The following is a 72,089-nucleotide window of genomic DNA, read 5'->3' as shown; positions in this document are numbered from 1 at the left end:
TTGAACTTAATGGAGGGGATGATTTGGGAACTTATCCTGGCATGCCACTATTCCACCGGAAAGTTACTTGCAGCACTTTCCAATTTATTATTGAACGAGTACGGAAATGTCTTAATAGTTGGTATTACTTCTGATTCCCCACTATTTTATTCAAACCACCCTTATTCCAATAACAATCTGCATGGAGATTGAACAATTGGCAAGGAGTTTTGTTTGGGAGAGTCGGAATTCACACAAAAAACCTGCACTTGCTCGATGGTCTGATTGTTGCGAACCCATTCAGAAAGGTGGTCTCGATTTTTGTGATCTTAAAGGTTAGAATGATGTTTTTCTGATGAAGCTTGGTTATAATTTTGTGGTAAGGCCAAATTCTTTATGGGTTCGCGTCATGCGTTCCAAGTATAAGGTTCTTGAAAATTGCCCTAGTATAAAAAGGTGGATGAACCATCGGGTTCTTTTTTTTTTTGTTAAAAAGTTTTTGTGGATAAGCTGTCAGAAGATTGTGGATGCACAACATGTTTACATATTGAAGTTGCTAATATGGTGTGGTTAAGCCACTCAAACAGTGTAGATAAAAGTTGCTCAAACGATGTGGATAAACCACTCAACAGTGCAGATAAACTGCTCAACTTCCTTCGTTCGCATCGTCTCATCCCATGCAATGCAATATGACAAGCTCAAATAGATCAATACAATAACATTTAATTATGCTTTTAACAAAACAATATAGTAACAATCAATATGCTTATAACGGTTCAATACAGTAGCAAATAATATGATTATAACATATCAACTCAGTAACTTTTTATATTAGTGACCAAATTGAATAAATGTAAAAAATGTCATGAAATTATGTTAGAAATAGAAAGTATAAGGTCCCTGATGAGAATATATAAAATTGAATTTTAGGGACTAAATTGATTAAAATGTAAAATAGGAGGGGAATAAAAAATAAAATTATATGAGATCATGCATATCAGGTTATAGTATCAAAATGTTTGTTATTGGTTGCTGATATAAAATAATTGTATAGATCAAGATTTGGATCAAAGTGGAGCTAATAGGGAAAAACTAAAATTGCAGGTTAGTCCCTAAAGTATCCACTTATTTCAAATTTTGAACAAGGTAAGTTCACTTGGAACTTACCAATTCATTTTGTGTGATTTATATACTTGCATTTAATTTAATGTATATATGTATATGTATGTTTGAGTTAATAGTGAAATACTAGTAGTTTGCCACATATGGTTAGAAAGGATTAAATTGGAACATGTGAATAATTATAGGGTAAAAATGTATGAAAATGATGGATTACAGGTATGATATTGAAATATATGTAATCAATGCCCATGCAAACTTAGTAAAATCTTAGGATGCAATTGGCATGCATTAGGGTTTATATGCGTGCTTGATCAGAGATTTTACAGGTTATAATGAGATCTAGCATTTGTTATAGATTTTTGGGTTATTTAATGAGATCTAGCCTTGTTGCAGATTCTTGGGTTATATTTAACATAGGTTTAGCTTGGACGGGTAACCTGATATAATGTCAACATATGTGAGCAACATAGTCCACCTGTGTATTCGAGTCCGTTTTATTATAGTTCCATCGAACAATATTTATCATAATTGAAATGGAAAATCTTGAAAATATATTGAATATGAATTGGTATATGTTTATAACTTGTTACGTGACATGAACTTACTTTGGAATTAAGTGATGTTACTCATGATGTGCAAGTATGTCTAACCTATTTGAATGTTAATATGTTGGCAAATGACTAGTTAAAACATCATGTGCCAAAGATAGCTAAATTGTATGTCAAAGTGATTGGTAGTTGTTATACTTATAAGTGATCAAGGTAAGCATAGAATTTTCATTTGAACTTACTAAACATTCTTAATGCTTACTTTAGTTGTTTCCCTTATTGTAGATGGCATTGCGAAACCTGTCGAGCCAGATTAGCGTGAAGTACACACTATCAAAATACGGTAGAATTATGTTTGTTTGTGTCCAAATTTTTTGGCATGTATATAGGGGCACCTTAGTGTGCAAATGGTCTTTTTCGATAGTTGGTTATATGGCAATTGTGGTATGGATAATCTTGTGTAATACGATTTCCTTTTAACTTGGTATATGTATGGCATTGATCATGTTTCATGGTAGTTTGAGTGATGATATAACCTTGCATGATTTGGTATATGAAAGATTACAAATTGAGGCAATTAGGGTAACTAAGTTGATAAATTTTTGGAATTGGTATAATTAAATGTTATGCTAGAAACATTGTTGGTGTATGCTTTTTTTTGGTTCATACTAAGGTTATATAGGTTCTTAGTGTGCCACAATGTATAGCTAAGCATGTGATGAACTTGAAAGACATAGTTTATATGTTTAGGTGAACAAATGGATTGATTGAACCTAAATAATGATCATGTATTGAATGTTATTTTTAATGGTTGAATTCAAATGTTATAAACTTGTTTTAGCATGTTTTATCATAATTTGGTATAGGTAGAATTGGCAAATGAATGAATGTAATCATATGCTTTTGTTGGAAACAAGTGAATAGGTACCAAATGTGTATTTTGCCAAAAGTAGGGACAACATCGTGACCACAAACCCCTAATGTCGCGACATAGGCCGATAGTGAGTGACGTTAATATACCCAAAGTCACGACGTGACCTACTGAGTTCACGATGTTGTGAGGTGGAAACCATGAAGTTGCAATGTTGGTCCGAAATTTTGAAAAGTTTAAAATTTCGTCCTAATTCACCCTCGGGTAAACAAAAGAGCTTCCGTAAGCTTGTGTGGATCCCAAAAATGATTATGTAGCTTATTATGAATGTGGTTTGTACTGAATTGCATGTGTGAGTGGTTGTATGATGCTTATGTGACGTTAGTTTCACCAGTAAGGGTTATGACATTGCATAGCTTGGATCCTATGATTGGATCAAGTATTGGGCATTAAAAGAAACATCCTCTTTGAAATAGGGATTATATTGTTGAAAGGTCAACTCTACTGTAGCATGTTTGGTGGTTGGTGTTAGAAAAAATCTGATTCGAAAATGATTTTCTTGCACAGCGAAAAATAAAATTTTGAAAATCAAGCAGGTTTGTGATATTTATAGCAATAAACTTTTCTCAAAATTGCGTCATTGTTTTAAGTTAAACGGATCCTTATTGTTCCCAGCTTTCAACCGGACGACCTTCTCCGTTGTTCTCGTACCACAAACTTCTTCGATTATGGGCTCGAACAAATTCGAATAAGACACAAAACCAGAAATTTACGTTACTTTCAGTAGGAAAGTAAATCTCTCTTTTATAGAAACCGGTAGAATTATTATTTCCAGAAAATAGAATTTATACTTAGAAATAAATTCTCACTATTTTCGAGCAGAATAACAATATTTCAAAGTTGTGTAAAACTTCTTATGTTTTTAGCCCTACTGGTGTCATCTATTTATAGGAAGAGGAAGTGAAACCCAAGCTGAATTAGTAGAATACATTTATGTCTCATCCCAAAAATTGAGTTAGTAAATCAGGGGTTAGTGAACCGAAAATCGTAATTAGGTTAAATAACTAAATAATTAGGAATAATTAAATAAAATATTTAAATAATTAAAATGAAAAATTTTAGGTTAAGAGATTAAAATTAAGTGCTTGGAAATTGATTTGGTTAAAACAGGTATTAAAAACAAGGACCAATTTGGAAAAGGGAGGAAACTGTAGGTGGTCAAAGGGGCAAAAGCCCAATTTTTAAATTTTGCTGGGTTATTTAAACCACCCACCGTCTCCTTCCCTATCATTCTTCAACTCTTCAAAATTTTTGCCAAACACCATTCTTGTTTTTCTCTCGAAATTAGTTAATCTTTTTTTTTATTTCTAAGTTCTCCAAATACAAAATATACTTTAAATTTTAAAGAACAGCTAAGATTTCATCTTCAATTTTTCTAAGGTTCTTCGCACGTTCAAACTTGAAATAACTCTATAGCTCATCAATTTTGCAAAATTGAGGTAACATTCTGACTTTTCATAAATAAACCAAATGTGCTAGCTTTTCAGACTGAGTTTTAATTGATTTAATAACGATTTTAACATATCAATAGATTTTAAGCTTAAAAATGGTGGATCCCCTTCTATAGAGTTAAAGTATTGTTTCAAAGCTCTTTTCAACTTATTTTGATCCTATTAGAAGATTTTTAATCCTAATTTAGCAAATCTTTAAGTAATTTTGGAAGATTCAAATGATCTTTGAACCTTAAAACTCATTTGGCTTGATTTTTCTGGAAGGATGAGATCTGCAAAAGTTGATTAAATTGAAGGTTTGAATATGTAATTGATGATATTTAGGAAGATTAGGATCGAAATTAAGGTTTTGAAACAAGATTTGAGTGCTGAAATCGTATTTTCAGCAAAATTAGCTAAGTTTTCGGTATAAAGATCTAGAGGTTTTGATATGTGATTTTAGAGTGATGTAATCTTAGTTGTTGTTGTTTGTAATGCCTTGTAATGCATTTGATCTGTATATAAAGTGCCAACTCATTTGGCAATCCCTACAAGCAAGGATAAAGGCAAACAAAAACTAACTTGAGCTTTGTTATGGAAGATAGTTGCTAATCTAAGAAATCTTGTGTGCTATAATTAATGCACAAAACAATGAGTTAAAAGGGGCTTAGGTGATCAAAACATCTGATCTAATTCCTAAAAGTATTCTTACTTGAGTTTTGATTATTTGATAAACAAGAGTATATGTGATGTGAATGGCTAAGCGTGTGATGTGATTACATATGTTGAATATGTGACTGAATATGCCTTGTGGATAGTTGGGTTTATGCACCCACCTCTGATATGAAAGTGAGCTTAACTCAATGAGCTATATGTTAGCACTTTTAGTGTATTACAGTAAAGTGATAAGAAATATCAACATGATAAGTGTGAGTGTGCATCAACCAAAAATTAATGTGTGAAATGGATATATTCGCCTTATGAACCTTTGAAAACATTGGATATAGTCGGCATTTTGTAGGATTTGAGTACTCTTTTATGTGTTTTGTTATTGGGACATGTGGAGGGATAAAGGAATATAGAGCATTGCTCCATTCATGGGACATGTTGGTGTGTTGGACAGTGTTAGCTTCAAGCAACACTTACTTGGGACATGTAGACTCTTTTAAGTTATAGTGTGATGGAGATCCGAGTATCCAGTGAGAGCCATTGTTATGCATTTTCAACTGCACAAGTTACCAATGTATCAATATGTTATAATGTTTGATGACGCCATGCGATAAGTGTATTTAGCATGCTTGTTTTAACTCTTGTGCTTGTGATTTATTATAGTATCTTAAGAACTCACTGAGCTTGGTTAAGCTCACACGCTTTTGGTGTTTATTATTGTAGAGAAATAATGTGGTGAAGTGGGCATGCTTGGGATCTAAAGGCAAAGGCATCTTATACATGTGAGATGGTTTTAGTTAATTATTTCAAAAAATTTCTATAGATATTTTTTATTTACAACTTCGCCTAAAAGTTTAGAGAAATTGTGAAATTACCCCACTGGTAATTTTTGTGAATTTTTTTATTCGAAGCAAGCCAACACTCGACAGATGTGAGCTTAAGGATAGCGGAGAAGACTACTCGATCGAAGAGTTCATCCTAGACGAATCGAAAATGTGCACTTTTGATTAAATGTTTATTACTTTAAATATCACAACCAAGTTCTTATTTTGGAAAAAAAATTAAAACTCTGATTTTTTCCTAGATTTATTTTTCGCTCCATTTTTTAAACATGTTTTTTCAACAATTTATTGTTAGCAAAGCCAATGTGCTATATTATAGACTTGCATAATTTTTATGTACCAAGAGTTTAGCCCTTAAATTGTTCTATAGGAATTACAATTTAGAGTGCCTTTTGTAAGTAAAACAAGTGAGTTACTTGGTTTTAGAAACTAAGTTTCCAAGGGAAAATTTTAGTGGAGAGAGATCTAGATCTTTAGTGCAAAGCTAAGGTTACTATATCAATATCTGATAGAACTTAATTCAATATTCGTACAAGGTTGAAGATAATGGATTGTCTCTTTGGGTAAGACCTATGACATAAGTGCGTAAACAATTGAGCTCTGTTTATTTTGTTCTGTCGTAGTTACATCTAGAAATTATATTTACTCACTCTGTTGTTACAATTATTGACTTATCTCTTCAATAATAGTACGTGTAAAGATGTAAGACAACAATAAAAAAATATTATAATACATTAAAGATATTTACGTAGTTCGATGAATCTCCTACACTTGTGAGACCATGCCTAGAGTTGAATTCACTAACAAGTTTCACTATAATGGATTAATATTGAAAGATAAGAGATGAATCACCTACGTATGCAAAACCTTACCTATTTTTACATAAAATGCCTTAATATCGATGGAATTTTGCATGTTGTGTATTTTTTGTTTTAGTTTATATTGGTGTTGTTTGGCTTATCTAATAGTGTGGAACTTCTATGAAGTTTTGTTGCTCAATGTGGTTTTTGAATCTAATGAGTCAAGTCCTTGTTGTTTATACCTATTGTTTCTATTTGTGGTTCAAATTGGGACGTTTGATCCAATAATTGTAGTTTATTGTGTTAGATCTTTTGCTGTAATGTTCTCTGGGGAAAGGATTGTGGAACACCCCCAACCCGGCCTAGACGTTATGGTCGAATCCGGTGTGTCATATTGAAGTGTCTTTCGAAATTTGAACTCGTTGGTGAAAATTTGTTTCTAAGTTTAAAAAAAAAACCCTTTACTATTAATTGACAAACCAACTAGTCAAAATGTTTGTCTTGTTATCTGATATTGTTTTAATAAGTTGATCTTATATCACGGAAGCTTTTTAAATTCTATTGTTTAAAACTCGTGACTTTGAAAACAGTAGTTATTTTAAAAATTTGCTTCTCCTAAACTAGCAGTTTAAAATATGTAAGCAAAAGCGCAATTAAAAATTTAAACCAACTTAGAGGCTTATTACAAAACAAAACCCAACTTAAAATTTTAAATTAAACTAAAAACAAGTGTGAACAACAGCAGTTGTGTGGCCACCTTCGAGTCCCTCGCAGCACCAAATCGCCTATTGCTGAGAATTACCTGCACAATAAAAAGGAGAGAGTGAGTTTACAAAACTCAGTGTGTAATCCCCTACCAAACAGTCAGCATACAACATGCAGTAACAGTCTGGGCCTGAGCCCTATTCAGTTACAGTGTAGGGCTTTGCCCAAAACAGTAACTGTGCGAGCCTTAGCCCAATACAGTAACTATGCAATAATGCAATCCATCCCAATCCAGTCAACACAGCACTCTGTACCACCAACACACCATGTGGGGATAAAATCGACCCACCCATCCAACACACCAATATTGCAGCAAAGTTGCCAGTAATAGAATCACAGCAAAGCTGCCAGTAACAGTATATGTGGCCAAGCCACTAATATAGTATACTTTCCATATATCAAAATCCCAACCCCATGCAATATGTCACGTCATAGACCATTCGTGAATGCAGAACGTCATACTCAGTAACAATCATATATATATCATAAAACAAATCAGCCGTACATATCATAAGGCTATAACGGTCATTTTATCTTCTAGGGGTATAACATTATTTTACTTTATAAGGGTATTTCAGTCATTTTACCCTTTGGGGATATTCTGATCTTTTTACCCTCTGGGGGTATTTCGGTCATTTTACCTTTCAAGGGTATTTCGATCATTTTACCCTTCGGAGGTATTCCGGTCATTTTATCCTTCGAGGGTATTTCAGTCATTTTACCCTTCGAGGGTATTTCGATCATTTTACCCTTCGAGGGTATTTCAGTCATTTTACCATGAATCGTAAGTTGAGCTTACCACTCGAGCTACTGGACGCCCGTGTGCTCTCAAAAGCCGTATTTATGACTTTTCAGCTTTTCGCCGATCTACGGGTGCAGTGAGGCGATTACACACCTAATTGTGATTACGCACTAAGATCCACGAACACCCAAAATCTGCATTCATTCAAGTCTTCCATTAGTTGTCAAACAATAGGGTTAATCTCTTTCTTTTACATCCTTAACCAAAATAAACTAATACTTGCCTCGACTGACAAAAGTGGCTTAGCCCACTTATACCACTGACGAAGGTTGACAAAAATTTTCTTGACAGATATCTGCATTGCAAAAGGATTTATTAGACAAGATTGCTTAATCATGTGGTTTAAATCCACTTTATGATAAGTTACAGAAATACAACAAGCATTCAACCTACCCCTAGAATGCTAGCCCACATACCTGCCTTAGATCGAGAGAAGAGAGAAAGGTTTCGACGACTTGATAATACTTGATACTCCCTCAATCCTCAAGGAGTTCGAACCGACAGAGAAGGGTGATATACAGTTGAACCACAGACAATAAATGAAGATAGCTTATCGATCTAAAAGAAAATAAAAAGAGGTAGAAAACAAAGATAGAAAGAGAATTATATACGACTAGAAAAGAAGAAGAGAAGAGAGAGAGAAAATAGAATTCGACAACAAGAGGAGAGGGGAAGAGGGAAAGAAAGAGCAGAAAAAGAAAGCAACAAACCCGAGAGGTACTTCCCAAACTTGGCAAAATTGGCACCTTAAAGCGAAAAGGCAAGAACACAAAAATGATCGAAACCAAAACTGACAAAAAGATAACAACTTCAAAAAATGATTACCACAGTGCCTACTAACCAAATTCGGCACAAGCAAACCCCCAGCTGAAACCTCTAGCTAGAGTTTTCCCAAAACGGCACAACTCTCCTCACAAACAACTCCTTGATTTTCTCCTAAAATCTCTCCCCTTATTCCTCATTGATTCACTCCACCAATTTCTCCTCCAACTCCCCCAACAACTCTATTCAAACTTTATTCAAACTCCCATTAGCTGTGTTTCAGTCCAACTCCTCTACCTACAAGTAGCAAAAAAAATATTTTATTGTACAACCCAAGACTTGAACCTCAAACCTCATAGTTTCACCACACGCCACCTTGCCACTAGACCACAAGCCCTTTTTGTATCATAAATCAAGCACTAATATTTATAAGGCCTATGTGCCAGTGACCAGATCCAGTTAGGAGGAAAACTAAAAATTCTGCCAAGGCCAAGACTTGAACCCAAGCTTCTTAAACACTCTCATACACACCCAAATCACTTAGTCATTAAAGCAAACAAACAATTTGTGTTAAATCATGCAAAAATTAAAGACTTAGATTTTTGGGGCGTTACAGATTGTATGAAACAGTGACGCCACATCATCTGTACCCCTTTTCCAATAGTTTTGAGCCACATCAGCGTTTTATCCTGAATTTTAGCATTTTCGTCCTGAAAAAAATCAAATCCAAATTAAAATCCTGAAATTCAGGATAAAATTATTGATGTGGCATAAAACTATTAGAAATGAATAATATCTCTGTTTCGTACAATCCTTTCTCATGTTCTTTGTGGTATTAATGAAATTTCAGTTCATACTTTCCAAGATAAGGTTGGAGGTCAAACATAATTGCAAGTTAAAATGTCAACTTATGCATGAAAATGCTTAATGGCACTTGAATGATGTTTGTATTTTTACAATATTTGCCAACAATAAGGTATGGTGTAGTGGTTGCTCACCTCATCCTTCAATCTTATGGTCGGGAGTTTGATCCTCATTCATGAGAATGGAGCACATTTGGTGGCTAGTCCTTTCGTTTACCTCTTTAGAGAGGACCCACAGTACCATTATACTTTATTTTAATTTAAATTTGTCGTTATACTTTGAGAATATACGTAAATTTGTCAATCAACTTTAATGTGATTGAATTTTGCCACTAAAATTTGAATTTTTTTTGAAAATTTCCACCAACTTTGATTTTTTTTAATTAAAATTTACCACCCAATATTGATTTTGATTATTTGAAAACAAATTTTAACAAGAAAAATATTCTTTCAAATATTTTATTTTAATAGTTAACCATAACTTAATTTATAAAATATAATAAATTAAATTAGAATTTTTATTTATTAAATTAAAAGACTTGAAAGTTAAATATAACATAACTTTAATTTTTAAAATTATATTAATTAATTTATTGTTTTAAATATTAAAATAAAACATTAAAAACATGTTTTAATTAAAAATTATCTTTAAATTATTTTAAATTAAATTTGAATAGCAAAAATTTAAAGATAAAACTAGGAAAAATTTAATAGAGAGTTAAAAAAATAATGGTAAAATTCTCTTTAATTAAAAAGTAAAATAACAAATATCAATCAAAATAAAATATAATAACAAATCTCAATTTTTACCTAAAATATAGGGACAAATGTAGACATTAACTAAAAAAATTAAAAAATAATAGAGGGGGTTCAAAGAGAATATTTTCTTTATTCCATAAATTATTGTTTAATTGCTTAGCTTTTGGGCATCAAAATTCACTTTATCTAAAGTGATGCTAATTAAGTATAAATAATTAGTATAAAAGTATTGGTTTTAAAATAAATTGTAATTAGATGTTTTAAGGAGTTAATTTAAAGTTGATGCAAGCTTTAAAGGATTAACATTGTAATCCGACAGGAAACGAAACAGACACTTTTAAAGTTGTTTTGATTCGATATCCTTGATCTCAATGTCTTCAAATACGAGGTCAATTCTCCTTATAACCTCGTACAACTTTTTATGACAATCCCTTTGGATCATGTGATCACACATTTAAGGTGGAAAGGAAAATGGGAAATTAATTATCAATTAATGAAACAGCTGTGAAGTTTTGTAGATTGTGGAGTGTATATATATACACTACCCGACATCTAAACATGGTTCAATGTCGAATGTCCTAAATTTAAATGCAAAATCAATCATTTTTGTCTTCTGGGATATCTCTTTGCACTTTACATCTGTTGTTTATTTTGCTCCGGTGGGTGGTGATGTGTTGTTTTTTTAGCTTCTCATCAACCTAAATAACATCTAATTTGTGCCAACTAAACAATTCTATTAATTCAACAACGCGCCTTACTAACATCTAATTTGTGAAACAAAAGTTAGAATCACTCCTCTTCAAGATTAAAAAAACAAAAAAAAAAGTAAATTAACACTTAAACAAAATTGGTAATTCCACATTGATTGAGGAAATATTTTTAAAGGAATTTAAATATAGTCTTGTCTCTAATTCTTATTGAGTAAATTGGGGTTAAAGGGCCAATATACACGTGTTACCGCCGTTGCTCAGTTTGTGTCCTAGTTAACACGTGTTTACAACACTATTGCGCATGTTTTCTTTGTGAATAAAATTTATGTTCCTTTTATCATAATTTTTTTTTGTTTTTCAAGATTTTTTTCAATTCCAAAAAGTATTCTGTTGCAGAATATTTTTGATTAAGGAAAATCCTTTGCTATTTTTGGAAACTGACACCGTTATTTTACCATTTTATCCCTTCAGAAAACAATATAAATAGTAGGTCATTTTTCTCATTTTTCCACAACAACAAGCAAACAACAATCTCTTCTTCGCCTTTCTTAGCTCGCCTATTTTCTGTTCAGAACACTTTTCCAATCAAATTTCCGACCAAATTTTCATCTTTAGTTTCCACTCTAATTTTTTGAATACTTTTGAGAAGAGCAATACCAATTTTGTTTCACCTTCTTTATTTAAATGTACAAATATTGAAGTATTGTGTTAACCTTGGGGGCGACGTCCACTACACCATTATACCGATCATGACAGATTTGCTTTGGAAGAACAATGATTATTTTCTTTTTACGCTTAATTTATTTATCTGTCAATGCTAACTATTTCGTTTTGAAGTAGTATATTTCGTTTATAGCAAATATTAAATTTGGTGAATTTTAAATAATTTTTTATTAATTAAAAAATTAAATAAACAAATTAGTTTTAAAATTATTTTAATTATTAAAACATTAAACTATAACTAAATTATATTGTACTATATGTAAAATACAATATATTTTTCAAGTTAATAAATGTAAGTTTATTTTTAATAAAATCTCATTTATGGCAATTTCATTTTTGTCTTCTCCTTTAATCAATTTTATGCATGCACATATTAAATCTTATAAATTTTACTTTACTTCATTAAAAAACTATTTTAAATACATTAATTAAAATTTTTAAGGATAAAAAATAATAGAAAAGAAATGAAAATATATGAAATAAGGAAATGATATCCCAGGATATCTTAATAATTACGGTAAATTTTGAACAAATTTTAATTTTATTAATAAATTCTAATATTAGTTTAATACAAGGAGGAAAGAGTAAAAAGTGTTGCAGTTCGAAGGTTCACACAATGTATTTGCGCCGACAATCTAGAAGTAGCTTCTTTTCCTGATAAGTGAGACTATATATATATGACATCGCGAATTGCACTCTAAACCTACGGGACAACGCGTTTTTTAGATTTTTCAGGCATTTTAAAACATATATATGACAAAGATAAAAAGAGAGGAGAGAGCCGTCAGAGAATACTCAAGAAAACAACTCGAAAAACACCATTGAAGTCAACTTTGAAGCAGATTTCCATCAAGATTGAAGATCTTCTTTTGATTTCTTTGAAGTTTATTATAAGTTTCTTTATTTCTTGTGGTTATATTATTTTTGAGAAGTTTTTATTTGCGATTATGAACTAATTTTTTTAAATACCTAGGGAAATGAACCCTAGGATGGATTTTGTCTTTTGATTTATGTTTTACGCAATAAATACTTGAATCTTATTCTCAATTATGTGTGCTTAATTATTAGTTTAATATTTCTGGACTATTAATCCATGTTTGATGTGCTTAAATCAGAGGAGGAAAAGTCATTGTTTAAGAGTAGATCTAACATAATTGTGTGGAGTTGCATGCAATCCTAGAAATAGGACGATATAAATCTACCAGATTAGAGTTAAATCTAATAAGGGGATCTATAGATCGAGTTAATGCGATAACAGGGGTTTTAATTAGAAAGAAATTTCAATTAATCAACCTATAGTCAGTTGCTCTTATTCTCGAAAGAGATATTAGCATAATTTAGGGATTTCTACAGATCAAGATACTAAGTGAAGAAATTGTTTAATTCAGATTAATAATGACAGATGAAATCTAGGTGGATTCTTTCCTAGGTATTGTTTCGCTTCTTGGTTGTTAATGTTTGTTTTCTTGATTCATTCTTTGTCGTGTTCTTTAGTTAATTAATTTAGTTAATTTTAGTTTTAATCAATCTCTCCAATTTGTTGGTGAAATAATAGAAAGATAGTAATTACTAGTACTTTTAGTCATCGTGGGAACGATATCTTTGCTCACCGTAGCTATACTATTAATTGATAGGTGCACTTGTCTTATTCAAATTTATAGTTAGTTTACAACTGCATCAATAACACTTTTGTACAATGTGTCCAACTCGACCACAAAGTTGACACTTTTGTACCTAAATTGCATCCTTCAAACGGGATTTACACAAGAAGTAATAACGGTTTTCAAGAATCATCAAGATTATCGAAAGATTTGATGAACAATCGAGAAGGATCATTTTAATCGATCGCAAGATTATCATTAGATAGAAAATCTATAAAGATTCAAGATCAACTTTGGGATTTGAGGCGTACTTAACGCTTCTTGGCAGAGATTGAGGGGTTTCTAATGACGATTACGGTTCTAGTGATAAAACGAGTTAATATTAGGAATAATTTTTTATTCGGGAACAAAAATAATTGCAGTAGTTAAATGAAAAACTTGATGAAAAGGAAAGTGGAAGAAAGGAAAAGAAGAATATAAAGGGAAAAGAGGGAGAGTTCAATTTGAATTAGAAATGAAGTCAAAATCCAAGGATAATTAGGATAAGAATGAATAAATAGCTAGGTCTTCAAACTTTTAAGGAGCTGTGGGTAAAATACCCAATTTTGGCCAAAATTTTAAAAAGGAAATAGTGGAGATTAGCGTGACTTAAACTTAGGAATCTAAAGGAAAGATGCAAAGGCTTAACCATTTGGGCTACTGCTCACACTTGTTAAGTTTTCAGTCCAAATAATATTTATTTTAGTATAATCTTTGTTTGCTAAAAATTAAAAGAACAGAAATGGAAGAGGTGTGGATAGAACCTAAGACCTTTAAGAAGTGCACTAACAACTTAATCATCTAGAGTAAGTCATTCTTTCATTATTTATTTTATCTAACCCCCTATATTTTGGAGTGTTACTATAACACCCCTAACCCTTATCCGTCGCCAGAACAAGGTTACGGAGCATTACTGGGCTTTACAGATCAATTACGAACATTTCATATCATTTAATACTCATATCGGAAACAAATTATAATTCACTCACATTGTCCCTTATATGAGCCATCGAGGCCAAAAATATACATTAGAAACAAGTAGGGACTAAACCGAAAACTCAGAGAATTTTTCGTGAAATTTCAAAATTTTCCTTAGGTGCAGGGGGCACACGCTCGTGTGGTCAGGCCGTGTGAGTGTCCCAGGCCGTGTGGGCATTCGATGTGAGGCACACGGCCGTGTCCCAACCCGTATCCATACTCATGTAACTCTCTAACTTAGGTCACACGACCAAGCCATATGCCCATGTGCTAGGCCGTGTGAACAATTTAATTTGCAATAATTAGGTGCAATGGTCACACGGCTGAGACACACGCCCATGTCTCTGCCCGTGTGGGCAATTCAGAGTATTTTTTAATTAATTTTCAAGATGCAGAGATCACACGGCCAAACCACATGCCCGTGTCTCTGCTCGTGTAGACAAAATAAGGTCATTCCCAAGCCTTATTTCTCACCCAAATTGCCTTCTACCTACATAAACACTTAAACATGTTCACCAACCAATTCAAACCATTCAAATCAAGCCAAATTTATGTATTAAGTATGACGTAATATCACATATAACTAAGTATTCAAACTTACTAAATTAACCCATTTCACATATATGCATATTGGACTAAATATACTAACTAAATCTAACCATCCATATCTATATGCTTTTCAACACTTAACCATTTCAAACACATACCAAGCATGATAAAGCTACACACATATATATACTTATATTTCAAAATATAACTATTACGAGCCATTCCAATGGCTAGTTCCAACCAAGTATTTATATGCCATCATTTGGCCAATTTAACTTATACATGTCATTCTAAGCAAAAATTAACTTACTTTATATACCGAGAAGTCCGAGGGATAGTGTGATTTGACTCCAACCAAGTTCTAATCTTCACGAGCTTTCGAGTACTATAAAATAGAGGAAATAAAAAAAAGTAATCTTTTAAGCTTTGTAAGTTCGTATAACATGTAATTTAACTTACCTTTATTTCACAATTGTAAGCATACAAATAAACATGCATCCAAAGCAACTTGGCCAATTGCCTAAACACATATATTCATCAAGCATGTTAGTAATGTATTTCATGTGCATTTCAAGTAACAGGGATGAGCTCATCGTATAAACCTTTCCATGTATTTTCAGGTAAATACAATTATTGATTCATTCAGATCTTATCTTAACTTATATTAGAACTTTGCCCATTGAACCTTATGGAATATCGATGGACATCGGGTAGTACATAATGAAGTGTACGAATCTGTAATCCGTCAATTCATATTCGGGAGTGCTCATAAGAACACTTAAACGGGAAGCACTCTCTCGAGCCATATAACGGGAAGCTTATGTGAGTCATGTAATGGGAATCTCATGTGAGCCATGTAACGGGAAGCTCATAAGAGCCATATTCAGGAAGCTCATGCGAGCCAATATCAAAGAGCCAAAAATGGGAAGCTTTGGATAGCTTAATATCGGGAAGTTCAAGCGAGCCATATCAGGAAGCTCACAAAGAGCCAATTAACAGGAACCTCACAAAAAGCCATAATCGAGAAGCTCATAAAAGCTGCGGTGTGTCCACAACACATGTAGGCTCACAACCAATCAGGATGCTCCGATGAGCTATTAACGGGAAGCTTGTAAGAACCATATAACGGGAAGCTCGAGAGGGCTAATAACAAGACGCTCTTTCGAGCTGTGTTGTGTCTGCAACATATGCAGGACTACAACCAATACGGGAAACTTGTATCCATCGATTTTCATTTGTTCAAACGGGACTTAACATTTATCGGGCATTATCAGATTTTTATTCAATTTCATATACATGGAAATTATACAATTCACATATATAACATTTAATTCAAACATATAAATATACACAATTTAGTTACACAAATTTACCTTGACAATATTCGCGTTCGTAGGCTACTAATCCGATACTTTTTATTTTTCTCGATCCAATTCCAAACTTGGTCTATCCGGACATGGAGCAAGAATTGAAAAACCAGCTTAAACCCTCTTCAATGTCTGTTTTTAGGATTGACAATGATGATGAAATGTCTAGAATTCTTTAATTTCTCATTTATTTCATTAAATTTGGCAAAATTTCTAATTTTGCCCTTAGTTCACACCATTTTTTCATCTTTTTAAGGCTTATGCCGCCTCAGCCATTTGCTTTTGGCATAAGTCTCTCATTATTTATTGGTTAAGCTATTTAATCACTATTTCTTTTAATTAATAAGTTTTGCATCTTTTTCAATTTAGTCATTTTTAACAAATTAGACGTGTAATCGATAAAATTTTTTAACGAAATTTTCATATGACATTCCTATCATATCATAGACTATAAAATAATATTAAAATAAAATTTCTTTTAACCTCAAATTTGTGGTCCCGAAGCCACTATTCTAATTTCACTGAAAACAAATTGTTACAACTCTCCCCCTTAAAGAATTTTCATCCTCGAAAATCTTACCAGTAAAGAGGTTCGGATATTGCTTTCTTATTGTTTCTATCTCGTGTCGTTGCCAAAGAACTTTTACTAAGGCTACCTTTTTATTTCTCAATTCTTTCGTCTCACGTGCCAAAATTTTAACCAGTTCCTCACTGTAAGTCATGTTAGGCTAAATCTCAACTTTTTTCGGAGAAATAACATGCAAAGGATCTGACCGATACCGTCACAACATAGACACATTAAAAATATTATGAATTCTGTCAAGCTCTGGTGATAATGCTAATCGGTATGCAACAGGCCCGATTCTTTCAATGATCTCATATGGTCCGATGAACCGTGGGCTTAGTTTTCCTTTAAGGCCAAACCGAAGAACTTTCTTCCAATGCGATACTTTCAAGAATACCTTGTCGCCAACTTGAAGTTCTATCACTTTTTGTTAAGATCAGCATAAGATTTTTGACGATCAGAGGCTGCTTTTAAGCTATCCCAAATCACTTTCATCTTTTCTTCAGTCTCACGGATCAAATCAACTCCAGGTGTCTTTTTCTCGCTAAGTTCAGTCCAATACAATAGAGTTCTTCATTTACGACCATACAGAGCCTCGTACGATGCCATTTTAATGTAGGATTGATAACTATTATTATATATGAATTTGACTAAAGGAAGATATTTTTCCCAACTGTCTTCAAATTCTAAAACACAACATCAGAGCATATCTTCTAGAATCTGTATCACACGTTTAGATTGGCCATTAGTCTAAAGATGGAATGCGGTACTAAAATGTAGTTGTGTACCCAGAGCTTCTTGTAACTTATTCCTAAATCGAGATATAAACCGAGGATCTTTGTCTAAAATAATGGAAACCGGCACTTCATATAGCCTGACAATTTCAGAAACATATAATTCTACTAATTTGTCCAGAGAGTAATCTATACGTACTGAAATAAAGTGTGCAGACTTTGTCACACGATCAATGATTGCCCTAATATCATCTTTCTTTTTCGGAGATAAGGGCAATCTTGATATAAAGTCTATAGTAACTCTTTCCTGGTATCGTCACTAGCTACAATAAACCCGAAGGTATCTGATGTTTAGCTTTAACTTGCTGACATATCAAATATTTAGATACAAATTCAAAAATATCATGTTTCATTCCCGGCCATCAGTACATCTTTTTCAAATCATTATACATTTTATTACTTCCTAGATGAACAGATATAGTATCATTATGAGCTTCGTTCAAAATCTTCTGTACAAGTTCAGAATTCTTCGGTACACATATTCTACCTCTGAATAATAGACAATCATTGGAACCAATCCAAAATTTTGAATCAAAAACTAATCCACACTATACCCGTTTAGCTTGTAATTCATCCTCATTTTTCTGAGCTTCACAAATCTGCTGCAGAAATTTCAGTTTAGCTTGTAATTCAGCTATAATTGAACTATCATAAAATAAAGAAAACCAGGTATTTATTGGTCGTAAAGCAAACAGTGACTTTCTGCTCAAAGCATCTGCAACCACATTTGCTTTTCTCGGATGATAGTCGATAACCAGATCATAATCTTTCAATAATTCAAGCCACTTGCGCTATCTCAAGTTCAAGTCTTTTTACGACATCAAATACTTTAAACTCTTGTGGTAAGTAAATATATGACACTTTTCACCAAACAGATAGTGTCGCCAAATTTTCAGTGCAAAAACAATGGCTGGCAAATTCTAAATCATGTATCGGGTAATTCTTTTCATGTGGTTTTAGCTATCTAGAAGCATAGGCTATTACTTTACCTTCTTACATCAAAACATAGCCTAAAATATTCAACGACGAATCATTGTAAATCACAAATTCTTTACCCAATTCAGGCTGAACTAGAACGGTAATTCAGTCAACAAGGCTTTCAATCTGTCAAAACTCTGCTGACACTTATCAGTCCATTCAAATTTCACATCTTTCTGCAACAACCAGGTCATCGGAGAAGCTATCATTGAAAACCCTTTAACAAATCTCCGATAGTAACTAGCTAATCCCAGAAAACTCCTAACTTCAGACATATTTTTCGGTGGTTTCCAGTTAACAATTGCTGAAATTTTATTCGGGTCCACTCTGATGCATTCAGCAGATACTATATGTCCAAGAATACCAACTTCCTGAAGCAAAAATTCATATTTATTGAATTTGGCATACAATTGTTTCTCACGCAAAGTTTACAGCACAGCTCTCAAAAGGTCAGCATGTTCATTTTCATCTCGAGAATATACCAAAATATCATCAATAAATACCACCACAAATATATCCAAGCATGGTCTAAAAATTATGTTCATCAGATCCATAAATACCGCAGGTGCATTTGTTAAACCAAACGGCATCACCAGAAATTCATAGTGTCCATACCTAGTTCTGAATGATGTTTTCAGTACATCTGAGTCTTTCACTCGTAACTAATAGTAACCAGAATAGAGATAAATATTTGAAAACACAGTAGCACCTTTCAACAGATTGAACAAGTCAACAATACGAGGCAATGGATACTTATTCTTGATTGTAACTTTGTTGAGTTGTCGATAATTAATACACAGTCTCAACGACCCATCTTTCTTTTTAACAAATAAAATCGGTGCGCCCCACAGTGAAGAACTGGGTCGAGCAAAGCCTTTGTCAATTAATTCATGCAACTGTGCTCTCAACTCTTTTAACTCTGTAGGGGTCATTCTGTAAGGTGCTATAGATATAGGAGTTGTCCCTGGAACAAGATCTATAGAAAATTCAACCTCTTTGACTGGTGGTAATCCGGGTAACTCCTCCAGAACCACATCAGGATATTCACAAACAACTGGCACTGATCTGATAATTGATTCAAACACATTAGTATCCAACACATAAGCAAGGTAAGCATTATACCCTTTTCTAATATATTTTCATGCTGATATAGCGATCACATTAGACAACCCATCCAGTTTATCAGATTTGATACGAAGTAACTCACCATTCTAACATTTTAACACAATATATTGATGTTTACAATTTACCACAACATCATGCTGAGTTAGATAGTCCATACCCAGAATTACATCAAATTCATCAAATGGCAACAACATCAAATCAACCAAGAAACAATAACCCTGTACCATTAATAGACAATTTTTATAAATTTTATCCACTATCACATACTGGCCCAGGGGGATTGAAACTTTAACTACGAATTTAGTGGACTCAACAGGTAAATTATTAATAAACACTAAATTCGTGTAGATGTGTGAATGAGTTGAACCAGGATCAAGTAAAGCAGTTATATTGGTATCAATTAAAAAAGTACCAGTAATGACGTCTGGTGTAGAGGCATCCTCTCTTGCACGAATAACATGTGTCATTGTTGGTGCTCGTGCTTCAGATTTAGCAGTTGAATCTTTTCTTGTACCTCGGCTATCACTAATATTATCGGGGTTACGAGGTGGTCTACCTCTTGAGGCAGGGTTGCTTGGCTTTGAAGTCTATACAGTATCTTTCTCAAGCTTTTCCGGATAGTATCTGAGATAGTGGTCAAAAGAACCACATCTAAAGCAAGCTCTGCTTTTTATACGGCACTCTCCGAAATGAAATTTATTACAATGCTTGCATTTAGGTTTAGTGTTTCTAACACTATCTGCACTTACTACAGATGTAGCCTGAGATATTGGACTAGAGTATCAAGTACTTTTATTTCTCCTAGAATATCCTACAGAGGCAGCAGATCGATCATGATGTTTCTTTGACTTCTTTGCGGTCGACTTATATGACTTTCCAGTAAATCTTTTACTTGAAGTTCTAGTTTCCATCTCAGCTTGTCTCTTTTCTTTACTCAGCTCTTCAGCTTTGTGAGCTCGACCGACCAATACGACAAATTCTTTTAATTCCAGAATCTCAACTAACAGCTTTATGCCTTCTATCAAGTCTTCTTCAAATCGCTTACACATTGCGACTTCGGTTGGGATACATTCTCTGGCATATTTACTTAATCGAACAAACTCTCTTTTATATTCGGGTACTGTCATACAGCCCTGTTTAAGTTTCAAAAATTCTTTCCTTTTCTGATCAAGAAACCTTTGGCTGATATATTTCTTTTTGAATTTAGTTTGGAAGAATTCCCACGTAACTTGTTCTTTTGGCACAACAGAAATCAGTGTATTCCACCATTGGTAAGCTGAATCTTTTAACAGGGATACAACACATTTCAAATATTCGATCGGCGTACAAGATAATTCATCTAGAACCCTGTTAGTATTTTCTAACCAAAATTTAGCCATTTCAAGATCATCATCAGCAGTAGCTCTAACTTCTTCTGCCCTATATTTACGAATTTTATCTACCGGAGGCTTACTGATTCTAACAAACTTTGTACCTTGTGGCATATCAAGAACCGGTTGAGAGACAGGAGGGGGAGGTTGTTGTACAGCTAGATTTGTTCTTACAAATTCTGTAAACCATTCATTCATTATTTAGAAGAAGGCCTATTTTTGCCTCTCCTCCTTGGCCCTCAAATACGGGCTTTCTACTACTAGATACTGTTATTTGTACTGAAGCTTAAGCATTACTCTCAGCTTCCTCGGATTCAGCTCGGTTGGACGATATTACTATATGGAAAACAAGTTTAAAATGATCAGGAGACATCACACTATCATAATTTATATAATGGTATGTATTGCTAGACTCGTACTTGCTATGTTAGTCCGAGAATCGGCTAAACGTAGCTCTAATACCAATAAAAGTAATACCTTTAACCCTTATCTGTCGCCAAAACAGGGTTACGAATCATTACTGAGCTTTTCAGATCAATTACGAACATTTCATATCATTTAATACACATATCGGAAACCAATCATAATTCACTCACGTTGTCCCTTACATGAGCCCTTGAGGCCCAAAATATACATTAGAAACAAGTAGGGACTAAATTGGGAACTCAGAGAATTTTTCACGAAATGTCAAAATTTTCCTTAGGTGCAGGGGACACATGCCTATGTTGTCAGGCTGTGTGGCTCACACGGCCAAGTGACACGCCTATGTAATCGATAAAATTTTTTAATGAAATTTTCATACAACATTCCTATCATACCATATACTATAAAATAATATTAAAATAAATTTTCTTCAGACCTCATATTTGTGGTCCCGAAACTACTGTTCTGATTTCACTGAAAACGGGCTGTTGCAATTACAATTTTGGTGATTTAGATATGTTATGAATAAAGTGTGGACATGTTAAAGAGCCTAAGTATTGTTCATTTGGTCATTTTGAGGATGCATGTAGCTTGATTTTGTGTTGTTTTAAAAATTACAGGTCTGTAAGTTATTTTGTCATAAACAGCTTGTGACGTTGCGACGTTGTTCGTTCATCGTTGCAACGAGGGATCCACGTTGTGACGTAAAAAAATCAAGACGTCAAGATGAGGGTAAGCCCAGGTCACGACGCGATGAGAGTAAGACTGTGGATCACGTTGTGACAAGGAACTCCCCCACGTCACGACATCAACCCTAAAATTTTGAAACTTTTCATTTTAGTCCTTTTTTTATTTTAACTTTATTTTAGAGCTTTCGTAAACTCGTACAAAGTTTGGGAACGATTGTATTTCACATTGAATATATAATTGTTGACTCATATCAATAAATTGCATAATTTGATTGTAAATTGATTGTAGTTGCTTCGACAACGAATGTGACATCCCTTAGCTCGGACCAACGATCAAGTCGAAAACGAAAGTGCTACATAATGCACAACAATTTGCCACATCATTAATGGGTAAAATATTAAATAGTTGAAGGACTTTATAATAAATACTTAAAATTTTATTTAAACATAAAAAAAATTAATTATAATTCTCCCTTTATAGATTTCCTATCTTCCTCCTTATGTATTATCATAAAATGGGTAAAATATTAAATCTTAAAAATTTTATTGAAATTTATATGATTAAGGTTTGAGTTTGGGGTTAAAATTGAGTTGAAGCGAAGAATTAACTAAAAATCCAAAAAAAAAATATTGAAATTTATATGAAATTTCATATATTAGCTGAAGCAAGAGGTGGTTATCTTAAACAATTCTTTTTTTTAAAAGAATCTCATGTATAATAGAAGTTTTTTTTTAAGTTACTGCACGTCAAATTTAGCACTTTCAATAAATAATAGTTAGCATTATATTTTGGAATATTACTTGTTTAAGCAACCGATTAAAAGAGTTTAAATTGTAAAACAATTCACAAATTTCTCAAAATCCAGAATCATATAAACAAAGTTTAAACAGTGTAATAAGATCATGCCTTCAAATTTATTCTGCTAATAAAATTGAATTGCGCCAATATTAATAAAGAATAAGAAAAAGAACCCTTTTCGTTCAATATAAGATTTTATTTTCAGAATTTTTAGAACCCTAAGTTAAAATTTTAGTATTGTTATTAAGAGATGAAGATGAGGAATTATAATTAATTTTAATTACGTTTAAATATAATTTTAAGTAATTATTCCTTCAACTTTTTAATAATTTACTTATTTATGATGTGGCGAATTGTGGTGCATTGATAGTGCATAGCATTCATGCACTACAATGCATCAAATATTATTCCTCATTTGAATACAAGCATGAGTTCAAAATATTCAAGTTTTACTTGAATGAGAATAATTTAATTTTATAGCAATTAAAGATAGTTTTATCATTTTGCAATTAAAAGTTTAAAAGATATAAAAAAAGATACAAGGTTAATAATTAATAAAGGTATAATTGTTTTGTATTTAAAATTTAGGGGGTTTAATGTGGTTTTTATTAATACTCAAGAGGAGTAAGTGGATATTTTTCATCTATAGGCCGAAGTGTAGTTTTTACAAACTTAGAAGGTTAATGGACTTTACCCTAATAAAAATAAATATTTTAATCTAAATTTTATTAGAAAATAAAAAATTCATAATTCATAATATAAAAAAAAAAGAGTGTTGAGTTACATAATCCCCATAAATACATTAAAAAATGATTTGTTGTCTAGAAAGGGAAGTGATCTTAATTCAGGGGTTAAGTGGCCAACAAGTACACATGACGTGAAAGCCATTTGAAATCCTTTCCCAATGAAATTGATCAATGCCATGCACAAACCCCGTCTATACGTCCACCTCTGCTTAATTATGAACTTAATTTATTAGGCATAGGCATAGCCTACACTTTTACAATCATGTTATACATGTACTGTTTTTGGTTGATAATAATTTGCAAGCAACAGAAACGGTATTTGAGGTTGATTAGATTATGGAAATTAAAAGTTTTAATTATTGATTTGGTTTCAGGTGCAAAGGGTTTGTTTCAACATTATTTTAATGATAAGGACCATGTTTACAAATTTTCAAATTTTTTGTTTCAATTTTTATATAAGTCTTTCAAGATTTGTTCTGATTTAAGTTTAGTACTCCTTTATTTTTTAAATTTTAAAATTTTTTTGGCACACAGATTTTATTTTGATTTTGATTTTGGTACAAGTGGTAAAATCATAACTCCCTTAAAATTAAAAGACAAGTAAAGGACTATCGAAATAATTAATACATAATTAAAACACCATTAATTTAATTAAACCTTTTTTTTAGTTTAAAGCATTATAGACATTTTTTAAATTTACATGTGAGTTTGTATTCTGAGTTATTTAAATTCAAATGTTAGTTTAGATACATCAAATTTTCATAATCTTTTAAAAGTAATTCTATATAAAAATAAATAAATTAAATGTGAAGATGCTCATGTTAAAAAGATAATCAATCAAACTATTAAATATAATTTATAAGAAAATGACCATTAAATGTATAGTGGAACTCGCGAATTTGAATACTCAAACTTTCTGACTTTTAACAAAATGAAGCTCATCTTCACATTGCTCAACAATTTATATCAATCATGTTTGCCTTTTGAAGATGTTGGATGATTAAACTTTAAAGAAAAAGCATGATGCATAGAGCCAATATCTAGGAAAAAAGTAAAAATTCATCAAAATGTGAGAATATATATTCTTATCTAATTAACTCTTTTGGACACCCCATAATTACAATTCTTATTTAGTTAAAAATATTATTGAATACTTTAACTATAGGTGGTGTTTTTTTTTTTGTAATTGCCATCAGGGAACACCACTCATCTTTTAAAAGACTATAGAATCACCTTGAGACTTCAAATTTTTTATTTCTAAGCATGCCAAAACATCCCTTTGGTTGAATCAACAATGATTCATTGTCAATGTTCAAATGAAATTGAGTATTTATTGAGTAATTAAAAATGTAACCATAAATTGTATATATTGTTATTAACAAATTATTTGTATTTACTAAAATATATTACTATTTATTTTCTTGAATTACAACTATAAAGGAAATTGATCCTGCTCTAATCTCAAATTTTTCTTTTTTGCCTTTCCTATCTAACTTTTATAACAATTTATTCAAGTGCTCATCTATGTCAATTATTTTATGAAATTTGTCTTCATTATTTTATTTTCTTGTATATAAGATATGGGTTGAATTGTCTTCCTCATCAATCAAAATATTAATTTGCCTTTACCATTCTATTCTGATTTATTAGATATAAATTAATATATATATGAGAGAAACACCATAATGACCCTATTTCCTCAGATATAATTTAATAAGATATATAAGATATAATGACTATTGTAACCCCATTTACTCCTAACACTCACTTAGAAATTGGTTTTATATTTATATAATTTAATTAATCATAAAAAATTAAGATGTAAATGACCATTATGCCCCTATTTACTCCTAAGACTCACTTAGGAGTTAATTTATATGTACCCACACAAAAAGTAAAGCAATTCAACTCTTAATAAATAAATAAAACACTCATTGAGCCTTCAATAAAAAAAAATTAACGATGAATTAAGCCATTCTAAAAATATTAGAAAATTCCAGAAAATTCTAAAAGTACTTAAATTTTTTTTAACATATCATAATTATTTTTTGACATTATAAAAAATATATAAAATTACTAAAATGCACACCCAAAATGAATTTGGACAAATGGACGTTTAGGCTCATCTTAATGTAGATAAATTTTTAAAAAAATCTTAAAAATCTATAATATGACATGCCATCAAGTGTTCACACAGGGGCGTAATTAGGGGGGCTGGCAGGGGCCCCAACCCCCTTAAAATGGAAATTTTTTTTATTTTGGCATTTTAAAATTTTAAATTGGTAAAGGTAAAATTATACTTTGGCCCCCCTAAAAATAACAAATATTTAATTTAATCATTTATACACTATAAAGATATAGGCTACTAAAATAGTAAAATTACAATTTAATTTCATCCCCCTAAAAAAATTGTTTGCGAGTGTTCACGTCCACTACCATGTCGTCAACTTTAACTTAGTCACCACCTCAGTTGTCACGCCACTAATTTAGCAGATTAGTTGCCACATCATCACTTAATGGACGTCATCATCACTCAATTGGAAAAAATTTTAAATACTTAATTGATAACTAATTTTTGATTAAAGGTTTAATATATAATCAACTATGCAGTAGATTTTAATAAATAGTGAATCAATGAGCCACAATTATGCTGCAAATTTTATATGAAAAATACGATAGGTAAAAACTAAAAAAAAAAAACAAATACTAGAAGTTAGATTAATGTGATTCAAAATGTACAACATAAATTATATAAACAGATCCCAAGTAAATTAATGGACAATATAGAAATGTTATTTTGATGCATTAGTGGAGGTATTGAAGCGAGGAAGGTTTTTAAAGTCTAGATTCGTTAGTTTTCATTTATTTCTACTTTTAGATGAAGAAGAGGAGAAACAACTTGAAGTTGTAATTTAGGAGCATGGCGCTATTACCCTTCAATCAATTAAAAATAATATGACACAATAAAAAATAGCCGACTAAAGAAAATAATAATAATTATGATTTTATAGTTTAGATATGAGCAGAGTTTGTAAATGTTTGAGACGTTGTGAGGAGTTGAGTTTGTAGAAAAAGTTTTCCCACTAAAATTAGAACCTTATCTCCACCAATTATTTATAAATCTTTGGAGATATAGCTAGGTAAACTGTTTGCATATGGTGTTAACAATGAATAATATTTACATCTTTCCTTCTCTTTTCTTTTCTGTACATGCCTTTAAACACCAAATTTAAAAACAAAATAACTTGACAAGTTAACACATCATCAGTTTGCCTATATATCAACATTCAATGAAAATCAGGGGGAATAATTGGCATATAAGTCCAATCATCAAGCAAAATAGAAATGGGTTTCTTTTTTAAGCTACTTGTTTTGTCGTATAAGGGTACGAAATGGAATCTCATTTGAGGGTATAAAAATTCAGAATGAAAGGTTGCCACAGGGTTTTTTAAAAGGGGAGAAGAAAAAACAAATGGCAAGTGTAGCCCAATAAGGGGACCAGATGCAATTAAGAATTGATTATTAAATGATCCACCTCCCTCTTCCTCCCGTGTTTATAATCCCCTTTTTGCTTTATGATGTTTAGCTCAACCCCCCCCCCCTCTCTCAAATTACCCACTAAAATAAATCAAAATGACAGGTTCTGGTGCCCCTTGTGGTGCCTGCAAGTTCTTGAGAAGAAAATGTGTTAGAGGCTGTGTTTTTGCACCTTATTTCTGCCATGAACAGGGTGCAACCCATTTTGCAGCTATCCACAAGGTTTTTGGTGCAAGCAATGTCTCCAAGCTGCTTGCTCACCTCCCTGTCAGTGATCGCTGCGAAGCTGCAGTCACAATTTCGTATGAATCTCAAGCTAGGCTTCAAGATCCCATTTATGGTTGTGTTTCTCATATCTTTGCTCTCCAACAGCAGGTTTTTCTCACCACCCCTTTGACCTTGTTTGATATGATGTAATTAGATGAGTTGAAACCCTAATTTGATTTTTGAAATATAGGTATCTATCTAAATCCATTGCTTAGTTCCCTGTGTTTGGAATTTGTGTAGGTTGTCAATCTCCAGTCGCAGCTTGCTTCTCTCAAGGAACAAGCATCTCAGAGCATTGTTAATGGCTCTGTTACTGCAAACCCTAATGGAAAGCTTCCTTCTCAGTTCCAAGATGTTCAAAGCTGGTTCCACTCAGATAATTCAAGCATGGCACTCAAATTTAATCCTAACATTCCCAATCATCCCAGCACAAACTCGTACTGTGAGAATGGGTTTTTGAATCCAAACCCTTTAGGTAATTACGAGAATTCATTCACTTCGCCAGGAGAAGATCATGTGTCATCCTATACTACCACTACTACTTTTGGGGAGGCTTCTCATGCTATGTCTTCCTTAGACCTGCATACAAACAACAGACAATGGGGTTTCCAGGAGGTGGATGACCTTCAATCAATGGCCTTTGGATATGCTCAGCAATATTCATGATGAGGGGATCCAATCCATTTACATATGGTCAATTCAGCACAAGAGATCATTTATATAAAAACCATCGACCTTCCAGTTTTGAATTGAATGCTGCATATTTTGAAACATACATGCACTTTTGTTGGTATAAAAAAAAAAGCTAGGAACCCTAAAGGATCAATGTTCATTTCGGAAACCCTAAAATCTACCCTACTGTGAATCTGTTTTCTATAAATTAATCTGGCCTGGATATTGAGATAGAATATTAGTAGTGTATTTCCTATCTCTGACAAAACTGGAGCTAGAAAATGATCTGGTTTTGGTCGAGCTAATTATTTTGCTTTGTCTATGGACCTCTTAGCCTTTTGAGGACCACATGTAGTTCTTGACCTAGTAATTAAAATTACAGTTACCTAGTTCCTTTCCTACACCACACTTAATTATTTATCTTAGCCGGTTCTATAATTTTATCCTATTCTCCACGTAACGGATTCGTTGCAAGATTCAATCCTGCTCAGTAAAACATCTAGGCTAACAAAATGCATGTCTTCTTACACTACCTTGTTTGGCTTCTTTACAGCATATATAGCTCCACAGACAATCGATTTGAAACTCTGAAATAATTTTCATATTAAAATGGACATGATTATGATCCCAAGTTGAACTTATGGAACCTAACGTTGATCTCCGTTCATCCCAATTTGATATTTCTTCATGATTTCCCTCCTGTTTTCAAGTCTAATAACCCACATTGCACCCCCCTCCCCCAAATAAACAAAGGCTGAAATTAATTACTTCGACATTTGCTTAATCAATGTAGCATAACTCGTGAACTATGACCATAATAATGTAAGCTTTGTTGTACGTGATGTTTGATTATTATATCTTGATAATATGCAATATTAATATTGTTTGCATTCGCAATGTTGAATGCGGAGCCGATTTTTTTGATTTTTCATGATAAGGATTGAAGTAAACAACTTGTATTACACTTCTTCCACTGTATATACATTAAACTTCCTACAGTTGTACATGTATAGATGCATGAAAAAGAATAAACGTAAAATTGTGAAAAACCATAGGCTTACTACTAGATAAAATATCTGATTTATTTGTAATTGCTATGAAGTTTTGAAGTCCTCCATCTAAATCACTAAACGATCCTTACTTTTTATCAAGCAATGCATTTGGATTTTGGAAAAGAAAAAATCAGTAACTAATCAGTGCAAGTGATGATCATGCTTGTTATGAAACATAAGGCCTCAGATATATATTCCCATTTTTTTAAATAAAAAAGCATGCGTGAATAAATTAATGCAAGTTAACTTGGGGCATGAATTTCCCTCCCTCCCTCTGTTAATTGTTACCCTTACAGAGGCCCAATTGAAATGATAATCACAAACACAAGCAGGGCCCATTCGATGTATTTTCCAAAAATAAATAACTCATCTGTGCTACCAACTAATAACAAAATGCTTACCTTATCTCTATTGTATTCTCTTTAACTAATTTCAAGCATTAAGTTCCTTCCAAAAATCTTTATTTTATAATGACTAATTGGATCCATAATTTTTTTTGATAATTAAAGATAAAAGGAATTCAACCTATGTATTTATGTCTACAATTTAGTACTTTTATCATTAAGTTAAAAGATTGTTAACGAATTGAATTGATAATTAAATTAATTAAATTATCAGAAAAAATCATGAAACAAAAAAAGAATTAACGTAATTTATGAATTTTAACATTTCCATAAATAAAAGCAACTTCAGGTTTGCAATTTTAGCATGAATGAGTTGGGATTTCAGATTCCCACTCAAAATATAAGCAACGGTGATAAAGATTAAAGAAGGATTAATGAAGAAGGAAAGAGCAAGTGAGTTCTAACGACTAGCCCCTAAACATGGTAATTAGGTGTAATTTAGTATCTATATATTTTTTTGCTTCACTTTCATATTTGAACTTGGTAAATCCATTTTGATCTCTAAATTTAAAAAATATAAAAGTTTAATAATGTGACACACTGAGATTGTGTCATACCATCATTTGAAAATAGAAAAATTTCAGGTGATGACGTCAATTTTAGAGTGTCGCATACAATGTTCTAATAATCGAACCGGTTAGACCATTAATTTTTAATTTAATTAGTTTGATTAGTTCAACTACTAGACTAACAATAATAAAATAAATATTTAAAAATTTTAAAAAAATTATTAAATTGGTTTAACTATTGATTTTTGTCTCAATTTTCGATTTTTTATTGATTTTGAGTAGTTTCTAATTCAATCGATTCAACCCCTTTGTTTGGTCCAGTATATCAATTTGTTCTCGATCCAATTAGTCCGATTGACCAATCTTGTAATAGCCCGATTTTAGGCTTAGTCGGAACAGTGGTTTCGGGACCACAAATCCGACGAAAAAAAAAATGTAATGGCTTGAATTTTCAGAGGTGTTGGAACGGTGATTCGAGATCACTAAATTCGACAAATGGGTAGAAAATATTATTAATTTAGTAAGTATAAGTTAAATATGAAGTTAGGAAAATTTTTGAAATAGTGAATAGTGCACTAGAAATAAATATTAAAATAATTAGAATCGAAATGAGGTATCAAGACCTCGGGGATTTTAAACTGAGCCATAAATATTTTTATAAATATTTATGGAGTGTTAAAAAGTTAGTATTAAAGTTTCGTTAAGAAATTTTAAAGTTCCGATAATTAATTGAACAAAAAGGACTAAATTGTAACAAATGCAAAATTTTGGGAAATGATTAAATAGCTTAAATGATAAAAGGAAGAGGGCTTAAAAGGCAAATAGACCCAAGGTCTATTTGGGCTGGACGGCAGAGGCATGAAATCAGCAAGAAAGTAAGGAGAATTAAGGGCAAAATTGGAAAATTGCAAAATTTGCTTAATAAAGTTAGGACCCAAGTGGAATTATCTAGATTTCTCTTCATTTTTCTGAATTCTCATCAGCTAAAACACCATGGAAGGGCTTCTTCAAGCTGGTTCTTCATATTTTTATTACAAGTAAGTTCAATTCTTGACTATTTCTTGAAATTTTTGTATTTTTATGACTTTTACAACTAGGCCCACTTGTTAAATCCATTAGTTTTGATTTTATGAAAGAAGTTGAAAGTTGATATGAATATGTGCTGGAAGTATATGATGATTTAGCATGAAATTAGAGCTTTAAATTGTTCATATGCTGATTTTATTGAAAGAATTGAATAGAAAGTGAATGTTTGGGACCTAATAGTAAAAGAGTTGGAAGATAGAGTTATATGTGGAAATTCTGAATTTCAATATTTGTGTAACAACTTATAATGTCTAGTAAAGTACTAATTGAGAAAATTAGATTAATTGAGGGGTTAATTGAGAAAGGACCGAATTGTATAAACTGTGAAATTTGGGGCAAAATGGAAATCAACATTTTGCACTAAAGCAGTTTTGGACAGCAGCAGTAGTGTAACTTTGAAAAATCACCAAAAATTGTAGAGATTGAATTATAGGATGAATAAAATATGAAACTAAAGCTTATTGAGTCTAGTTTCTTATAAAAGAAATGATGTGAGCAATGGAATTGTAAATCATGAGATATAATAGATTTTGTGAGACAAGGTCAGAATGAATTCGGGTTCCCCTGTTCTGACTTTGGAAAATCATTAAAAATTGTACAGAAATGATTATGAGTTATAGTTTATATGGTTAGAATCCTTAATGAGTCTATTTTTAGAAGAAACAAGCTAAAACATCATCCGAATTCTGTACAATGAGATAATTAATTTTTAGTGAAGAGTGGTCGGAACTGTCAGACAGCGAAACAGGGGAAATTTTAAAGAATAAACTGTACTATATGGCTGAACCAAAAATTATGAAAATTTTATGGTATGAAGATATGTGAGTCTAGTTTCAGGGAAAATTAACGGATCTTAATTTGGAGCTCTGTAGCTCCAGATAAAAATAATTTAGTGACTCTGACTCGGATAAACAGCTTTGAATATACATGTTAGTGAGTGTTGAAATTATGGTTAATGTTGTTTAAGTGTGTTATACACATTAAGGATGTGGAATGGAGAGGAGGAGGAGGAAAATTGGGAAATATATGAATGATTCGTGTATAAATGGTCATATGTTTGATTATAACTCATAAACGATGAAATATGAATGATGCTTATTTTTGTGCATTATTGGTCATGGTTTAAGCTCATGTGTGAAAATAAAGTTTCATAGTATGTGTGTATGGTATATTCAGTATATGATTTGGCATGAAATAATACCATGAATGGTTTATGAATTAACACATGTTGGTAAGCCTGATATATGAATAAATGATCAAATTGAGCGGAACGCCGGATTTGAGTACTTCTGATCAAGTGACAAAGTGATAAGTGGTAGCTTTAGCTACACTTATCTGATCAAGTGACAAGTGGAAAGTGATAAGTAATAGCTTCGGCTATACTTATCTGATCAAGTGACAAAGTGATAAGTGATAGCTTCGGCTACACTTATCTGATCAAGTGACAAGTGAAAAGTGATAAGTGATAGCTTCGGCTATACTTATCTGATCAAGAGACAAAGTGATAAGTGATAGCTTTAGCTACACTTATCTGATCAAGAGACAAAGTGATAAGTGGCTACACTTATCTGATCAAGAAACAAAGTGATAGGTGGCTACACTTATCTGATCAGGGACAAGTGATAAGTGATCATACGTAAGACCATAGTTATACTATGGCAAAGTGAAAGTGAAGTACTCAATTTTCTGTGACCGTTCCCTAATTTGATTAAGGATGGTAAGTGACAAATGGGCCCAAAAGAATTAAAGTAAATGGATAAGTGGTAGTGTATTTATATCAGGACGATGTTGTTATTCAAACTAAAGTGATATTTTCATTGCTAAATTGAGAATTTCATAAATGTGTTATTGAATGGTATAATCAATAAACATTGAGTTAAATGGTAAATACGTATTAGTTTTGAATTTGATGTCATTGAATTGTACGTGAATTAAATGGAAATTGCTAGTGATATGATTTAAATTATGAGCATGAGAAATTGCGAATTGAATGAAATGGAAATGAAGCATTAAATTGCATGAGTATGTATCGGGTCTCGCAGGCCCTAATTATTATTATTATAATATTTTGAGGATATATTGTGAAAAGTTATAGAAACATGTTAATTATTTTGAAAGTTTTAATTTTGATGAAATTTTATAACTCGGTTAAATACGTTTACAAGTGTATGTGTTTTGGTAATGCCTCGTACCCTATTCCGGTGTTGGATACGGGTAAGGGGTGTTACAAATCTAGTCTTGTTCCACAAACACTGGTTACATAACAAAATCTTAACAGATATCAAGTTTAAGGATCGAAATGGATTTAATTGTCAAGTTCAAATACTAAAACAACCAAACAAAGTATAAGTATTAAAATGGATCTAATTGTCAAGGGATAAAAATTATATTATAGTAGCCGATTGAGTTTTAGCTCAATTGGCATCGGCATTGTTGCCCGTGTAAAAGGACGTAAGTTTGAGTGTGCTGAAACGCGTTATCCTCTTATTTAAGGGTTGGAGAGGGGTTATGAGTAGTTCTAGGCATTATATCAAAAAGAATATATATAATACGAACTTATAATGAGATATGATTTAAATTTGTTAGTTTCTTATTTCTACTTTTTATTTTTAGGATTTTTTTTTTCAAATGTAGTAAAATTAAATGGGAAAAAATAAATGTATTTGAGTTAAAATAAACATAAATCAGATAAATATATCAAAAATATATATTAACCCAATACAATATATAAAACTGATTTATGCATTTTTTAAGTGGTTTGGATACACATCAAATTGTTGAACCCGTTTATGGATGTATTCAATACCATTTGATAACATTGAGATAGAGAGAGAAACAAAGTTTTTTTTAAAGCAAAAACGAAGTTTTTTTTTCCACAAAAATATTGTATAATATATAAAAGAAACAAAAAAAAATTGAGTAATTATTTGATATAGAGATTAAAAAGTTTTAGAATCCACAAACATAATTAAAAATATCATAATTGTCCTATTTATTTATATATATTTTTATAATATTTTATAAAACGTGTGTTGAGTATGTCTTATATTTTAGTTAAATTTGAGAGATAATCTCCTAGTTAAACTCTGTTTATTTGTTTCAGTCGAATATTGATTAGTCTAGATTATTTTTTTATTATTTGACCTACAAATTTAGCCTATAAATAGGCTCTTTTGCAACTTTAGAAAAAAAACACCCATTAAAAAATTAGAACTTATAACACATTTGGAGAATCTTGTATTTACGTTTTGAGGATTCTTTATTTTCGGGTTTCCAGGTTTTGTTTTTATTTTCATCTTTTGTACTCTCTGTTCTTTTGTTATTATAGTAAAATTATCTTTGCATGTGGTTTTGTATCCTTTTTAGAGGGGGTTTTTCACGTTACATTTATGTGTATTCAATTTCTCAATTTTTTCTGCTATTTTGTACTTATTTGTTGTTTAATCGGGTCGATCCCTAACAAGTGGTATTAAAGCTAGTTTAATTTTCGTAGATCAACTCGTTCAGAGAAAGAAGCAACGAGGTTTGACATTGAGAAGTTCAATGGTATCACAAATTTCAATCTGTGGCAAGTTTGAATAATGAAAATTCTAGGTCAGATCGACCTGAAAAATGTCATTACCGGGAAAAAACCTAAGAATCTAGATCAGAAAAAATGGGAAGAGCTTGATGAAAAGACCCTTTCTGAAATCTAGTTGTGCCTTGTGAATAGGGTATTACAAGAGATATTGATGGAGAAAACCTTATCCGTATTGTGGAAAAGATTAGAAACTCTTTATGCGACTAAGTCTTTGGCTAACCGTATAGTGTTGAAACGACGTCTATTTACGTTTCGCATGAACGAAGGTGAGCTTCTTAGAGATTACATCAGTCAATTTATTAGTCTTTTGAATGATTTAAAGAATGTTGAGGTTAAGATTGACGATGAAGATCAAACTATGCTATTACTGTGCTCTTTACCTTATTCATACAAGTCTTTCAGGGAGACCCTAATTTATGGTAGAGACAAACTTTCGTTTGAGGATGTGAAGGGTCATTTGTTGAGTAAAAACAAACTCAACAATGAGTTTGGTTCGGATAACAAGGCAGATAGGCAAGCTTCCGTTTTGGTAGCATTAAAGAAGCGAGACAAAAGGTGTCGCTATTGTAAGAAGTTACAAATTGTTATAAACTGTGATTTAAAAGGGCTATTGAGAGTAACGAGAAAGATGTAGTTGATGCTAATTTGGCCGACAAAAATGGTGATGATTTTTTATTAGTGTCAACGAGCGATAGATCTGAGTTTACATCTAAGTGGATCCTAGATTTAATATGTTTTTTTCCACATGTGTCCCAATAGAAAATGGTTTTCCACATAGAGTTCGGTTGAAGGTGTAGTTGTGCACATGAGAAACAATTCATTCAGTAAGGTAATCAGTATTGGTACTGTTAAAATTAGGATCACGATGGGACGATTAGGACACTCTCAGATGTCAGGTATGTACCTGATTTATGAAAGAATCTCATCTCCTTGAGTATTTTAGACTCGAAAGGTTGCATAATCAACATCAAGTCGAGCGGAATTAAGGTGTCTCATGGGGCTCTCATTTTGTTAAAACATAAAAGGACTGACAATCTTTATATTCTTGAAGGTTTTATAGTGATCGATGAAACCGGATGTCCCTCGTTCGTTACGGAGTCGAAGTCAACTTGGTCATAGGAGGGAAAAAGGTATGACCGTTTCGTTGAAGAATGATTCTCTTTTGGATGTTGGTTTTGAAAAGTTAGGACACTGTATTTGTGAGAATCAAACCCGGGTTAGTTTTGATTTGGCAGTGCACAAGTCGAAGGCTAGAAGTCATCCAGCTTCTAAGCATAGATTCAACTCAGTCAATTCATTGCATAGTTCAAGATAGGCCTGTGATGGACTTTGTGAAAATATGAGTTAAGGTAGAGATTTGTTAAGTATGCATTATATTTCAGTCAAATTTGAGAGATAATCTCCCAGTTAAACTCTGTTTAATTGTTTTAGTCGAACTCTGATTAGTCTAGATTATTTTATTATTATTTGATCTACGAATTTAGCCTATAAATAGGCTCTTTTACGACCTTAGAAAAAAAAACCCATTAAAAGATTAGAACTCATAACACTTTTGAAGAATTTTGTGTTTATGTTTTGAGGGTGCTTTGGTTTCAGGTTTCGGGGTATAGTTTTTATCTTCATCTTTTGTATTCTTCATTCTTTTGTCATTATAGTAAAATTATCTTTTTCCGTGGTTTTTTATCCTCTTTGGAGGGGGTTTCCACGTTAACTTTGTATGTGTTCAATTTTTTTAATTTTTTCCGCTATTTTTTACTTGTTTGTTGCTTAATCAGGTCGATCCCCAACAACATGTCACATTCTTAATTCGTTTGTAGAGTATAAAAAACTCCACATAATATGTATGGAATAAAATTTTTTAATAATACTTCTTATTTAAATAAAACTCAAGTATTAATTGTGATAAAGAAACACATAACACTTGGAGAAAAAAAAATACAGATTCAAACTTTAAAAATAATATTATTAAAAGAGAGAATTAAAAGGGACTATTAATCTTAAAAGTAACACACAATTGTTGTGAAAATTGAGGTAATGAACTTTTTGGTATTTTAACTTTATAAAAAAAATTATTTTAGACTTTAATTTAATTTAATTTAATTTTTTTATCTTTTTTAATATTTGAATTTGTATTTTTATTAAATTATCTAAAAATATATATAAAAGTTATTGTTTGTTAACTTTGTTGATATGATATACATATGAATTGTTGTGCGAATGACATGTTAGTATTTAATTAATTTTTAAAATTTAAAAATTATTATATATAATATTTTTAATTTTTAAAAATAAATTCTATAATTTTTTAAAATTTAAAAATTAATTAAATATTGAGTGATAATTCACGTATATACCACATTAACAAAAATAAAAAATAATAATTTTTTATCAATTTTAAGAGGATTTAATAAAAATAAAGATTAAAATTTAAAAAAAAAATTAGAGTGAGAAGATGTGATGTGATGGATTAGTAGTGGATGGCACAATGAAGGGTTAGGATTACGCAAACGTGGGTTGCGAAATCAATAGTCAAAAGTTGGGTTAAAAGGCGAAGAAGAGGTGTAAGCTTGGTAATCATGCATTGCTTTTTCTTGACAAGACAATAATTGGTGAGTATAATAAATCTGTACACGTCATCAAATGTCCATTTCTTGACAAAGATTGGAGTTGGAATTCTATTAGTATATGAACACGGCTTCCTTGTCTTCTTTTTCCATGTTTTAAAGTTCAATTTTTGTCTAATTTAATTTAATGTGGCAGCTCACATTCCCGATTTTATTAATCAGTATTTGCTTTTTCAAGTACAAGTAATGGAGTCCATTCCATATTCTAAATTTATTTGAACAAAAATGTACAAAAGTAACAAATATGATTATGAACAGTGATTTCAATTGGTTAGCTCATATGTAGGGTTTCGCATTCAATCAAGGGAACATTTTGTCTATCAATATGAATACAAGGACATGGCTTATTGGTATTTTTTTTAATAATATTAAAAATTAGAAAGAAAATACTTATGTTAGGTAAACCTACTAATTACAACATAAACCTAGGTAGAGTGGGTCCCTGGGAAATTTCCCCAAGCCATACCCCTTCATCATGAAAGCACCCTTTCTTTATGCGAGATTTAATAATCTTGAATCCAAGTCCTCAATCCCTATTTTTCTATCATTTCTACATTTATTTTAACAGGTTCAAGATTTTTGTCATTTCCGTCTTTTATTTTCATTGATTTTTTTAATTAAGGATGAGTTTGTTACTATACTCACTAATATTTTCATCTTTTATTGAATTTAACAAAAAATTTAACAAACAAGAGTGCTCTTTAAATATGGAGGAATGATACTTAATTTGTTTAACAAATATTTTAAAAAATAACGAAGAGTGTTTAATTTACAAAAACAATAATTTTCCCATTTTAGGCCTTTCTATTATTATTATTATTATTTTATGTTATTGTTGCTATTAAAATGAAGTATTTGGAGGAATTCTTTGGTTAAATTTTATCTTTAAATCATCCCAACTTAATTTTAAAGGGCAAAATACAATAAAAATTTCAGAATGTTAAATTTAGCCGTAATTTAAACTATAATAATAAATATCAATTGTATAAAAATAATAAATATCAATTAAAATCAAATATATCAGTAGAACCTAATATTTAGTTATACCTTTAACCCTCGTAAAGGTTATTAATCTCAATGACGATGACAAAAGTTGGAGGCATCTTGATATGGAAATATATATTATATAAAGAGAAAGGATGGTTGGTAACTAAGTATATCCCATACTGGTTAAGTATTGACTATTAACAGAGTTTATATATAGCTATACTTCTTAGTTACATGGGGTATTTGGTTATTAGTCTAACACACGCGTGTTGCTGTTGCTAGGTTCGTATTTTTGTATTTTTTCAGATAAGACTCTTATATTATTTTCAAGAAAATAATTTCTTTAAAAATAATTTTACTTTTTCTTTGACTGTTACGAAAATTTGAAATAAAATATATTTTTTGCTGCTGCACGGAAATGATTTTTACTCTTTTGCCTTTGAATATTTACTATTTTACCCTTTTGTTACTAGTATAAATAGAGAGTTATTTTCCACATTTTCATATAAAAAGCAAAATGCAACATTAGAAAACTCTTTCCTCCTCCTCGCCTCTTTTCCATCTTTTTTTAAATTTTTTGCCATTTTTCCCTAAATTACATTAGAGTAAATTCTATCTAGAAATTTGGCGTTTGAAGCGGAACCGACTGTGACCTTTTTAAACTTTCCTGGAAATTGATCTTAGTGTGATTTTCCTGAGAAGAACAATATCAATTGTGTTCCACCTTCTTTATTTGGGTGTACGAATATCGTAGCACTGTGTTAAGCTTAGGAGACAACGTTCACTATACGATTACATCAATCAGAGCGAATTCGTTTCTAAGGCAGTGGTTCCTCCACGGCGCAATAAATTTTATTTCTTAATTCTTGGTTTATTTTTCTTGTCAATGCTAACAAACTTGTTTTGCACTAGTATATGTCGAAACCATTTTTTAAATTTTTGAAAAATCGGAGTCGACTTTGAAAATAAAAATGGGAGTCGCCACCGATCTTTTATTATGGTGCGATCGGATCACCTTGAAAATAATTTTAAGTCTGCGAATTTTGAAAAAACAGGTTCGGGAGTCGGTTACACACGAGGAAGGGTTAGCACCCTCGTGACGCCTAAAATTGGTACCGAATTGATTGTTTAATGTCTTAATGTCGAGAATTTGAAAAGATTTTTTAAAATACGATCCTTTGAAAAGAGAATTTGAATAGAATGAATTTGATTGATGTGACTCGCTTATTTCGAAGAAATAAATCGTCACACTCAGTAAGTTAGAGTGTAACATTTTAAATCCTCAAAATTAAGTTTATCTCTTGACTTTTAAAACCTATGCATTTTGAGAAGGATATCCGATTATTTGGGTTAAATGAGAAAATCAAGACCCAATAAGTTAGGGCTCGATTTCACAAAATTCCTAAATATCGAATATTGCCTTTATTTTTAGAAGAATCCTCATTTCGAGAAAATAACATGGCATATCCAATGCATTAGGACACGACGTATCGAATTCCTGAGAATGTGCTTTTATTTATGCGTTTTGATTAAAGAAAATTTGATTATTTAGATTCAACGAGAAAAATTAAAAACCCAATACGCTAGGGCTCAATTCTCTCGAGGATTCCAAATATCGGGTATTGCCTTTACTTTCAAAATCGAGATAACAAAATATCATATCCAGTAAGTTAGGATCCAACATTTTGAAATCTTAAAAGCTTTATTTTAAAATTGTATGGTTTTAATAAAATAACCACTTGGCTATCTAGATTTATCGAGAAGAATTGAAGGGCACAATCCTCTCGATAACTATGAACACCAAGCTTTTTTTTAAAAATTAAGAAATGAAAGGATTGTAGTGCTTTAATAGAACACATTTTAAGAAAAACAAATGTAGCATAATTAATGTGTAATTAAAAAATAAATTATAATTCAAACACATACTAAGAAGTAACAAACAAGCAATAGGTAAATACAAATAAGAATAGCAACAATTGTTTTAATAATATTATACAAATGCCAATATTGACAACCCAACATCAAAGAAATTAATGTACAATTTCTAAAATATACCCAAAATAATAAAAGAGGAATTACGCCTAATGAATCCTATGTCAAACGTTCTAAAAAAGATTTATACATGATCTCGAAATAGACTTGAAATAAAATAATAACAACATTGTATAATAGTATTTTGAAATAAATACAATAGTATCAATGAATTTAAAATTGGAATTTAAATAAAATTAGAAATAATAAAAAAAGGGTAAAACCAAAATTAAATAAATATATACAATAGATTCAAAATATTAGTGTATGATGAATTCAAAAATGTTAATAACAAATTAAAATAATAACTTATTATGTTTTAAACTATAATAATAGTAAATTTAAAAATACTATCTAAAGTTAAATATTGAGCTAATGTTAATCTTTTCAAAAATAATATATCAAAACAAGATTTATCATATTAAAAAAATGTGCTAAACAAATTAATTAAATACCAAATTAAAAGTATAAAATACGCAAATTCGAACTAAATTGGTGATTGACTAAACTCAACGGGACTAAAATAATAATTAAACGCAAAGTTTGAATGCTCAAATCTAAATAGTGAGAACGATGCCGTTTTAAACAAGGATCGAAATGAAACCTAAATCAAATATGCTGTACAAATTGAAAAAATTAAAGAAAATCAAATTGCAATTACGCCAAACACATAGGGAATCGTCGTGCAAATAGACCCTTGAACTAAAACGCGCGGATCCTACCCCGGGTCGGGTCACTGCACGGGTCTAGCCTCCAAACGGCGTCGTTTGTCTTTGGATCGAAATGAAAATAAAATTAAATATGCGGTACAAATTAAGAAAAATGGGAAGAAATCCGATTGAAACTGAGCAAAACATGAAGGGACTCTAAGCGCAAATAAACCAAAATATCAGAACGCGCGAATCCTCCCCAGGTCGGGTCACCGCGCGGGTTGCTGAAACTAAGTGGCTTAAACGGCGCCGTTTTAAGTTGTTTATAAACTAAAAAAACAAAACCTAAACACCTAAACACCAGATTTCATTTCCCCTTTCAAAGAAACCTAGGTGCTTACCCCAGGTACTGCGCCGCTCTTGCGTCTACGACCTCCACCCAGGCTCCGATTGCAACGGAGAGGGTCAGAGATCCGACGGCTTCCTACGACAAGGTACGACTCCTTCCTTTTCTTCCCTTTTTTGTTGTTTCGCTTATAGATATAAAACAGAAATGAAAAGAAACGGCCAAAAGACAAAGAAAAACCAAGGAAAAAAAACTACCATCACCTTTCGAATTTTTGATTTTTTTATTTCTCTCTGAATCTTTTTTTGTACACAATATGCCTGTGTGTCTGTGTGTTGATATCGTAAAAAAGGAAACTTTTTACAGATTTTGTTGGCTCTTTTATAGCCGAAACGAAAATAAAATAAAATACAATCGTCCTTTTTCTTTTTGCTGTGCTATTTTTGTTTGTTTGTTTGCAAGTACGGCCTGGAGGAGAAGAAGCACGTGTGCGTACTGAGGCTCGCGCGAGTGACAGTGGCGCGCATGCGAGGCCAGAGGTTGATTGCGGCTTGATGGCTTGCTGGAGCGGCGGCTGAGGCGTGCGAAGGCATCTGCGTGTGCGAAGGAGAGCAGAGAGGCGCTACTGCTGCGGCGCTGGGAGCCATGCTGCTAGGGTTTCTGATTCATTTTTGTGTTGGGCTTGTAACACGATTGGGCTAGGGAATGTATTTGGGTTTAGGTTAGGCTTGGGCTAAGGGTTTTGGGCTTAGGCTGATTGGGCTAATTGGTTTTTTATTTTAATATTGGGTTTTTGTAATATTGGACGTTTATTTGTTTATTTGTTTATTTTGTTTTAATTTGGCGTTTATTTATCCAACGGGCCGGGTAAATTGGGCCTATTACAATATATTTTCAGCATTACATAAGTATAAAACAATATATCTATTTATAATTTTGTATAATTAATATTTTAATGATTTCATCAATATATTTTATATTTTATTCAACTAAATCATGCATGTTAAATATAGAGTAATTTCAAAATGTCTAATTATATTTATTGTGTAAGAAACATTAAATGGTTAAATATATATTTAATAAGTACAATATTCGATCTATATGATATAAACATCATATCGATTTAAAAATTTATATGTATAATAAGTATTATTATATTAATAAATTTAATAGTTTTAAGATATTAATCATAAATAAAAATGTACGCAACAATTTTAGTTTTATGAGAGAGTATAGATCTACATAACCCCAACAATTTAAACTATTTTAGTTTGCCGTTGATGTATCTTTGCTTGATTAAATGAAGTTTCCCTTTGACTTTTCAAAGAAAAATAAAAGACCTCCAACAATTGCTTCCTTAATTAATATCTGATGGTAGGAAATGGGTTCAAATTTGTAGGCATTTATGTGTAATCCATCATTGGTTTTGATAGGTATGATCAAAAGGAGATTATTTAAATAATACATTTGATTATCAAATGAAGTTAGCTCCATTATTGGTGACTATAAGTTTCCATTCAGCTGTCAGAACAGACAAGAATGAACCACCCTCAGTAATTTATTATACCAACAGCACGAGTTGCAGATAGAGCTGAATAATTAAAAAAAAGGGAAAATGCCAATATTGTTTGGCAGATGAGAAAGTTTAGTACTAAAGTTTACTTGGTAACAGTCTCCGTATGTACAATCATTGTTTTGGAAATGAAAGATCATCAGCATCAGAACGGAACCAGAATCATAACTCCATAAATGAAAAAGAAAACAAAAACAAAAGGATGGTTTTTTAGTTCAGTTCCTCATCATTCTAAGGGCAAGTGCTTGAAGCTCACCCAAATCACTATTGTATGGTCTCTTCCTAGAGTAACCATGGAAATTAGAAAACTCCTCTCTGCTTTGTATTTCTTGCATATTCATGTTATCAGCACTGTTGAGCTCAACAGACTCAAGTGAGCTTTGTGGCGAAATGGGATTCATGTAGATTGGATATGTTGGAATGGAAGGACCACCAGAAAGATTGCCTTGCCATTGACTCTCCATGTTATGTGAATTCATAGCATTTTGAGCTAGTTGTGCTTTCATTTGCATTAATTGACCTTGGAGGTATGCCACCTATCAAATCCACATCGACATTAGAAACGAATTAAAGCTAATCATAAACCCCAAAAGGAAAACAACTCTTGAAACTGGTGAAAAGGAACATGGATCAAATTCAAAGAAGTTTGATGTTGGGGAAATATATTTGTTCTAATTATATTATATATGCAAACTTCCTTGAGAAGGGAAAATAAGGAAATCTAATACCTGTTGCTGCAAGGCGAAAATATGAGCAACACAACCATAGACCGGGTCTCTAATCCTTGCTTGGGCCTCATAAGCAATGGTGACAACCGCCTCACATCGATCATGAGCTGGGACATGCAACAACAACTTGGAGGCATTGCTAGCACCAAAAACTTTGTGGATGGCTGCAAACCTTGCAGGGCCTTGTTCCGAGCAGAAATAAGGCGCAAATATACAGTCAGAGGCGCATTTTCGTCTCAGAAACTTGCATGCACCACAAGGGGAGCCAGTGCCAGAGGATGCCATGTCAGAAACTAAAAGAAAGGGACAGATAAAAGAGCTTTGAGCAGAAAACAGAACAAGAGGAATAATCTTTAAAATTTTCAAAAGCACACGAGTACACTAGGAAATGGTGCTAAAAAAATGGGGTTTGTGGAAAGAGGGGGAGAGTTGGCCGGCTAGGTGAAAGTGGGGCTGTTGAGGGGTCCTTAAGGGGCACAACAGTGGTGAATGGGGGACACTGAAGCCCTTTATGTAGGGTTCTAAAGGAACATTTACTAATGGTTTATGCTAATATTGGGATTGGTCTATATGATTTGAACTTGATCTCAACATTTTTTAATATATTTATTAAGTCTGATTTTTTGGTGGTGGTTTTAGGTTTATCGTAGAAAGTTGAAAACTTTAGTATTTCTTTTTTAATTTTCCGCCGATCGCCGCGCCTTGGAACTGCTGCAGTTTGTCGCTTTGTGAGCGCTGCCACCTGCCGGTAATGCCTACCGACAACCACTTAAGTGATTTACAACACTTCTTTTTTTTAGTGCAGTTGGTTAATGTGTTGTGTTGTGAAAATTTTATATTATTTGTTTGAAGACAAATCAGGTAACATTTGTATTTGTTATACGTTTCAAAGCTAATCATTTTAATTCAGCAATATGCAGTTTTCCTACTATTGTAAGTATTAAGAAATTAAAAAAGAGGGAAGAAAATTGATAAGCCATCATATTATTCATTTTTCTTCATAGTGTAAAGACAAAAAGGGTAACGAAGCAAATACGCATTAGGCTGCTGATGGAGTCAAAACTACAGCCCTGTGCAGCAAAGGGAAACCGAAAGATTATCTTTTGGGCTTTTTCTTCTGAAAGAGTTAAAACGTTCAGGGATTTGAGTTTAAGTGCACAAATCGTGTGCGGTATTGGCAGATAAATGCAACAAATTAGAAAGCATAATAATGTTGCAGGGCATTATTCTAGACAGCCACATTTACCGTCTTTTGTTGTTTGGTAATTATGGCAGTTATTCAAGCCTATCTATACACCCCGATTATGGGTTCATCAAAATTTTAATCTTGTTTTTCTAACTTGGGTTTTATCTGGAAAATAAGTTTTAAATTTTATTTAAGTTCGACCTAGATAAATAATACAAAGTTCGAGCCTCACTTAGTCTACCCATATTAAAAATTTTGTATATAAAAATAAATTAAAAATATAATATATCAAATATGCTAAAAGCATTAAAATACATGTTTTCAATAAATTGAAAATATATTAAAAAAAGTCTTTATACTTGCATAACATTAAGATAATTGCAACTTAGTAAGCAAATGCCTCTAAAATAATAGTAAAATTAATAATAAAACAAGAGTTATACAATATCCAAACAATAACAACAAAATAGTAGTAATATGATAGCAAAATGACAACAAAACAACATTAAAATGGCAGCAAACAATAGCAAAACAACAATAAACAGCAGTAAAAAGAATTTAAGCAAATTTGGGCCGAACCCAAGCCAAAAATCTTACTTGAGGTTGACCTGTTTAGAAAACAAGTATTATTAAACGAGTCTTGTTATTTGTCCAAACCCATTTTTTAAGCTTATGTATTTGTTCAAACCCTCTCATTTTTCGAATAACATTTCGAGTTTAAGCGAATGACTCAACTCATAATCAAGTTTATGGCTGACCAAACCCTTTCACTTTTTAACTTAATATGATCTCCTCATTCACGTATTTCCTTTTTTTTGTTATTTTAATTGTTTTAACAATAAATTATAAGGTCCAGTTGAAGGTTAGATTAAATTCCTGGTTAATCTAGGAATTTTTGCCAGCAGTATTTCTTCTTTTTTGAATATGAATAGTAATAAAAATTTAAATATATCAAATTAGTAGGAGGAAATACAAATGAATCCAGGCAAAGTTGGGAAACCTCTAGTCTTGTTCAACCAAATAAAAGTGCTAATACTAAGAAACTTGCTAGATTCTTATAACCTAGCAAACATTATCATTAATTCCGATTATTGTAATTTAAGGAAGAAACAAATTTACTTGTTATTGGTTACAATCATTATAAGCTAATCATTAACAATTGACACAAGTTTTATCATTTGAAAACAAGTAATTATAGGAATATGCGGAGTTTCCTTGCATGCCAACAACACACAGAGAGAAAAGGTTGGGAGAAGCTTCTACAATGTTGATATTTTCTTGAAGACAAAAATCGTTAATTATGGAATAAAGTCTTCAAGATAATTAATTATGATCACCCTTCAAAATCATGATTAAAATCAAAATCAATATCAAAATGTAGCTTTAGTATAAACAGTCCTTCAAGTAGGAGTTTGTTGATATTATTTTTCTTGTGCTTGAAAAATTTAGGGTGAGTTGAGTTTTGTAGTTGATGGATTAAGTTCTATAGTCAATAATTTGCAAGACATGAGTAAGCGAAAAGGATCGCAGCTTATGCTCCAAGTTGCTTTCCAATACTTGAGTCAATATTTTGGCATGTTAAAAAGATGATGTATGGTAGGGGTAATACTTATGGTGATAATAAAACTAAGCACTTATAATTGATTTGTGGGTTGTCTAGATGCTGCCTATTGACTAACTAGATCCACTATTTTAGCAATTTTTGGTTGATATAACAATCTTGGTCATTAAGAAGTGTTGGCATCTCTTTTTTATTGAGCTTATTGAATGTAGTATCTTTTTTTTTCTTTACATGAGAATGAGCATTTATGGGCCACGGGTTAGTCGCTAACTCTAATGTATAAACTTGAAAAATTATAAGCTATACGGCCTTTTGCTTTATTTTGAGCCATAGCTATTTTTGGCACTAATTAAGCTATTAACGGGATAATTTTAGTAGGTATTAACAATGGTTTCCCCTCCTCATTATTTGAAGTAGGTTTCAAAGTAACTTGTGGAAAACTAAGAGAAGCAAAATATACCTTTAAATGAGTAAATTGAGGATGTAAAGAGTGTCGAAAATTTAGTTGCGTCCCTTGGAAGATTTGTGCTCAACTAATTCTATAAGAGTAAGATTTTATTGCTAAGTGTTGGAACCTACGATCGAAACTTGCGAAGAAAATAGCTAGTGATGACAGAAGTGCTAGTTGCAATGGCCACTGAAGTTGGCATTGCAACAATAATAGCAAAACAAGAAGTCACTAAGTTGTTTACGCAGTTCGGTTTCCCTACGTCTACGAAAACTAGCTCAATGATTGAATCCACTATCTTTAATCCCAATACAAAAAGTGATACAAGTCCTACGACACCTCGGTATAACAACCTTTCTTTTGTACTTAAAGATCTAGATCACTCGCCTCTAAATTTTTTCCTTAGAAAATTAAGTTGTAAACTAAGAAATAAACTTGTTTACACTCTTAATAACTCAGTGAAAAGATAAGTTCTAATTCACTCGATTACAAAACTTGTACAAGTCTCTCCAAATATATAAGAGTTTTGACACTTGCTAACATCCTAGATCAATTATAGTAAATTCCCCAATAAAATTGCAGCTAAAATAACATGTAAAATATAATAACAATGACCAATGTGAAGTGGATTGTTGAAGATATGTCTACAATGCTATCTCAATCCAATCTCCATAATCCAAAGGATCTGATTGCTTGATCGGATCCAATCTAATCTTCAAGATAAGTTGTAACAGTTCGATTTTTAGTGGTATCGAAAAATAATGGTTTCAAAACCCTATTTCTGACGAGTGAATTCGTAAATATTATTATATATTTATGAGTTTATTTAGAAGTATAATGAATTATGGCTTAGAAATTTTATTGAATTGATAATTAATCAAGGTACAAGTGTAACAACCTTAAAGTCAGTGGTTCAAGAAAATGAGGTATCAAGACCTCGTTTCTATAAACTGAGCCCGTGAATTTTTTTATTAAATATACATGGAGTGAGTATTTAGATGAATAAGTAATTTTACTGAATTAGTAACTAATAAGGTACAAGGACTAAATCGTAAAAGTTATAAAAGTTAAAATATTTGAGGTTTTAATTGCTTAAGGAGTTAAAAAATAATTCAACCAAGACTCGAAATGGTAAATATACCATTTCAAAAGATGGTGGACGATTAGGTATATTTTTTTTAATTGTAAAGTATGTTAAATTATAAATTGTTAATTTAATAAAACATAAATTAATGGAAGTTGTCATCCATTTCTTTCCATCTTTCTTCTAAACCAATTTTGGCTATCAAATAAAACTTGGGAAGCCATTTTTGAAGGCTTCAATATTCGGTTAGGCTCGTTTTTCGTAAATTTTATATTTCTGAGATCGTTGTAACTCGATTTAGCTTACTCGTATATCCTTTTTTAAAATTGTTAAAGTTTCAAAATGTTTCTATTGATGAATACTCGAATTTTTTGATGTTAAATGGTTAGATTAGAAGTTTAGATATGAAAAAGGACTATTTTGTAAAGTGAAAATTGTTAGTTTTGAATATAAGGACTAAAGTGTAGATATTTTGAAATTTGGTATAAAATTTTTGTAATTGTTGATAATAGAGGGCTGTAGAAGGATGTATTTAAAATAAGTTTAAAAATTGGAGCTCATATTTGAAAGTTATGACAATTTCGATTTTAGGAACTAAATTGAATAAAATGTAAAATTTTAGGGGCATTAGAAAACTAAAATTGGACTGATACATTAATGTAATAGGTTGTTATAATATGTTTAGAATTAATAAATTGAATTGAATTATTTTATAGATAGAGAATTTAACCAAACCGAAGATAATCATGGAAAAACCAAAATTGTCGATTAATCCCTAAAGCTTCAATTTGTTTGCTGATCCAATCAAGTAAGTTCATATGAGACTTACTTTATTAATTGATGATATATTTGTATTATATTGTTTTGCTTTATAGTGGAATTGTTATTATAATGGTTTTAACATCAAAAGGATTAAATAAAAAAGTATGAAATGTATAATAGATATAAACAAATATGTAGTATCGAATGGTTATGTTGTGAGATGATATTAGTACAAGTTATACTTGTAGCCTTTAATATGGTAATGTGTGATGCTATGAAATATCTATATGTGAAATAGATATTTTCTAGGCAGAAATTGACTATTGGTATGAAGTAAATACTATGGAATTGATGGATTATAAATGGTTGGATGTTATATAATATAAGTTAGATTTGTACAACTTGAATTGGTATAATTTGGATACCATATTGACGTACATTGGTTTAATTGAATGGAAATTACTGGATGTTGAGTTTGATTATGAAATTAATAAGTATTATAGGGATATTACATAGTTTAAATGTAAATGTATAGCTTGGAGCTTACGGTTTGTAACTCCATAAATTAATTCATTTAAATTTCCAGCTTGATCCTTAGTTGTTCTCGAGTCAACTTAGGAGTTTTCGTAACCTCACTTGAGACTCAATTTAGTTTATAAATCATATTTTGCACGATCTGTAACAACCCAATTTTTAGTGGCGTCGAAAACAGTGGTTTGAGACCACTAAATCCGACGAGTGAGTTCGAAAATTTTTATTATTTATTATTTACAAGTCAAGTATGATTTAAGAAAGATTTTTGAATTGGTGATTTGAGTTTAGAAAGATTTACTAGGTAAAATGGTTTCGAAAACGAGGTATCGAGACCTCGATTTTATCAACCGAGCCATAAATATTTTTATAAATATTTACGGAGTATCATAAAAGGTAGTATTAAAGTTTCGTTAGAAAATTTTAACATTTTGATAGTTAATTAAATAAAAAGGACTAAATTGAAAAATGTGCAAAACTTGTTAATTAAAGAAATATTGATTAAATAGCTTAAGTGGTAAATAAGGGAGGACCAAAAAGGTAATTAGACACCTATTAGAAGGCTGAGGCGGCATAAGCAGAGAAAAATCTTTAAATTAGGTGATTTAGGGGGAAAATTAACATTTGAGAAATTAAGAAAAAAATAAAACAAATGGTAAAAGATGATTTCTAGACATTTCATCTCAAAAATTCAGCCAAAAAGACACCATTTAAGAGCTCTTAAGAAGCTGGTTATCTATTTCACTTCATGTGAGTTCAATTCTTGCCTTTTTCTTGAAATTTTTGTGTTTTTAAGACTTTTACAATTAGGTCCAACTATCTATGTCATTAGTTTAGATATTGAGTATCAAAAGCTGTATAATAGCCTAGAATATTTAGATAAACTATCAATTGAGAAAAAAAATTAGCTCAATTGGTAGACTAATTAGTGAGGGACTAAATCGCAAAAATTTTAAAAGTTGGGATAATTGTGTAATTTTGAAAATTGAGAGGTATTAATTGTGAAGGAATTGAAACTGAAATATATACTAATGAATGGATAATTTTACATTTTAGATCAAGAGCTCGTAGATAATCGTGAAAAAGGAAAATTAGTAGAATAGTCCCTGAATTACTACAAATCCTACAATTCAACTCAGGTAAGTTCGAATGGTTAAAATTTAATGTTTATTTATTAAATTAATGAATGGTACTATGTACTTAATCATATCTATTGTTGAAAATAAAATTATTCTTAAAATTTGAAATCGAATTGAATGTTCAAAATGAGTGGAACGCGGGATTGAGTACAATTATTTTTTGGCAAATGATGAATTAACGGTAAAATGCAAAGGATGAATTGACTGTAAAATGAAAATGATGAATTGACAGTATATGCAAAGGATGAATTGACGATAAATATACTCAAGTAAACCGATGTTCAACATTTGTTGCGAACTCTCGTGTTTACTTTCCATTTAGCTCTCACGAGCATTTGTTGACTCATATGAGTTCTGTTTAACCCTTATGGGTTTCCAATCAGCTGTTATGAGCTTCCATTCAACCCTTATGGGTTTCTGTTTAGCACTTATATGCTTTTGTGCAGCCTTCGGGATTCTAAATATGATGTACTCATATTCATAAGTTGTTCCCGATTTGGTAAGATTTGGTAAAAGACTTACATGATTGAAAAAGAAAGATTTAACATTTAATATTGATATTTATTTGAAGGAAATGTGTTCATCAATTTATATTATATTTGACAGGGAGAATGTATGATTTATTTACTAATTGATTTATTATATTAAGTTCGGTAAGATGTATGTTTAACCTATCGAACTTACTAAGCTTCATCAAGCTTACTTGTGTTGTTTAATGTTATTATAGATTAACGTGAGATTAAGAGATCAGATCTACACACCAAGCCACACTATCCTACCTAATCCGGTAGTTTTTACAATGTAAACTTTGGTTTATATGGCATGTATAGGGTTGGATTGGAAATGAACTAATTTGAAGTATGGTTATTAATGATATATACTTGTATGTATGTAATTAGTAGTAGAATTTGAGAAATCAATGAAATGGGTTAAATTGATAAGTTTACGTAATTGAGTATTGTGATGTTATGTCATGCTTAAGACATGATTTTGGCTTATCTTAATTGCTTGTTTAGGGTTTATTGATGTATTGAAATGTTGAGTATAGGTTGATATCAAAATGGGTGAGAAAAGCGGCCTAAAAATGGTCTATTTTCGTCCACACGGGTGTCTCTCAGCCGTGTGTCATGTAGGGGTGAGCAAAACTCGATTCGACTCGAAAAAATCGAAAAAAAATTCGAATTTTGAGTTAAACGAATAGAGTTATTCGAATCAACTAGAATTTTTTTTTCGAATTTCGAGTTCGAATCGAGTTGAGTTTTCGAATTCGAATAACTCGAATAATTCGAATAATTCGAATATCAAACTACAATATTTTACATTTTTACCTCAAACTCCCAAACCTTTTTACTTTTCCCTCAAAACTTTTACTCCTTCCCACTTTCCCCCCAAAACTTTTACTCCCCTCCCCTCCCAACCCCCCAATCTACCCAAAATTCATTTCCCACCAAAATTTTACTCTCCCATTTATTTTTTCTCAAAATTTTACTCCTAAAAACCCTCAAAACCTTTTATTTTCCCCCAAAAATTTTACTCCCTCCCACTTTTCCCCTAAAACTTTTATTCCCTTCCCATCCCACCTCCCATTTATCCCAAACCCTCCCCCCTCCAATTTTTTTAATATTTTCCTTCCAAAATTTTATTCCCCCTATTTACTTTCCCTCAAACTTTTATTCCCCAAAACTTTTTATTTTTCCTCTAAACTTTTACTTCTCACCCTTTACTCTCAAATAAAAAATTAAAATTATCAAAAAAAATCACTAAACATAAATAGTAATAATTTTATTTATATCTACTATTTATATTATTAAATTAAATTTCACATTTTATATTATTTATATTATTGAATTGTTTAGTCACAGTGAATATTTATATTAAAATTGAATTATTAATTATGACATAAAATATTCGTGTTAAAAATTTATATTGGTATTAATTTCACAATTTATTTTTAAAATAACTTTTATTAAAAATCATATTTTTACATTTAATATATTTTTTAATTCTAAAATACATAGTGACAAAAATCTGAAGATAATTGAAACAACTAATCAAGCAAAGAAGCTAATCAATATATAAAAAATTAATAAATAAATTATGAAGTGATGAAAGTTAATAAAAAATTTGATTAATGTGGACAAATTTTATTACGATGGGTGACAATGGTTACAAGGACCCAAAATTATTTTTTTAAATTTAACTCGAACAAATATATTCGATTCGATTCGAATTCCATCTCACTCGACTCGATTCGAGAAAACTTCAAATAAAGTTAGGATGATAAAATGAGATTTGAAAACTCGATTAACTCGAAAATTTTCGATTCGATTCAATTCGATTTGATCGAATGCTCACCCCTAGTGTCATGTGCACGGACGTGTGGTTTGACCGTGTGTCCCCTACATCTTTAAATTTTAGAAACAGAATGCTCAGGTATTTTCACATGGATAGAGACACGGGTGTGTCTCAGCCGTGTATGTCACATGGTTCTAGCACATAGGTGTGTGACTTGTCCGTTTGAACACTACACCTTAGTTATTGAAGTCAGTATGCTCACACGACCTAGCACACGGACGTGTGGCTTGGCCGTGTGACTCAAGTCAGTAGCCACCCTAATTTGGACACAGACTGGGACACGGCCGTGTGCCTCTTCTTCAAATACTCACACGGCCTGAGACATGGGCGTGTCTCTCGACCGTGTGAAACACACGGGCATGTGTCCCCTGTACCTAGGTAAAATTTTGAGATTTTGTGAAAAATTCTCTGAGTTTCCAGTTTGGTCTCAACTTGATTCTAAGGTGTATTTTGGGCCACAAGGGCTCATATAAAGAACAATATGAATGAATTGTGATTGGTCTCTAATATGTGTGTTAAATGATATAAAATGTTCATAATTGGTCTGTAAAGTTGGGTAATGCTCCGTAACCCTATTCAGGCGGCGGATATAGGTTAGGGGTGTTACGTGATCTATGAAGTATTTTATTGTTTAATCAAATTTTTAAGCCTACATTTAATGTGATATGTTTCAATAATTGTAGTAACATTCTGTAGCTCGGATTTGAAGACCGGACTGGGTAAACAGTGTTACATAATTTCCTTTAAGTGGGTTGATTTTCACATTTGAGCTTGATGCTTTCACATTACAAGCATCATTCAAAAGCCCAAAGATTTTGTTTAAAAAATTTCCAACTTTAAATATGGTAAGTTATGTTGCCTGCTGCAATGCTAACAACAATGGCCACTAGTGAGCCACTGCTAACATACTTGCCTCAACAATAAAACCTCTATCGAGGTTGAACAAGGCTTCCATATTTATAGCACAAATCTAACTTCACTACGAAAACTTTAATCCATCATGATCTATCAAATCTCTTCAAGTTAATTACCCTTTATAGATACAAAGGATTAGGATAAATCTTCATAAAGTCAACCCATATCATCTTGGATTGCATATCTCAATATGCAAGTTAAGTATATCATATAAGAATCCTCGAAAAATAACATTGCTTGATTCAATATCTTCTCCAATTATAAACACAAGATTGTTTGCACAAACCCTAAAAAATGTGCAAGCAAATAGCCAATATATTTTTATCAAACATTCCAACAAATAAGTCAACTTATAAAGCCTGCTAATGCTAAGTGCAATGGCCTCTACTCTAAAACATGCCTCAACACTAATAAATAAGAATTTTTTTGCACCAAGTTCAATGATTTGGTATGACAACTGTAAAAGCCAAAGTATAAGTTCTAGCTTTGTGGTTGGAGTACATTTGTAGAACCCAATTTGTTTGGTATAATAGTATCCTTTGACGAATTTTTCTTAACAAAGTTTTGTGGATATTTCTATGGAAACGAAATTGTTTGGCATAATTGTATCCCTTGAAAGATTTTTGCATCTTTTAAGGAATTTTTTTTGAAGCCAAATTGTTGGCATTATTGTTATGGAAGCATTTTATGGATATGCACAAGGCATGTATTTATTGTTTACGAGCAAATTTGTAACATAAAGTTTCCATGTGCTACATGTAGCAAATGTTTAGGTTGCGTAAAGTAAGATTTTTTTCGTTTGTGGAGTGGAAATTTATGCTATAGAGTGGGATCTATAGAGAAAAAAAGTAGAATAGGATTGTAAGCTATAAAACACCAATTTAACCCGTGGAGCCAAGTTTCAAGAAGTTGTAAAAGTTTTACGATGCATATATGTACCCAAGAATAACATGAAAGAAATTGTAAGAAGTTGTAAAAGCTAATATAACATGTATGTACTTGAAAGCAAGATGATTGGAGAGATAAGAAGTTGTAGAATGTAAATGTTATAGGACAAAGATGCATAGGTTGCATAGTAGATCATATAAGTACACGAAAAAAAGCTAAAGATACAGAAAGGTAATAGTGCTTGAGTTGAAAGAAATTGAAGTTATTCTAAAGCTTGCATCATTGGGTCTATAAAATTTGGTTTGCAAAATCATAGCTACAAAGACATAGTTGAAAAATTGTGTTTTCACAAAATCATCGTCACAGAATTGTCGCCACAAAATCTATGTTGCAAAATCACCACCACATAATCTAAGTTGTAGAATTATAAGCAGGTAAGAGTATAAGCTATAAAAGTCACAAACAACATGCCAAAAAAGAAAAGTTTCAAGAAGCTAATGTTAGTGCAAAACTTTGGTGAGGAAAACCTTGAACACATGAACAAAATACAAACAACAACTTGAACTGAAAAATGAAGAAATAGGACAAGACTCTAAGGCATGCATTAAGCCACTATCTTTAAGGTTCTATTTGCCTACACCTATATTCGGTATGCAAATGAATTTCAAGCAAATGAACCTCGAGGATACAATGAAGTCCGATGACTATTATGTTTTGCACGGACAAAAATAATTCATTAAGCATTGAGTAGAGTATAACAAGAAAATCAATTCTATAAAGAAATTCTGCAATAAGTTTTTATAGAACAATCTAATAATAGTAGAAGATGGAGGAATGATCAAAAGAACTTTTTAAGAATTTTTTAGTATGTTTTTCACATGAAATCTCACTCCTATTTATAGGAACTCTCATGTTTCTTTATAGAGACATAACTTTCAAAATTTTTCTTTTCTGAATAACCACATCATCAAAAGAGACATAATTATTCTACTAATATCTCATAACTATTCAAGTAATATTACTTGTACAGTTCTAATTCTTTGTCAAAAATCAAGTGATATAACTCCTGATCAATAACCAAAAGATATTACATCCTTTCATTTATACTTATTAGAACACTATAAATACTTGAAAATGCTCCAATAGCTAAAATGATCTAAAGGAAACTAATATAACATATTTGTAAAAAGTTACAAGACCATAAAAGTTACAGAAAGCTGTAAAGAACTACATAGAGCTAGAAGATACCACATAAGATATTTACAATGCAAAGTTGTAGAGGCTATAGAGTAGAGATGGGCACCAAAATAACATTATGATAAGAAACAGACATACTTAATTTACAATGTTGAACTACAAAGGTTGTGAAGTGAGTTCCAAAGAAATAAAATAAAGCAACATAACATATCTATGAATAAAATTGTGATGATGTAGAGTGGAATTTGTAGAGCAAAATCTGCAGAGCAAAGCTATAAAGGATAAAGAAGTTGTAATGTGTGTAAGAAGTTACATGAATATGGAATATGCACTCAAAATTATAACATAACATAATTAAGCTATAAGAAGCTATAGTAAACTGTGAGAACGTGGAGACAGCCAACATGAAGCCAATGTTTAAGCTACTATCAGCTAAAAGCTACCAGAACTACAAGAATATGGTCAAAATACAATATGCATGCATCCAAAATAGGGCTTTCCATGGGTCGAGGTCCAATTCCAAAAAAAATTCATACCCAGATTCATTTTCTGGCTAGCCCGACCCACTCAAAAAGCCATTTTATTGTTAAAAAATATTCAATATATTTTTTAATTAACATTTTATATATTTCATAATTAAATTTAAATTAAAAATATTTTTTATTTTTTAAATTGAATTCGGGTTGGCCCGACCTTGTCGTACAAAAATTATTGTCCAAACTTGGCCGAAGTCGGGTCGCGCCTATAAAGTTGAGCAGACTACTTGGCCCTTAGACATGTTTAGTCCAAAACCAAAATGAAAAAGGCTGCAATAAGTCGCGGAAAGTATGTGCACCCAAAACAAGCGCAAAAGTAAATGTAAGAAGTATACGTATAACCAAAAATAACATAAGAAAATATACAGAAAATTGGGGAAAAAATATACATTATTCTCACCCAAAAATAACATAAAATAAGTTGAAGGAAGTTCGAGGAGCCAACATACTACTTGCTCACTAGAAAGTTGTAGGAAGCTATAGAATTTATAAGAAGTTGTAAAAGCATAACTTAATTTGAGTTACAGAGCAGGATTTTATAGTTGATAAAGCTAAGAGAAACCCACAAATTTGAGTTATAGAATTGAGGGTGCAAAAATTGGATTACAAAATCATCATTACAATTTTGGTTATAAATTCATGACCGCAAAATCAAGACCACTTGTAACACCCTTACCTATCTCCGCCGCTAGATTAGGGTTACGGAACATTACCGTACAATCAAAAACATTTAACATCATAATATTTAACTAAATTAAATATATCATATTTCATTCAACAATATGCATTATGTCCCTAAATCGAGCCCTCGAGGCCCTAAAAAACAGATTAGAAGTGATTCAGGACTAATTTGAAACAAAATAGAAAGTTTAAGAAAAAGATACAAAAATCGTAAGATGATAATAGAGTAAAAAATATGTGGGAGAGATCAAACATGAGGTGAAAATAAAGCTCAATATTTTAAATTGATTCATAGGTTGTCCAAATATTGAAATAACAATCTTGGTTGTTAAGAGCTATTAACATCTCTTTCTCATGTGAACTTGAATGATGTAGATACTTCATTCTTTATATAAGAAGCATCTATATCTATATACCATATGTTAGTGGCTGATACTAATATATTTAAGTTATGTAAGCTTTTACTTTATTTTAAGCAACAGCTCCTTTTGGACCAAGCAATTAAATTGATGCTTTTAGTGAATATTAACAGAGGTAAACGTTGAAATAACTGTTAAAAGATTATCAACACAAAATAGATAACAATAGTGAAGGGATTTTCTTTATGCGAAGCTCATAATCTTTCAATTATTATTTTGTGAATTTTTGGCTTCTGAAAAGTATTTTACATCACAAAACATGTATATTTATGTAATAGAGATCCACCAGCTGTTTTTCCAGAATAAATTACTTAAAATGGCAATTTTTTAAAATTTTTTTTACGAGATTAGACCATTTTCTTGAAAAATTATGGGAATATGCTGATTTTATGAAAACACTTCCAACTAGAAATGTTTTCAAGTGATATGCAGAAAAGCACTTCTAGCTGGAAGCGTTTTTAGCGTATTTGTAGGAAAACACTTCCAGTTGGAAGCATTCCCCACTCCCTAACGATCATATACCATTTTTTATATAACCCACCATTTCATTTTTTCTTTAATTCAATCTCAACTCTCTCTCACATTCTAAAAATCTCTCTTAAATTTCTCTCAATTCTCTCATAATTTCTCACTAAAAAATTGTTTCTTTCTCAACTCTATTTTTTAAAGCAATTGTCTTAATTTTTTCGTAAAATATTTTTTATATTACAATTTATTTTGTGTTTTCCAAAATTAACAATGACACAATCTCTAATCTATTTTGATAATAAGCACATTTTTGTCGATCAATTGGAAATGGTAAGAATTTTTTATTATATTTAATGTAATTTAATTTAAATATTTTATTGTTATATTGAAATTTAATATTTTGTATGTTTTTTATATATAGGCGAAAGATTAAATTTTGGAGACTTATATTCGTAATTTACTTGCTCTTTCATCACTTGTAATCGAACCACACTTAAGAGAAGCTGAATTTTTGCACGTCGCCCTTCGGGGTGTAAATTGGAGCCCACATTGTAAGCACGTTGGTGGAAAGATGAAAACCTGAGATGTACACATTCCATCTTCCATGCGACGAGTGCACTATCACTTTAGAGGATGTGTAGTTACAGCTCTGGTTACCGGTGGATGGGCCGATAGTTACTGGGTCAGTTCACGCAGCTAATTGGAGAGATGAATGTGAGAAACTTTTGGAGCGGGTTTTGGAGACCATTTATAGAACCCAGATATATATGAATTGGCTAAGACGAAATTTCAACGGGCTCGATGAGGATTCGACTAAAGTCCAAAGGGTACAACACGCTTGGGCGTACATCCTTATGGCGTACATCCTTATGATTATCGGGGGTCTCCTAATGCCCGATAAGTCACGAAATCTCATCCATTTAACGTGACTTCTAAAACTTTTCAACTTGAAAGAAGCGAGCAAACTCAACTAGGGGTCAGTCGTGTTGGTAACGTTGTACAGGGAGATGTGTCGGGGGACCGAACCATAAAATCAAAATCAATGGTTGCATGCTTCTACAACAATCATGGGTGCGGTATCGACTGCAATTTTTACATCCTCAAGCGGACTACCCTTATACACTCCCACTCATAACAAGGTAAATTTCATTAGATAATATATTTACCATAATAAAATTATTTAAAATTTAAATTGTTGTGTTAACATATTATTTCAATAGGTGGAACCATGGGCTGAGTTACGTGGGACTACCTGATGAGCTTCGAGATATATAGTTTCTATTAGACCAATGATCGGAAGCGAATGTATGTATTTTTTAATTTTGAATTATATAATATTAACATAGTTCATTTAAGAATTAGTAGTATATAGATAACTGATTTTTTATTATTTTAATATAGTTTGAATGAATACCTTACTCCGGTTCGACAATTCAAGAATGCATCCCATCAAAATTCTTAGTCAATCCCAAAATCTGGCACGTGAATGTGCCATTGGTAATGTACGCTACCGTGGAGATACATGAGTCGGGTAGAGTGTTGCGGCAATTCAGCTTCAGGCAATTGATTCCAATGACACCCCAAGACATCGAAGATCTGCATCATGTCGACTTGCGGGGGAGGACGGATGAGAATTGGATTACATTCCATGTAACAGCCCAGTTTAGACCCTAGTCAGACAGTGGTTTCGGGACCACAAATCTGAGTCAAAAAAATATTTTAATATTATTTTCCGTGCTTATAGTATGTGAATTGATATGTGTGAAATTTTCATGATTTAATTTATCCGTTTGTGTGCTTAATTTGTGAAAAGGGCTAAATCGCATAAAAAGTAAAAGTGGCATTCTTATTGTTAATATGCTAATTTGTTATGATTTGATTTATGAGAAGTCCTTAAAGGTTATTGTGCCATTAAAAATTTAGTGGGCATTTATGTCCATGATTCAAATGACTTAAATTATTGTTTTATTTAGGTTAAAATAGTAAAAAGGTTAATAACATTAAATTAAATAAAATAAAACATAAAAAAAGGCCATGCATGTTCATTTTATTTGACTGAAAGTTGAGAAAGGAAATAAGCTCTTGAGCTTTCAAGTATTCGGCACTTTGGAGCCAAAAATTTGGTATGTTTCTTGTTCGATTTTTAATAATTTTTACGTTTTTGAGATCGTTGCTTCGTATTCTAGGTAGCCCGTGTGTTAATTTTTGAATTGGTTGATAAATTTGTGAGTTATCATTGATGATAGCTTGATGTTTTTGTTGCTTAATGATGAAAAATAAATATTTGTTGATAGATTATTAAATTTTGTTAAGTAATTTTTGATAAAAATTCAAATTAGGGATTTAATTGTAAAAATGAGAAATTGAGGGGATAAAATGTGAAACAAATGAAATATGTGGGCCAATATGAGCTAAAGGAATATTCAGCCAAGCTATGATGTTGTCAAATTTTGAATATTTTGTGTTTTGTGAAATAAGGACTAAATTGTGAAAATTGTGAAATGTTAGGGGTTAAATTACAATTTGCCCATTTATGTATTTTTAGAATAAATTTGAATGAAGTGTGTTATTAAATAGCTAAATTTTAATTTATTTAGATCAAGAACAAAAGAAAACAGAATTAGAACAGGGGAAGTCGAAAGTGGTCAAGTAGTCGATTCCATCCGCTTGTCTTCGTCCGAGGTAAGTTCGTAAGTAAATTATTGAAGTTAAATTTACTGTATTTATTTTATGTATAACCGAATCTAAATGTGTATGTGTACCTTATAATGCCGAATTGTATTTGACAAATGATGATTAATTACGAGTTTTTAATTGATTGATTTATGAAATCCGAAAGTCATACGAACTACAGAAATACTGAAATGTGACATCGTGTAAGACCACGTCTGGGACGTTGGCCTCGATTTGAGATTTTCGTGTAAGACCATATCTGGGACATTGGCGTCGTATATGATTACGTGTAAGACCCTGTCTGGGACAGTGGCATTGTTGTTTGATTACATGTAAGACCACGTCTAGGACGTTGGCATTGTACGAGCTTTTTGAGTCGGTCGAGTATCATTTCTCTGAATCTGAAAGGTATAACAGGAAACCATATGGTAAAACTGAATGTGAGTTTGAGTTAAACAATTCAGGTATGTTTAAGTTATACAAAATTGAAAGTAAAGGTAGGTAGTATATATATAACATGAAAAGATGAATTAATCGTATGAAAATGATTTTATATTTATGTGTACCTGAATGGTAGAATTCGGCCTATCGGTGTAATTTTTTATAAGTTTTTTGAAAATTATGTGCTTACAACTTACTAAGCTATTTAAGCTTACTGTGTGCTTGTTCATTCATTGTTTTATAGATTTTGGAATCTTGTTACGAGCTCGGGAGTCGTCAAGAAAGTCCGTCACACTATCGATCTCTATCTCGGTATTTTGAAAATTTGAATTTTTGAACATATGGCATGTATAGGCTAGTATTTGTCTTGTTTAGTCATAAAGTGTGTACATATAATTAGCCATGCGAAAATGGCTTAATCTTGATATTAATACTTATGTGTTCGATTATGGTAATAGTATATTATGAAAATATATTTCATGGTATTTATATATGTATGGTATTTGATTATATAGATTTTTTATAATGTTTAAGCTTGTGCATTATGGTCAGAGTTTGAACCTATTATGAAAATAGGTTATCGATATATATGTATATATATATGTATGAGATGTGAAAATAATTTTTGAATGGTGGATAGTTGTATAATTTAGCTTAGTAATGTAGTAATGATAAATATGTAATGGATAAGCATGAATATATTATATAGGTTTCGATAAATGAATTTTTAGGTATAGTTCATGATGAAATTGACATGATTTATTTTTGGAGGTTAATTGTGATGATCGAATATGTGGTTAAGGGATTGGCTATGTGTATGAAAGTTTTAAGTATGTGATTTAAGTGTACTTAAGGTATTATATATATATTCGAAATGGTTCAAAATAGCATGGTCTCTTGCACATAAAATTGTAATGAGAAAAATGTATGATTTGGTGTTATAATCTAAGGTATAATTATCTTGGAAATAGTTTGTGAGTTAGTATATAATGTGTATGCAAATTCAGATATTCAGTAGTGAAAATAAATGTATAAACTAGTAATATAACCACTTAAGGTTGGTTTACTATGAATAGGTTCGTGTGGGTATGATATGTTTCAATATGAGTGAAGTGGTATATTTGGCCTTACTGTAATGGTTATATATATGGTATGACTTGATTATGGAATTTGTAAATGAAGTATACTATGATTTGTAGTACGTGTTATAAATTGGTTTATATTAATTAGGTAAATTGAGTGTAAGACTATGATGATTAAAATTTCATACTTGGCCACTTGTTGAGGTTGTTTAGGCCGAATATGTTAGGTCTATATGCTGTCTGATATTGCATAGTAGTATAATTTGTATGGTATAAGTTTTATAATAATATAAGCTTAGATAATATATTTTTTTTAAAAAGCAAATGAGATGAATTTAGGAGCTTTAAGCTTCGAAATTTGAATGGGATAAATGTATTGATGTGGTTAATTTACGAAACATGAATTGTAATGAATGCCTATTATAAGTTATGATCTGTTCAGTAATACCTCGTAACCCTAATATGACGACAGATACGAGTTAGGGGTGTTACATTCCACATGCAATATATCAACATCTGGAACAATAAGTACCAATTTTTACTTACTCGCGAGGTCATTGTCGCTTTTGAGTTAGCCTGCTATCCGGAGTATATGTCATGGTTTAGGGTTCATGGCAAGCCATATATGCTAAGTTAAGAGGCAAGGGGTAAGCCAAGCCATACGAGAAGGCCACGATGGTGCTATCGAGATGGGTCCATTGTCTCTACCTACATAAGAACCGACATTGATGATTGCACCACCCCTCAATTAGTATGACTCGATTTATTCTGGTCTTTATACTAACCCCTTCTTTTTTACATAAGCACCACACATTGCACCACATTTTTGTGCTTCTACTTGGATACTAGGTTTTGCTTATGAACCTTCATCCCTAACATATTACATGTCGGTGTAATCGACATTTTCGACGACCATGATGTCGACGATGACGTAAAGGTCATCCATGTTTGGGGAACCGATCTGGAGTTCAATCGATGTGCCATCGGTGTATGGGACACAATATAATTATACCATTACGCAGATGGTGCGCAAACACCTTCGGGATCATTATTCTACCAAGGTGGAACATATTTGCAACCACCTATTCCTAGACCGGAGGATACACGACGGCAACCGATGACCAACTGATTGCAATCAATTATGGGCGAAGGTGAAGAAGATGAAAGGTCGAGACCACAACCTATACCAAAGGTTAAACCAGGAAGGAATCTGGCTCGCAATTGTCAACCACTCCGATGTGGCACACATTTTGACCGGGGATTGAATTGATTTATTTTATTTTTGTACTTGTTATGTAAAATTTTTAAATAAATAAGAAATGTTTTTATTGTATTGATGTTGGACAGTCTTATGTTTTTTAAATAATTATTGTTTTTGACGTTATCATTTCATATTATTAAAATGTCGACGTACAAGAATAATGGAACAATGTTGCATTTTATTATTTGTATGGTATAATAAAAACACGTGTTTACAAATAACACCAAAATTTGTAAATGAATAGAAAATTTTAATAAATATGTTAATGAAATGTTGTTTTTATATCATCCTGTCATTTTGGACATGACGACATTGTATGCCCTAGGTTCCTACACCACCTGCATAACATCAATTGATTTGACTTCTCCCGAATGTCTATGTTGTCGCGTATCCGAGTCGGTGTCAGTCGATCTCTTAGTTTTCGACAAGATAATCTATCGGGTAAAAACTTGAATAGAGCGCTCGATACAGGCGACCACATACGTTCATTTAGGAACAGTGGGAATACGTTTCTCCACACGTTATACATATGTTCTAGTTTGTACACTTTTTTCACAAAGCTCATGTGATCCAAGCGTTGATTGCTACATGTTGTAATTGCATGAGCGTATGAAAAATGAAGTGCGTCAAATCTCTCACAATCGCAAGTCCATTGTCTCAAGTCTACACGATACACTCCCCCAATAGTACCTTGGTTTCATCTGCCAAACTCTGTGACCTGAAACAATAGGTCTTCGCGGGAGTGACACACTAGATGCATACAATTCGCTCGTGTTGTAGCCTTCCTAATTTCTTTCAGTACATCCTTGCTCCAAATGCGGTCACCCTACATCTATCCAACATATTTCACCACTAACTTTGGAAAAATTTTAGTCAAACAGAAATATGTTTCTTTGACAACTGAGGTTATTAACAAATGACGCATTCCCTTCAAGGCGGAATTGATGCATTTCGCTAGGTTTGTAATCGTGTGCCTATCGTAGACCCCCGTCATATGATTGTATCCACCAATCGAAGGGTATGTTGGATAGGTAGCTTGTACCTGCATCGTTAATGGCTCACAAATTTTTTGACATTTCGCAGAAACGATGTCAGATGAGCTCGTACCCTATTTAGAAAGTAAATAGGTTATCCATTAGTCACAACATCTGTTGACCAGTTAAATATCAAATAGTTAATAGTGGCAAATACATACCTATATTGATCACTTGTGCACACTGAGCTGCAGAATTGTACTATTTGTGGTAGTTCACTGTAACATGTCTTAGACAATAACTATAGTGTGCGCGGTCCTAAAAGTTTCCTTGCCGTTCAATTGCGACAAGTATTCTAGGTCCCCTATTGGAGATGACGCATATATCGAGTTGGGGGCAAACATGTCATCTCAACCTAGATTAGAAGAAATCTCAATCGTCTATTGACTCTTCCGATGTTATTGTGAAGGCAATTGACAAGATTTTTCAATTGTCGTCCTATGCCATAGCCAACAACAACCGATAGGTGTATCTCTCATGCATAAAGGTACTATCAATTTGTACCAATAGCTTACAGTACTAGAATGTCTGTCGATATTACTTGAAATTCCAAAAGAAAAGATGGAACACTTGGCATCCACAGAGAAACAAATCGTTGTAGTACGCATGCATCATTTCGAGATTGGTTACGCAACCTGGAACGTACCTCTCCAAGACCCTACACCACTAGCATAAATTGTTATACGACGTGTCCTACCTATTATGCGTATTCTCTAATGCCTTCTACTTTGTGATCCACTCCTTGTGATACAATGACGTGTAACCAAACTAGTTACGAATATTTACAATTAAAATTGACACAACAATCGTAGGACTCACTTCGACCGTAAGTAGTATTATGTTTGCGATCATATTCGAATCCAATTTTGAATAATCCCGTAAAATTCCTGCAACAACACAAATACATTAAATTAAGCAATTCATCGATCGTTGTAATACAAAATAGTCTTGATGCAGTACCCGCGGCAATACACGTATGCAAAGTTTTATATTTCTTTATGGTACATAACCCCATCTTCTTCTTAGAAGAAGCCACGATTTTCCACGCATATCTGTTGTCTCACATTTTGCACTTCGCCTTGAATTTGTCAAATCGAGACTTAACAACATAGAAGTTTACCCCGTTCTTGATGTTGTATCGCTTCATTTCAATGACAAAACCATATTTAGAGGAAAACTCCTTCCCTACTTCTAAATCATCTGAATCTAACAAAGAACTCATATGACTCGATCTTCTGTGTGGTAGTTTTGCAAACTCCAACTCATGTTCTGCTGATATGTCCACATTATGCATGTGGGTTAGAGGTGAGTACGCCCTGAACCGTGGATCTTCTTCGGCATCTTCACTTGAACCTTCACAGTCTGAACCTCCATCTTTTGGTTCAGTTGGAACCAGCTCTGATTTAAAAAATAATGCAATTTATGATCCATCGGCACCAGGCTCCCCGGTTGGATTGGCATCGGATTCAGTGCCCTCTTCATTCTCAACCCAACCAATATCTCCAGGGTTTGTTATCCCCTCGTCAGTGAATGTCGTAGGGAGTAAATCATTTCTTGTATGGTTTTCGAAACAATAAAAATCAACTATTGATTGCCAACCACTAGCACTTAATGTCATTCCCTATAAGTTTTCCCAGCGTTGAACATCGGCTGACCGAAGTTCAAATCAAAACCACCAACTGAGTGTCGTGTATGGGTCTAATATTTTGTGTTACCACCAAACCTCGACTTTTCGGTGTACCCACTGTCGCTGTTAACATCTAGGGCCGAAACAGATGAGTGTTTTCCCATTAATTATTTTGGGATATTATAATCGAAACATTCTAATAAAGCGATGAACCCACCACACAACTGTGTAGTTGGACTCTTGGCTTGTTCTTCCATTTTGACCTCTCAAATAGGAACATATGTTGACCTTCGAGGGCCTTCATCTATCCTTGCACCAACTCGAGAAATGGTAATCCACTGTCAAAATACGTTTGCATCATCGCCTCCAACCCCCTCACAACTCTGATATCGAAGGCATCATATATGACGGGGTCGACCGAAGCACAAATTCAATATTTAAAGGATGATACTCTCATCTGGTTGGATTTGACACTTTTTCGCTTAATTTTTGTCTGAAGTTCTGGCAATTGTATGTTCTGATTAAAAGCCAACCGAGTTGTGTTCTCTGATAAAAAACGACCCCGCTCTCGGTGTCATGCACTTCACCGTCATAATAAACAATAAAATTAATTCATCCACTCATTTTCAATAAAATAACCTATTGCACATGTTCGAAACACAAACATCATGTAGAGAAATAGTGTTGTAAATAAATATGAATAACAAAAAATGGTCTTTACTTCAAACAAATTGCATGGTAGCTCCAAATTAAGTCTTATGTGAAAACTTCTCTTCTTATGATCGTCTTTCAATTTTCTTTGCTCGTAAATGCCTTATGCCACTCAATGTTGAAATAGATTGCATTTATTGAAGAAGGCCAATTGATTCAGAAAATTTTCTCAGGCTAGTGAGAGTTGAAATTTCTAGAGAGAACATGCTCCATGTAGGATTTTTTTCAGTGCATGTAAAAAAATCATTGAAAACACCTCAAAGGACGCGTTTTCCTACCACAGTAACTGAAAACGCATCCAGCTAAAAGCACTTTCAGTGTTTTTTTTTCTGACATGCATGAAAAAACATCCTACGTAGAGCACTTTCTCTTTAGAAATTTCAACTCCAAACTTTAAACCACTCAACCATCAAATATCCCAAGATTTTAGGGATATATTTTTAAAACCTATCTCAATGTTCGAAAATAATGAACTGGAATATTTAATCAAACCGAGTAGTTCAAGTTTCGATTTTGATGTGAATTAAAATTTACAATTCGAATAATTAGAATATACGATTGGTGTAAATACAATACTCCTAAACATCGAAGTAAATCATTATCAACTATACAATTCAAAAAATTATAAAAAAAGTAATATATAAAAAAAGAAACCCAAAAATCCAAAAACCCTAACCTTACTATAAAAACCTTAAAACCCTAACTCCAAATTTAAAAAATAAAACCCTAACCCTCAAAAATGTAACACAAAAAAACTACTTCTAGCTAAAAGCATTTTCTTGCAAATACGTTAAAAACAATTCCAACTAAAAGCACCTTCCTACATATCACTAACTAAAAGCGGTTTCGTAAAATTGACCTATTCCCGTAATTTTTCAAGAAAATGACCTAATCTCATAATTTTTTTAAAAAAAATTGCATTTTTGGGAAATTCAGTCGTTTTTCCAAAATAAATAAATGCAGAGAGTTGGGTCACAGTTACGCATTTATGGCATATACTATATTTGCATCAGCCATAGGCAAACGTGGAAGTCAATCAACCCAAAAGACTAAATCCAAAACAGCTGGAACCGGTGTAAAACATGGTGTGGGTTTCTGCTACATTGGCCCAAAGAGCTAACAAAAATCGTACCCAACCCTAATTGCATTGCAGCCTAAAAAAGAACCACAAATGGGTTAATGGTTCGCCACTCCCTAACAGAGGATAACGGCGGTTTGCGTCAAAAACAGTACACACCTGTGTCATAGGATCTTCCTCGCTAGCTAACCCCTTGCCACCACACCAGTAACCAGGCTTAAAATTCATATGCAAAGAAATGCAAAATCATTTGTAGCCACAAAATGTTACCAGCATTCATAGTTCATGTCAAGTTACAGCGTCATCCATGCACATGGAAACCAACAATTTCTACATCATTAATAGGTTGAAGTTTCTCATTCATATAACATAATATCTTTGTAGTTGAGGAGCTGTGACTGATAAAGCAAAATCTATCCTTAGGTGATCTCTAATCTTACTTTAAGCTCTTGGGTGGGGATTCCAGATTCTACCGGCTTAAACGGCTGAATATAGGGATCAAGAGCTATTCAAAGTGAAGCTAAAGCTATCAAATCTTGTCATATGAACAACAAAGCAATAAGCTGGTAGGCCCATTATCATTTAATCCCACCTTATAGAGAGAGAAGATGAAATCTTTCTAAGAAGAAATGGATTAAAGTAGCAACTGTTTTTCCGTTACTTACAAAAAGCTTTGACATGCATAACAGGCTCAAGTTAAAGATCTCCAAGCTAATCCCCAAAACTAGATCTTATCAAGACTCGACCTTGCTTCAAAAAATGCACAACGGCACAAACGTTTTTGTTTTAACATTTATACAGATATGCCCTTCACCAAAATACATTATAAATATCCATCACCTTCCTTCACCTCTTGTGATGAAACCTCACTTTCAACAGGAACTGCATCTTAACCTGTCCCAATCAACAATATTGAAGATGATAAGTACAAATCACATTAAGAACATCAATTGGATTTCAATAATTAAAGCAATGACATAGTTAGGAGCAGGTTTAGCAGCAGTGGTAGCTATATTAAATGGACTCTTCAGTTTTTATAAAGTACTTGTGTCCGACAAATGTTCAGACATAGTTATAAGGGTATAATCTTCCAAATATATGGAAAAACTTACAGAAAAATTAAGCATACCCATCACTTACCCCCAAGTCCTGATGCTATAGGCAGTAGGTGGTAGTAATAATAATAACACATGTCCAATTATTTTCAAACAAGGCTACATATTTCACCCAGAACAAAATGTGTCAGAGGTTAAGGTCATTTAGTCCTCACCAAACACTTTCCTTGAATCCAGGTACCTAGATGGTATGTTGGTAGTAATAGTAATTACACATACCCACTCAATTTTAAACAAGGCCACTTAAGTACAGCAAGAAGGAAATATGTCATAGGTTACTTCAAACAAGGTCATTTAGTCCTCCCTGAACAATGCCAACAATTTCTTAGCCTCAAATATTTTCAGCACCTTTCAAACCTTAATCTTGTGATTCAAAATTAAATCCATTGTTCATCTAACTCAAACCACTTCTTAAAGAAAAACCTCAAAGCACTTAAAAAACAGAGATAGAAATGATGGCATCTTAGTGGAAAGGGCTACAGAGAAAATAATGCACTGATGGATATGCGTAAAGCACATTGCAATCGAACCAAAGTTGTAATTCGTTTCATGCATTAAAGGTGGATAAACTCATCAACTGCAAAATGCCAGAATCAGTATTTAGCTATATGGACAGAAAAGATCTTTTAACTTACTTGAGAAGTGTTATAAACAATGTATTCATTATACATCAGCTCAGATTCCTTCACACTGGATGGAACCGGTTTGCCACAAGGAACAATAATGTCATCCTTCCACTTTACAAAGTCAGACTTCTTAGGTACTTTCTTTCCGAGCCCTTTGGTAGAGTGCTTTCCTTTTGGTAGTTTTTCTATATACTGAACAAGAATGAAGAAAAGCAAAGAAAAATAATGAATAAATGCCAAGTTCTGCATCTACACATTGGCATAGAGGGTGCACTAACCTTGGCCTTTGTTAGTTCATAGACCTCCCCTAAAGCAACTTCACTGAGAAGCATGAGGCCCACAGGATTTTTCCTATCAGTAAAGCAATACTGAGCACTCTTACTGACCAAATCAGCAAAATAGACCCCCTTGCCAAACTGGAATGCAAAAGTGTTACAAATTTAATTTCGTGAAAGAAATGTGTATGTCCTGTATACAGTGATGTACAATAAAGAAAATGTAAGAGAACCATATAGCCAGTCGCTGGAGCTTCTGGAGGAGCTATTCTTAGTCCCTGGCTAAGTATCCCTACAAAATTTGTCAACCGAGAACCTACATACAAAAAAAAAAGGTAGCATGAGGAAAATTACCCCAAATTATTTGTAGCAATTTGCGAATCACTCATCTCTTGCGTAAATAACAAAGCCACTTACCATGCCAGAGAAGCATTCTGTTACTAAGCTTTTCTCTGTAAGGAGCAAACTTATCAAATTCTCCTTCTCTTTCAAGTGAGAATACTTCTTCCAATTCAAGCTTCCAATCCTGCGAGTAAAATATATATAGTTGCAGTAATTTAATATTGCAAATTGAACCTACAGGAGAGAGGGAGAGGTGGGGGAAACAATAAACAAGCCCATAACCAGTTAACAGTAAGAGCTTTCCACAAATGCAAAATGCATACTCACAGTATGAGTAGGGGCATGAGTGGTAAGGAGATATTTCTCAATCAACTGAAAATCTTCACTATCATGAGGAAGGGGAGTAATATCACAATGGAGTTTCTTATATTTTTCATCAAGGGAGTCATCACTGTCAACATCAAAACCTACTAGTCTTGAGGCTATTTCAATGTCTTGAAGAGCTTCCAACATTTTCACCTACATTTCAAGCAGAAAAGGAGGACCATAGATTACTCATAGAAAGGTTGTATAAACTTGCAGATTAGTTTGAACAGTTTTCAAGCAATAATTGAGCAAGTTGACTCCAACTTCCTGCCTTCTGCATACAATAGTGTAAAAAACATTGGCATCTCACTCATACCCATGGTAGATGGTACCACAACAAAGCAGTCACAAAGATAACCAGTCAATAACATTTTTCAAAATTTTTAACAGTGTTCTTTGTAGCCAAGAATAGCATCTAACTATCAAGTGCCGAGAAAATGTAGGTTCTACAAAATGAAAATGGCATTCACCAACAGCATAATGGTACAATACAAGGAGAAAATGTCCAGCTATAATCTAGCACAGTAAAAGCAATCAACAAATTTTAACAAAGAGCTACAACCTAGGCACCTAATCTGCAAAAGAGTTGAAGATGTCATAAGGAAACAGCATAACACCTTCAGTATTTAAGGAAGGAAAAAAAAGAAAAGGCAATTAAGTACCAATCCTACAATGAGAAATTGTTTCTGAATTGAACATGAGAACACCAATGCTCAGATCAAACAGAGTTGGGACTGCTTAAAATAAACCGATACAGGAAGCAGACAAGTAAATTCAACTAGATGCATGCAAGAAAATTAAATAGACTACTTTATTTATTACACAATAAAAATCAGTCCCCAAACATTTAAATACGGCACAAACTAGACCTTATAATTTGGGTTTAACACAGTTTATAAGTGGCCATAAATGCCTCAAGTGAAACGAAATCAAATTTGATGGATAATGACACGGTACCATCATTGAATTAGAAGCAGTCAAAAATCAGGAAAAGGTAATAATATGTAGGATGTATACCTTTGCCTTAAAATCATCTTCATCCCTTATGACATGTGGATGGATAGAAGGAATAACAGTAAAAAATCTATTGCTGGCATCAATAATAAAGCTTTCTTTGAGAGAAGGATCAGAAGCATCACTATTCAATAGATTTTGTATCTCTGTTAATGCCTCAAAACCTGGGCCAAGAAGATATGGTTACTAAAATTTCTACTCTGCATATGCCAGAAATTTAACTCCTAGAATGCAACCTCTAAGGTGTTCAGCAATAGAGAAAATAAACCAGATTTTACAGTTACCTACCTTTCTGAATATTGCTTTTGCTCAGCTTTCCAAGGGGCATTTCTGACATATTAATCTCAAACTCCATCATTGCGGCCCTGTAATCAAGAATGGATCTTTAAGAGATCAAAGTAATTTGAGAGAATAAGAGAGGGGAGAGTTTGCTTGGAAAATGGGCAAATTGCCTGTATGTTTCCACATTAAAAAGCATCTTCACCAATTCAAGTAAGGGA

The 72,089-nt window shown here is 32.2% G+C and overlaps 3 protein-coding genes and 1 long non-coding RNA gene across 4 annotated transcripts in view; 2 read left to right on the top strand and 2 right to left on the bottom strand.

Moving 5' to 3' along the window:
- Window positions 1-27,327: 27,327 nt before the first annotated feature.
- Window positions 27,328-28,555, top strand: LOC107923699 (LOB domain-containing protein 29). Its single transcript, XM_016853872.2, has 2 exons — window positions 27,328-27,640; window positions 27,773-28,555. The coding sequence occupies exons 1-2, from the start codon at window positions 27,362-27,364 to the stop codon at window positions 28,196-28,198; spliced, it is 705 nt and encodes a 234-aa protein (XP_016709361.2). The 5' UTR covers window positions 27,328-27,361; the 3' UTR covers window positions 28,199-28,555.
- Window positions 28,556-40,932: 12,377 nt separating this feature from the next.
- On the top strand, window positions 40,933-42,312 carry LOC107922801 (uncharacterized). The gene is made up of 2 exons (XR_001691433.2): window positions 40,933-41,621; window positions 41,936-42,312. It is a non-coding gene; the product is annotated as an uncharacterized lncRNA (long non-coding RNA).
- Window positions 42,313-43,072: 760 nt separating this feature from the next.
- Window positions 43,073-44,348, bottom strand: LOC107923647 (LOB domain-containing protein 16). Its single transcript, XM_016853831.2, has 2 exons — window positions 43,775-44,348; window positions 43,073-43,582 (listed from the first exon to the last, which is right to left on the bottom strand). Exons 1-2 carry the CDS (start codon window positions 44,057-44,059, stop codon window positions 43,262-43,264), a joined length of 606 nt encoding a protein of 201 aa, XP_016709320.1. The 5' UTR covers window positions 44,060-44,348; the 3' UTR covers window positions 43,073-43,261.
- A 24,112-nt stretch (window positions 44,349-68,460) lies between these two features.
- The window catches only part of LOC107924403 (poly [ADP-ribose] polymerase 1), an 8,566-nt gene continuing 4,937 nt past the window's right edge, over window positions 68,461-72,089 (bottom strand). The window contains exons 12-20 of the mRNA XM_041106114.1: window positions 72,042-72,089; window positions 71,878-71,954; window positions 71,593-71,753; window positions 70,537-70,728; window positions 70,285-70,393; window positions 70,101-70,183; window positions 69,871-70,008; window positions 69,602-69,784; window positions 68,461-68,745 (exon numbers count right to left, since the gene is read on the bottom strand). The exon at window positions 72,042-72,089 is cut by the window's right edge and continues 65 nt beyond it. Coding sequence (XP_040962048.1) covers window positions 68,698-68,745; window positions 69,602-69,784; window positions 69,871-70,008; window positions 70,101-70,183; window positions 70,285-70,393; window positions 70,537-70,728; window positions 71,593-71,753; window positions 71,878-71,954; window positions 72,042-72,089 — 1,039 coding nt within the window. The 3' untranslated portion in view covers window positions 68,461-68,697. The remainder of the gene's footprint in view (window positions 68,746-69,601; window positions 69,785-69,870; window positions 70,009-70,100; window positions 70,184-70,284; window positions 70,394-70,536; window positions 70,729-71,592; window positions 71,754-71,877; window positions 71,955-72,041) is intronic.

Source organism: Gossypium hirsutum, chromosome D11 (genome assembly GCF_007990345.1).
Source record: "Gossypium hirsutum isolate 1008001.06 chromosome D11, Gossypium_hirsutum_v2.1, whole genome shotgun sequence".
Lineage (NCBI taxonomy): Eukaryota > Viridiplantae > Streptophyta > Magnoliopsida > Malvales > Malvaceae > Gossypium > Gossypium hirsutum.
The sequence above is the reverse complement of the archived record's forward strand: the minus strand, read 5'-3'. Positions and strand labels throughout refer to the sequence as shown.

Bases quoted from the DNA above. Each gene is read 5' to 3' on its own strand.
- LOC107923699 (XM_016853872.2), top strand. From the start codon at position 27,362: ATGACAGGTTCTGGTGCCCCTTGTGGTGCCTGCAAGTTCTTGAGAAGA. The intron at 27,641-27,772 runs GTTTTTCTCACC...GAATTTGTGTAG, and splicing joins TCTTTGCTCTCCAACAGCAG to GTTGTCAATCTCCAGTCGCA.
- LOC107923647 (XM_016853831.2), bottom strand. From the start codon at position 44,059: ATGGCATCCTCTGGCACTGGCTCCCCTTGTGGTGCATGCAAGTTTCTG. The intron at 43,583-43,774 runs GTATTAGATTTC...TGGATTTGATAG, and splicing joins TTTTCGCCTTGCAGCAACAG to GTGGCATACCTCCAAGGTCA.